The 69,572-nt window shown below is 42.6% G+C and overlaps 4 non-coding genes and 5 pseudogenes across 4 annotated transcripts; 5 read left to right on the forward strand and 4 right to left on the reverse strand.

Annotated features, from left to right (window-relative positions):
- Positions 1-5,499: 5,499 nt before the first annotated feature.
- LOC130412380 (U1 spliceosomal RNA) lies at positions 5,500-5,663 on the reverse strand. The gene has a single exon (XR_008905266.1). It is a non-coding gene; the product is annotated as a U1 spliceosomal RNA (small nuclear RNA).
- Positions 5,664-10,630: 4,967 nt separating this feature from the next.
- LOC130412542 (U2 spliceosomal RNA) lies at positions 10,631-10,811 on the reverse strand (annotated as a pseudogene).
- A 15,854-nt stretch (positions 10,812-26,665) lies between these two features.
- LOC130412547 (U2 spliceosomal RNA) lies at positions 26,666-26,834 on the forward strand (annotated as a pseudogene).
- Positions 26,835-29,359: 2,525 nt separating this feature from the next.
- LOC130412588 (U1 spliceosomal RNA) lies at positions 29,360-29,523 on the forward strand. Its single transcript, XR_008905400.1, has one exon. It is a non-coding gene; the product is annotated as a U1 spliceosomal RNA (small nuclear RNA).
- An 8,221-nt stretch (positions 29,524-37,744) lies between these two features.
- On the forward strand, positions 37,745-37,901 carry LOC130412549 (U2 spliceosomal RNA; annotated as a pseudogene).
- Positions 37,902-38,535: 634 nt separating this feature from the next.
- Positions 38,536-38,699, forward strand: LOC130412382 (U1 spliceosomal RNA). Its single transcript, XR_008905268.1, has one exon. It is a non-coding gene; the product is annotated as a U1 spliceosomal RNA (small nuclear RNA).
- A 14,332-nt stretch (positions 38,700-53,031) lies between these two features.
- On the forward strand, positions 53,032-53,206 carry LOC130412548 (U2 spliceosomal RNA; annotated as a pseudogene).
- Positions 53,207-53,673: 467 nt separating this feature from the next.
- LOC130412387 (U1 spliceosomal RNA) lies at positions 53,674-53,832 on the reverse strand. The gene has a single exon (XR_008905273.1). It is a non-coding gene; the product is annotated as a U1 spliceosomal RNA (small nuclear RNA).
- A 624-nt stretch (positions 53,833-54,456) lies between these two features.
- On the reverse strand, positions 54,457-54,633 carry LOC130412534 (U2 spliceosomal RNA; annotated as a pseudogene).
- Positions 54,634-69,572: the final 14,939 nt, after the last annotated feature.

Raw genomic sequence — 69,572 nt, forward strand, 5'->3', positions numbered from 1 at the left:
CACATGGAGGAAAGCTAGGAGGATTCTGGCCCAATCCGCTAGTCGTAACAAGACCGCAGCTGATCGGCACCGGACGTCCCATCCTACCTATGTGTGTGGTCAGCGAGTGTGGCTCTCCTCCATGGACTTGCCTCTCCGGGTGCCTTCTCGCAAGCTGGCTCCCAAGTTCATCGGCCCATTCCGTATCACCAAGGTGGTCAATCCGGTGGCCGTCCGGCTCAAACTCCCTCCTAATTTTAGTCGAGTTCACCCTGTTTTTCATGTCTCCAGGGTTAAACCTGTCTTCACATCCCGCCTGAACCCCTCTGGATCCCGCTCACCACCCCCTCCCCCTCGCCTGGTGGACGGGTCCCTGACCTACACGGTCAGGAAGCTGCTCGACGTGCGCCGTCGCGGCAGGGGCTACCAATACTTAGTGGACTGGAAAGGCTATGGCGCAGAGGAGAGGTGTTGGGTGCCGTCTCGCGACATCCTGGACCGTGCGCTGATCGTGGACTTCCACCGGCGACGAGGTGAGCCCCCTCCCTAGGCGCCCGGTGGCGCCACTGGGGGGGGGGTAGTGTCATGACTCTGGGTTTTGTGTGTCCGTTTTTGTACTTGTGTGGCATTGTTTTGTGTTTGTGTCGACACGTGGGGAGTTGTCTGACAGCTTGCCGCGTGTTCGGCATCCGCGTCACTAGCCCCGCCCTCGTGTCTCCCTCACTGGGTTTCCCTCACTCATCTCTGATCACCCTGACACCTGTAGCGAGTTTCGCCAGTGCTTCACGCCCGCGGGTTGCGCTGCGCAGCTGCTGCTCATTTCTATCATGATAGGTTTCCCTATTTATTCCCTCGTGTCTCGCTGTTCTTTGTCAGTCCGTTGAATGTGTTTGCTCACAGTCCTAGAAGCTGACTCCTCGTCTTGTCTAGTCCTGTTGTCTTCCCTAGCATATCGCCTGCTCTAAACTCTAGTTGTTCCTTCCTATGCCTAGTTGGTTCAATTATCTAGATTCTTGTCCTGTTAATTTTTGGGTTGAACCTATCTACCTATAGTTCCCGCCGGCGCTCCAGTTTTCCCCGTGACGCCTTCTCCAAGGAGTTCCGCCATCTGTCCACAGGATCCACGCAAGCCACTCCAGCTAAAAGACTTCTCTGTGCTACCTTGCCTATCGTGGGACCTGCTTAGAGCGCTTCGTCACAGCCGCCGTCTAGATCCCTGGTCCTCTGGGTGTGACACTCTCCTTGGCTGCTGACGCAGTTGCTTGGTGGTCTCTCCTATCCAGTCGAGTCCAGCCAGCTAAAGACTCTGTGTGTTACCCTGCCTATTGTGAGACCCGCCTTGAGCGCCTCATCACAGCCGTCGTCTAGATCCCGGGTCTCTGGGTGTGACTCTCTCCTAGGCTGTTGACGCGGTCGCTTGGCGGTCTCTTCTATTAGGCTCTGGGTTATACTCTGTTTCAATAAACGCTTGTATTCTCACCGCATTTGGGTCTCACCTCGTTCTTGATCATGACAGATAGAACCTAACAGGCCAGGGCACCCGTTCAGGCAGCCAGGTAGACTGCGTGGAACAACGATTATTCTAATCCTAATAAGTATAATAATCACTGGTATAATCCTAAATTAAGAAGTAACAGTAGTAGCATAATGGAAAAGACAAATCTGGCCACATCTTTGAATAGACATAAAAGGGAAGTAAAACTGCCAAATTATTATGCAGGCCATAAGATTAGTGATCCATGGACTACTCCTTGGGAAAACGTGGGATGGTCCCTAGCAGGTTTGTTTACAGGAAGCGGTACTACTGTTGCTCTGAATAAAATTAATGGTCTGGCATGGCATTCTTTCTTTGGAAAATGACGCAGCACAAGCTTTAAACTTAATCTCTAACGAATTAAAGAAAATGAGAGTTGCCGTCGTGCAACATAGACTTGCTTTGGATATATTAACAGCAGAGAAAGGAGGAGTGTGAAAAATGCTAGGAGTATCTTGTTGTTTTTCAATTCCAGATTATGCAGACAATGTCACCGACGTTGTGAAGCACATGAGAGAATCGGTTCGTGAACCCACTCCGGTAGATGCAACATGGTTTCAATGGTTGGACAGCCTATCCGGGGGATGGGGATATTGGATAACTGGTACAGTAATTCCAGTTGTGATGACCATCTTAGCCTTGTTATTATTTTTGCCATGCATGTTGCAGTTTGGGGTGGGATGTGTTAAAAGATCTGTTACTTCCTTTACAACCAAAGGAACCGATCGAATGATGTTAGCAAAAAGAACGACTGACGTCAACCAGGCTATGCTGGTTAGACGCACATCTAAAGGTTATCGTCCGAAAGATCAGAATCAAACTTGGCGATCCATATTTGATCATAACAGCGATACGGACGAGGATGATAATGATTGTGTTCAAACACATGAGTTAGAACCAGAACCAATACCGGTGATGGAAGAACCAAGAAATGTTGATGGACGTGACAATGTAATGGAAGGAGATAATGGGCTTGACGATTCGGTAATTGAGATTGGCACGGTAGATGATGAAGAGTAGATATAATTATGTTTATGTTTTCGTTTTTATTGAGGGTGATTGGTGTTGTTATGTTTTTATTACAAATCAGTCCGATTGATCTTTTACCTCAAAGAGCAGCATGCAAACCAGAAAACCACATAAAAATACGCAAATGCAACTATCCTTTTATTAAAGATTTTGTATTAACCTTTTGATTAACCTTTTGTACCACTCTATATATATATTTGTTCTTTAAAGGGACACAGGACTGCTTGTAAGACCGTTGGTCTGAAAGTGGCCATTGTGAGAATCTGGATTTCGTCCTGTCCTCTACAAATATTGCATCTGTGTTTAATACAAAGTTCATGTATCATATGTATTCATTCGTATTCATTCCTATTAATATTAGCTTCTATTCATATTAGATGTGCCATTCATTCTTGTTGTTTAACCTCGTTGAAAGTTCTATCATGTCATGCTGTCTTATGTTGATATAAGTATCTGTTGTTCTCCATATCAAGGTTCCTAATGATGCCTATGGACGATTGTTCTGTTATTGTAATATTGAATATGTAATCATATCTGATTGTTCAGGAGGAAAGACTAAACAGAAAGTCTGGTGATTTTCCACTGTTTTGGTGGTTTTATATGACACCTCCCTTTCAAACATATAAATATTAGTCCGAAAACAATAAACATTGGACTCTGATTGAACAAGCACTTGTGTCTGTGTCAAACTTTGTCTCCAGGCCTGAAACTCTGTGTGTTCCGTCGACTAGACTCTTCAACCGTAGAATATTGTTAGACAAGGGGACATAAGAAGTTTACATTCTTTCACTCTCCCAATTTAAATCTAGATTAAAGATACATCTTTTCAGCCAAGCTTTCACTTAATGCATAGTTAATGAACAGCAGCTACGCTAATTATTCTCTTTATTCTCTTTCCGCCTCTGCCTCGGGATGCCCATCCCGAGGTAAGAAGAAGTTCCACCATGTCCAGACGACTGACAGATGCCCATCCCCAATTTGAGATAACGCCAGCTACAGCTGCAGACTGACTGACCATCCCAGCTCCATCTAAGGCAATTCCACCACCAGCCAAGAGAAATATGACCATCAGACCATCCCAGCTCAGACCACTACGTCCCCAACCAAGAGCAAAGACAGACTATTTGTCTTATTAATACTGAAGTTACAATATCTGGTATTAAATGCTAAACTTAAATCACATGTCAGCAGTTTGAGTGCAGCTATGACACGTCAGAGGGGATCTGGTCCTCCCGGTTGAGCCTGGTTTCTCCCAAGGTTTTTTTCTCCATTAATCAATCATTGGAGTTTGGGTTCCTCGCCACAGCAGGGCAGTGTTGGCCTGCTCACCGGGAGACTGCATTCATTCATTCATTCATTTATTTATTTATTTAGAAATTAGATATTATTTATTAGAATGATCTTACTCGTTGTATAAACATCATGCACTGTGCTGTGTTCTAACTTATCTGTTTTTCCTGTTTGCCCATGTAAAGCTGGTTTGAAACAATGCACATTGTGAAAAGCGCTATATAAATAAACTTGAATTGACTTGAATTGTTCTTTTGTTTGATGCACGTGTGGGGCGGCCATTTTGTTGCCCCATTTAGTTTGTTGGCAAAACTTTTCGGGCAATCTCTGTAGAGATGGTTATAGTCACCACACAGATTGCATCGCCTGCCATTGGTACACTCATCAAAACCGTGACCAATTTCTCTACACTTCCCACAAACAATCACTTCGCATGCTTCGGCTAGATGCCCAATTTTGCCACATTTCCGACACAATTTGGGCATCCCTTGGTAATGATCGAGCCCCGGATTTCTCCCAACACAATCATGAATGGCAGATGCTTCAGGCCCTGGTAGCCCGCGGTGTCTTCCCATTGTTTAATGGGAATTCACCAAGAGCAGTTCCAGATTCCATCTTCATCTACCACCTTAACTTATCTACCACTTACACAAATGTCATCTCCAGTTACAGTTTCATTAAACATTCTAACAACCACAGTTCTAAGCGAGTTATCAGAAAGCTTTTCCACATTAAACATGGAGAAATGGGTCTTAGCAGAATCATACCGTTGCCAAAATGCAGTTAGCAGGGAAGCGTTCTTAAAACTTAAATCAAAACCTTTGTTAAAAGGCAGGGTCATTAAACAGTTTATGTCTGCCACATTGAAATTTAAAGTTTTTTGGACTAGCTTCCTGGAGAAGTCCAAACGGGCCCCAGGAGCTTTCCATCAACTTCTTTAAGTAAAAACCGCACACTGTGGTGCCTCCGCACGCCGGCACGGGCAGCCGACATGGTGGAGGCATCTACAGCAGGTAATAAACGAATAAAACACCAGTAATAAATAAGCAATAAATAAACAATAAAACACTCACCTTAAAAACGTCCTTTTAAAAGCCGCTTAAGCTGAGACGCTCTCGCAGTATTCCTCCTGTTGGTTTAAGCTCGTATTATCAAATAAATACAAACCGTCGTACCCACAAGAGGCGATCGCAACACAACCTTCTGACCAGACACGTGATCTTAGCCAAAAGGCCGAGAAGCGATGCCCACTATGGGGGGCGAGCGGGAGAGCGCGGGGCGGCACCAACTATTGAGCTTGCGGTGCACATGCGGCTCAAAGGTCAGCGTGTGAACGTACAAACGGACAATCAAATGTATTGTTTAAACAATAGAATCAATCAACCAATTAAGGAAAGAAGAAATAATTAAATAGGCTATTTATGAAGACCTGAACGAATGAAGGAACGGACGAGCATGCACACGTTGAACAAAAATAAAGGTCAGCGTGGCCTGGCAGAATCTCTCTCTCTCTTTATATATATATATATGTATGTGTGTTTTGGAACGATCGAACAGCACGTAATCAATCACTCGATTTAGTGCTCGTCTCTAGCAGAACAGATCTGACGCCAATAAGGTTCCAAAAACGGACACAATACAAAATCTCTCTTCTTTTGATACATGATCAGGGGAGAGCGCGAACGCAGTCCCCCACTACCAGAAATTATGCAGTCGAGATTCCCACATTTGGGGAATTCGCAAAAGTCAACCCAACCTCTGTGCAATGACCGAGCCTCGTCCTGGGTGAACCGCCTTCGTGATCATGGTGTCTCCCCTGCCAGGTAACTATGATTTGCTCCGTTCGGGCAAGATTTGGCTTACTTGATTCTGCGATGCGCATCAATGCTGACCCCGAGCGAATGTTCGGCAACTGCAAGTTCCAGTTGTTTGCTCTGTAGAACCGGTGGGAAAGTTAAGGATATTACTGTTGTTATTACATATTTTATTGCGTGTTTCTTATGGTGCGAAGATATATTTTTGTTTCATACATTCATTCATCGTGTGGTCTGCACTGTGAAAGCAGTGAGGGCTTGTGTGCGATATTGATGTGCTTGCAACAGGAATGAGCTATGTGTAAAAGAGTGGGGGAGGTATTTGGAATATTGTTTTTCAGGAGATTTTTGCAAAAACCAGATAAAGCAGAAGTTGGTGATTGGCGGAAACAAGGGGGATCCCGGCCCCCCTGCAGAAGAGATATCGTTGTGACATACCAATATATGCTGTGAATATGGGCTTTTTTTTTTTTTTTGAGAGGACAGAGGAGTGTTCATCCAACAACCCAGCATGCTGAATTTTTTGTAATCTGGTTAATAAACCTCATTTTATTTGAAATCGTCTCCCTTCAATTATTTAATGTGAAAGGACGCCTAAAAAGTCCAACAATTTGGTGAACCCCGACGTGATTGGAGAAAAAAGACATTTTCTGAACGAATTGCCAAGTCAGTGGTGAATGAGACGGAATTAGATTCAACACATTGGGCGCCCTAACAAATAAAAGGTAAGCAGAGACCTGTTTATTCGAATTCTGCTATTGAAAAAAACTAATTAAATGTGTTGGATTTGATGAACGTCTCACGAAAAACGCAGGATTGAGGTTTATTGATCAGATAAATTTGGGTTAGAGTCCCTTGGTTTTGAAAACCATAAATCAAATTTGGGTTAGAGTCCCAATTTTGGTTAGAGTCCCTTGGTTTTGAAAACCATAAATTAAATTGGGGTTAGAGTCCCAATTTGGGTTAGAGTCCCTTGGTTTTAAAATACCATAAATTGGGTTAGAGTTTCTTGGTTCTGGAAACCATATATTTGTAGAATTGTAAAATAATATTTTCCGTGATTTCTTTTCCGTGAATGCAATATGGTGTGCATTAGGGTTTAACAGAAAAAAACTATTTGAGCACATGAGAGAAGCAGTGTGTGTGTAGAAGATAGAGATAGAGTCAGATAAAGATTTGAAGGACGTAGAGTATTTGTAAGTTGCGCATGAGACTTAATGGCAGCCGAAAAATAGAGCTGCTTTGATTAAAGCACGAAGAGCATTGTCAAACGAAAAAATAGAAGATATATTTTGCTGATTATAAAAATCTTTTAAAAATTGTGAGATACTTTTATGGTATAAAGTCAGTAGAATGTACCCAGAAAAAAAAAATCAAAATCTCAGACCATAAGGCCTGAGTGTGTATGTGCTGGAATCTGTGAGAAGCGATGTATTAGACAGCAGAAGGGCCTCTGGAGTGTGTGAGTATTCTGCGTGCTGTGAGCGTATGAGACCAGAGTGCTGTTGTGGGAAAAACTGTTTTACATTGAGTAAAAAGTGAAAAGCATTGCTGGATTGTGAAATGTGAATTTTTTAAATAATTTTATTGATGTTTTAAAGGCGTATAGCTGGAATTGAACTGCTAGATGAGGAAAGCTCACACTCATATTTTGAGAGAGCAAGAGTATAGAACAGATCTCAGGTTGTGGACGCGAATTGCACTTACTGCAAAAGCGCTCAGTCCTGCTAAAACCAAGAGTTCAGGGGACCGTGCAAAGATAGTGAAGGCAAACAAAGAAGTCAGGAAGTGCAAAGGGTAACACCTGTGATCAGGCAGCATATTCCCTGCCCCCAAAAATATACCCGGACCTGCAACTATTGACAAAACCCCCACCGTATGAGACAAACCTACTGCAAGTTATGGTTAAAGTGAACAAAGGAGACGTAGATGTAGAATTGCCTGACATAACGTCTGAAATAAATGAATTGAGACAGAAATTAAACCAACTCTCAAGATTAGTCAGTGAACCACCACAGCAGTTAACCCCCGAGAGAGAAGGACAGGAAGAACATATTCCACAAGGGGAGGGGGAAGTGGCGTGTGGAGAGCAAAAACATCACCACACATCCCCTGTTTCATTGCATAGCCGACAGAGTTTAGATAGTGATGAAGGAGACGAGACAACACATATGGATATGACTATTAAAGGAACAATGTTATCTACCCCTATTGCAAAATTAACCAGAGCAGTGGAAAGAGAGAGGTTAGGTAGCCATGCTGGAAGTAGGTACATTCCAGTCAGATCCAGGATCTGTGACATTTCACACCCAGGCCATGTAGACTCATTTAGACAGAATGACGATGAGGAAGGCAAGAGTGATTTTACCGCCAGCCACCAATTGCGCGCTGGAATACAAATGCCATTAGTGCAGGGAGGACAGGGACAGGCCAAATACCAGCCCTGGACTCATAGTGATATGACTGCGGTGTTAGCAAAACTGCCTCCAATCACCTCAGGAGGAGGTAGATGGCTGACTAAATTAATGGCCTTATGCCATGGAACTACATTGGCAGTGGGAGATTTGAGATGTCTTTTGGGCCAGATTTTTACAGCATCACAAATGTTTGAATTTGAAACAAATGCGGGAATAAAGGGTGCTCCTAACCATGAGATGTTTACACACGTGAGCACTGCTATAGGACAGACATTAAGACGGCAGTTCCCTACACCCCCCACGACGTACCAGAATATTAAGTTTCGCATTAAACCAGGAGAGACAGGATCAGGTAATTATTTTAGGTGTGCGGCAGAGTGGGAACATATGGTAGAGGAAAATAGCTTGAGTAACCCCATAACACGTGACAATTTTCGGACAGCATTGATGTCAGGGGGCCCCAATGGTGTAAAACAGGCTATGGAAAATAACCCAGACATACCAGTAGCTAGCAATGAGATTTGGGAAAGACACTTAGTACATCATATAGACAGAGCAGTCGATAAAACAAATAAGGAAGAAGAAGAGTTCGAAAAAACTAAAATCCAGCTGTTAAAACTGCAACTAGACTTTTCTAGAGCCAATGGGCAAAAGAAGACTAAACAAATGACCCAACAACCAGCCCCATTGATTTCCCCCGACTTTGGTAATGTACAAAATGTATACCAAGCTCCACCCCAGTGCCACAGACCCCCTAGAGGACAATGGGGAGGGTATAGAGGAAGTGGGGGAAAAGGAAACATGAGTAGACTAGGGGAACTAGGGGAAGGCCAAGCTACAGGGCCACCTGCAGGGGGATGGGGTCCTCGCAGAGGTGGACCTGGTGGTCGTGGCAGGGGACCACATAACCCACAATACCCGGGGCAACAACTCTCGTCGCCACACAACCTACAGGCGGCCATGCACCCAACATGGGGCCCGGGGGGGGGGACGCGGAGGAATGTTGAAGGGGCCCACAGAGAACCACCATGAGGGGAATGACTGAGCCCCTCATGGAAATAGTGGTTAACAACAGACCACTACAAGCTCTGGTGGACACTGGAGCGACATACTCCACTGTAAAAAGAGGCATTATAACACAAAAGGATCTGAGTGATAAAACAGTGGGAGTAATGGGGTTCTCTGGTGGGTTGGAAAAATGGCCAATGACAAAAGAAATTAACAGTGCATGTTGCAAATCAGAGCTTACCGCACTCATATTGTACTCCCCTAATGCTCCTGCTCCCTAATGTACCCTCTACATTGCACACTGTTCTATGACAGAAATGACAACGTCATGTACCATGAGCTGTTTAATAGCATAGAAGGAAACAGATGGTGTCTCACAGGTGACGGCCTATACGTAGGGAAGGAAGGTATTGTGGCCCCTATCACCCTTACTGATGAACAACAGCAATGGTATGAAATGACAGACACAGCTGCACCACACATATCTATGGCACTGCATCCAGGCCATGAAACAAGGGAATTAGGAGGTATGACTTAAAAATTTAGAGCTGTTGCGGATTGGGAGCCAACTGACATCAACATGGTCATGTATTCGCCAACAACACAATCCTATTGGGTGCGGGCGACTACAGAAGACATGGGGATTTTGACAAATAGAAAAGATCTCTAGAAGCCATGGAAGAGAGCAAACAGATGGCCCAGGAGCTGAGCAGTTGATTGCAGTAGAACCATCTGACTTATGGTCCCAGGGACCAACAGATGTTGGTCTATGTAGTATCAAACCTATAACATTCGACTTGTCATCTAGTGACCCAGTCTGGGTACCACAATATCGTAACAAACCTGAGGCAGATGAGGGTATAGCATCAACTGTCCATGGACTTCTAGAGAGGGGGGTAATCACCCCTTATAAATCTCCATGGAATAATCCTATTTTCCCAGTACAAAAAACAGGCACCAACAAGTACAGACTTGTTCATGACCTCAGACGAATAAACAGTATGGTAGTGACGCCCACGTTAGCGGTTCCTAATCCATATATTAACCTCTCAAATTTGACCCCAGCTCACCAGTGGTTCACCTGCATTGACCTGGCAAATGCATTTTTTTGTATACCACTGTCTGAGGACTGTAAGTCATGTCTGGCTTTCACCTACAGAGGTCGCCAGTACTCTTACAACAGACTTCCCCAAGGGTTTATTTTGTCACCAGGAATATTTAACCAAGTGTTGAAGGAACAATTGCATAATGAATCTCTCTCTATCACACAACAGCATTTAAACCAGGCGCAAGCGTCTCTAATACACATAACTATCCGCATACATTTAGGGCTATACGCAAACACAATCAAACGTGAGTGAGTGCGTGCGTGAGAGTGAGAGAGTGAGTCTGAGAGTGAGAGAGTGAGTGAGTGAGTGAGTGCGTGAGAGTGAGAGAGTGATTGAGTGAGTATTTGCCAACGAATGTTTCCGTATAAGACAATCATGTCTGAAATAAAACTTTGCGTAAATAAAACTCTTCTCATCACTTCCTTTCATCACAAGCTGCTATCCCCGAAAGGGGAATGCACCGTTCCTGGAGACATTGCAATACCAGGTCGATGCGTGGAGTGGGCGGAGCAAGCCCCGCTTCGAGCTCCGCGCTTCAAAAATCCATTTAATATATGGTCCCCAGATAGGGGACGTATCAGATAATAAACTGATAAGAACAGATTTTTCTTTCTTTCTTTCGAAAAGTTTTATTGACATCTTGTTTCATACAATCATCTCCACATTCAGATAAAAAGTTTTTTCACATAAATAACTTAAAAATATTTTGTGGTGAAAACGAATGAGAGGTAATATCAATAAAAGAATTTAAAAGGCTCCAATAAGATTTTAAAAACCTATTCAGCCAAGGAAGTGCCCAATAAAAACCCACAATCTTAAAAAACCACTGTCTCTCGTCGTCCGTTGTCCAGAACCGGGAGGAGTCCCTGACAAGATGGCCATCACACCGCTCTGCAGAACAAGCCAATTTCCTTCTGTTTCCGGCGGCCAGCGGAAATCCTCTCCCTTCGGCCCGCTGTTCCCGTAACCAGATTGGTGAGGGTGCATCTACGGGCAACCAGGCACGGGGGCAAAGCCGGGACCCTAAGCCAGGACCCCCAGCCCCAGCCCTCTCCACCGAATGACACAGCCCGGCACCCCCGCAGCGAAGATCTTATAATCTGCTCGCACGCATGGAAAGGCACCGTAACTTGTTTCCCTACCAGCAAGTTTCTGGTGGTCCAGAGGACATCCTTGATGACAGTCAGGGTAAGCCAGAGCGAGACGAATTGCTGTGATGACAAAGCTCTTAAGCTCCGGCTTACCCCGTGGATGGCGAGCTTGTACTCCATCTGGACAGGGGGCCAGTTATGGCCAACAGGTCCCGCGCAGTGCCGCACTCCCAGAGGAGATGTCGTACTGTCTCCGGGGCATTGCACCCCGGACGTGGACAGATGGGGTTTCTGGCCATCCCTCTGGAGTGCATGACCGCCCTGGGAGGATATCATGAGCCACCATCCAGGTCAGGTTCTTGAGTCTGTTCTAAAGAGAGGGGTGGGCTGCATTCCTCCAAACTTTTGTGGCTTCACCTAGCGTGAGCCCTGGAATTGGACTCACTGGTTCCCGGTCCTGCACAAGAGAGATAAGAGACTTGTGGTTAGTTAAAATCGTGATGTCCTGCGTCTCTAAACTATGTTTCTTTAAAAATTTCTTAATAAAAGCATATTCCTTGGGGAGGTTAAAAGCCACTGGGGTTCTTTTATCAATATCTAGAATGTGGAGAGATCGTAGATATGACCCCATCCAGGAGTCATGGCATATTTGATGTTCAGGGCGGCGAAGCGACTTCCTAAAAACAGGCGGGGGTCTGGTAGGCCTTTTCCGCCGTTTTCGTGTCGTTTCTTGACCACTTCTCTTTTAAGTCTCTCCCACTTGGAATCCCACAAGAAATAAAACACCGCCCTCTCCAGTTCTAAAAGGAAGAGTCTTGGGAGACTAATAACAGAACATGTCAGTAAAAGCAAGGGTAAAATCACAGCTTTAAAAATTAAAACCTTACCTTCCAAAGTCAACTGTCTCAGTCCCCAGAACCCTAGTTTCTGCCTAACTTTCCCTATCATGTCTGGCCAGTTTCCCCGTCCTCCACCCTCATGGTCAAATTTAACACCTGATTGGTTTCTCTAAAATCAAGATCAAGTCCACTTGTGTCGATGTGTCCCCACGGCCCGAAGAGCTGGGCCTCGGACTTGTTCCTGTTGAGCTTCGCGCCCGAGGCCCGACCGTACCAGTCAGTCAGGTCCATTGCTCTTCGTATTGATAAAATGTCGGTGGCTAAAAGGGTCACGTCATCCATGTATAAAACACAATTCGCTGTCAGTCCACCAGTCCCGGGGATGTCGAGTCCATTAATCCATTTATCCCTTCCCAAGATCTGTGCCAATGGCTCAATCCAGGCCAAATACAAGAGGTGAGATAAGGGACACCCCTGACAGACACCGCTGCGTAGGTTTACCGCTTTGCATAAATGCCCATTAACCAAAATTCTGCTGACTATGCCATTGTACAGCAGTCGCACCCAAGCAATGAACCTCCCTGGAAAACTCATCTTGGCCAACACTTGAAACAGGTATTGGTGCGAGACACGGTCGAAAGCTTTTTCAAAATCTAAATTTACTACTGCTAACCGAATGTTTCTGTCTCTCGCGTAACAGATGGCATCTCTAATCAGCCCTAGGCTGTCCGTGATCTTCCTCCCAGGCACAGCACAGGCTTGATCCGGGTGGATTAAGTCGTTTAAAACAGTCGACATTCGTGTAGCTAAAATTTTACTAAAATGTTTTAGATCAAAATTTAAAAGGGTTATAGGTCTCCAATTTTTTAAGTCAGTCTTGTCCCCTTTTTTATATAGAAGTGACACTATCCCTACTCTACAACTGTCTGGTAGTCTGTCCGAGGTCTCCAATTCATTAAATACAGTCAGTAAGTATTTGATAAAATGTCCCAAAATGTCACATAAAACTCCAGGGGAAGTCCATCCATTCCTGGGGACTTCCCTCGTTTAAAACCTTTAAGAGCTCTGTGCATTTCTAAAAGATTAAAATATTCGGATAAAAAGGAGTGTTTACTGTCCACCTTTTTATCTAAAAATTCTAAAACTTCCGAGACCGTTTCATCATGAACTCCTTTTGTGTTGTATAATTCTTCATAAAATTCTTCAACTTTGTTTAAAATCTCTGCAGTCGTGGTTACTTCACTTCCTTCAGATTTTAGAACAGTTATTCCCCCTCCCTGATTCATTACTTTTTTTTAAAAATACCTAATGCATTTTTCCCCTTCCTCAATATCCCGATCTTTACTTCTCGTGATGACACCCTTACTTACCTTTTCTGCTAAAACTGACATTTCATTCTTGACTTCTTTTATGTCGTCACTAAAATCAAAACCACTGTTTAAAAGATTAAGATACCTCTGTAGCCTTTTCTGCAGCCCCATCATGCATCGTTTTTCTTTTCTTTTCCTATTTTTTAAAAAAAGCGTCCAGTCCGTTCCTTCACCATATCCCACCATTGTGCACGTGAATCATAAAAGTAATGGAGGGTCTGCCATTGTCAGAACTGCTCTTCGTATGAACTCACTGTTTCCTCATCATCCAATAAGGAGCAGTTCAGTTTCCATAGCCCTCCCCCTACCGTCACACCTGTGGGAAGTGAAAGAGTGCAGGACAGCATAAGGTGGTCAGAGAAGAAAAGAGGGGTCAATGTAGCAACAGTTGGTGGGCAGTCACGTGTAAAGACATAGTCTATTCGAGAGGCTCTGGTACCATCACCACTGAACCAGGTGAAGCCCTCCTCTCTTTGATGCGTAGCTTTAAAACAGTCGACTAATCTAAAATCTTTTGACTAAGCATAGCATTAAAACCGATGTTTTGTCAACCTTAAAAACATCTGTCCTCTTTCTGTCCTTGCACGTTAAAACACAGTTAAAATCCCCTGCCACTACAAGGGGAACCCTACCTAGCATGTGGGGCTGTAAATCTTCTAAAAGCTTGTGTCTGTCATTTTTGTCTGTAAAACCATACACGTTAAGAACATTAAAATTCTTGTCTAAAAAGGTCAAATTTGCTAAAAGAGCCCGCCCGTCCCTCACCACTGTGCTCCCCTTTACCACAATGTTTTTATTGTTTATTAAAATCGCCACCCCGTCATTCTTGTTAAAATTTGATCCACTCCATATGGAGGGACCTGGGGTCCAGAGCTCTTCCCACTTCCTGTAGTTGGTTAAAAAGGGCAAGGCACACTCTTGTAAAACAAACAAATCAGAATTAAAAGTTCTTAACATAGATAAAATGCTCTGTGCTCGTATGGTCGACTTCACACTTCTCACATTGATTGTGGAGATTGTGAAAGTCATGAGCAGTATGGTTAAAAACATGAGATCTAAAAAGAAGATGTAAAATGGGCTACAGAGTTTAATTTAAAATCATAAAATCTCTTGTGACACTTGCTCCTCCTTAAAGATAATCACATTTGGATCTGGAGGGTGTGTGTCCATCGCCTGAAGGCTGCAGAGACATTCTCTTGCATTCCCTTTGGCGATGATGTTCTTAGCTCTACATGCAAAAAGGACACTTCATTTGGGGATTCATGAGGCCACATACGGTCCAGATCTTCCGAATGGGAACTACCTGGCCGTTGTAATGCTCTCTGCTTTTTCTCCTCTGCTTTTGACAGAGGAGATCCCGCAGGCCGTTTTTGCATCTGTGCATTTGGAAGTGAAAAATGTATTTCACTCCCACTAGACTCCATACTTATCTCAGAGTCAGTGACAAGTGACGAAATACTATCCTCTTCTTCCTGCTCATTCCCTGCATCGTTGCCCCTTTCGTTTTCGTCAACATTTGGCACCGCCCCTTGGTCCGCCCCACTTCTTCTTGACCAATCCCTGAAGCTGGCTGAGAGTTTAAATTTCCCGCCACAACCTCAGGGACCTTCTTTTCCTGCCTTTGTTCTTGTGTTTGTAACACATGTGGGGCGGCCATCTTAGTTGCCTTCAGTTTGTTGGCAAAGCTTTTAGGGCAGTCTCTGTAGAGATGATTAAATTCACCACAGAGGTTGCACCGTCTGCCATTGGTAAATTCATCAAAAATATGACCAATTTCTTTACACTTCCCACATATGACTTCTTGACATGCTTCAGCCAAGTGTCCTACTTTTCCACATTTTCTACATAACTTAGGCATACTTTGGTAATGAATGTAGCCCCTGTTCTCTCCCAGTACGATCATAGAAGGCAGACGCTTCAGGCCTTGGTAGCCCCTGACGTCCTCCCATTGTTTAATGGGGATTCGCCAGGAGCATGTCCAAATGCCGTCATCGTCTAGCACTTTGACCGGCTGACCACGAACAGTGAAAAATCTACCCAGCCAGATGCAAATATCATCTCCAGTCACAGTTTCATTAAACATACTGACAATCACAGTTTTAATGAGATGTCCGAAAGTTTTTCAACATTGAACATGGATAACTGGGCATTAGCAGACTCAAACTTTTGCCAAAAATCATTTAATAGGGAAGCAGACGTAAAACTCACATCAAAACCTTTGTTCAGGGGCAGGGTCATTAAACAATTTAAGTCCGTCGGTTTGAAATTTAAAACTTTTTGGATAAGCTTCCGGGAAAAATCGAACCGTGACATACCCAGAAGCTTCCCATCCACTTCTTGAAATAAAAACCTTACACTGTGGTGCCTCCGCACGCCGACACGGGCAGCCGACATGGTGGAGGCACCTACAGCACACTAAAACAAACTTTAAAACAGTCAATAAATAAATAAATAAATAACTTACCTTAAAATGAATTGTCCAATAAAATCCGCCTTCCGAAATGATGCCTTCTTTAAAAACTGCTTTAGCAGGAAACGCCGCAACAGTATACCTCTCGTAGGTTTGGAGCTAGTGTTATTGAAAAACACTAGCCAAGGAACATACAAGAGGCGATCGCAACACAGCCGTCTGACAAGACACGTGATCTTAGCCAAAAGGCCGAGAAGCGATGCCCACTATGGGTGGCAAGCGGGAGAGCGAGGGGCGGCACCGACTATTGGGCTTGCGGTGCACATTCGGCTCAAAGGTCAGCGTGTGAACGTACGAACAGACAATCAAATGTATCGTTTAAACAATAGAATCAATTAACCAATTAACGAAAGAAGAAATAATTAAATGGGCTTGTCACAGAGCTGCCCTCTGTTCCTTGTGTTCCCCTTGTTAGCCCTTTCTAGAGACTCATTAACACATACTTGGGTTTTAAAAGAATCTTTATTACCTTGATGTACCAGCGACGGCAGAGACGGCTTACACACACACACCCACACACCCACACATACACACAAACACAAACATACAACTAGACTGTTGTGTCTCAGGCTGGCCACCTGAGCACTAACCCAGAGGACAATTTAAGTTTTCACAAACTGTTGACTTCATCTGGATCAGCATACATGGTGGCGGCCATCTTGATTTGAGTAAAAGACCAGAATGGACTTTTGTCATGCTTTTTGTACCTGGGCTGTGTTGCATCATGGGAGTGGGAGATACCAAGTATGGTGGGTAAGGGGTGGAACTGTTTGGATGAGATTATTGATGTTTACTACTTATAATTATTGTTGAAATGAAGTTTCGTGTTGTGTTATTTAAATGTGTATGTTGAAGGAATTGTGGTTACTTGATCTCTTAATACTTTTACTTCATCTGCAACACATTTTCATGGTCTTTAATACTTTCCCATGTTATGATTGCTGATAAATGGTTGTACCCATGTGTATACATTCTCACACAAGGAAGCGGTCAGGAGGTAGATGACTGGTGGTAGTGAGTGCAGTACCTGCTGAGTACTCTGATTGTATTGTTATACCTGATCCAAGGTTGTTGTTTTTCCTTTCGTTTTCTTTTTGAATTTTTATGGCACCTGTGAGCAACTTGCACTTTGCTGGCTTGGGAGAACTGAAAATAAATATATAACTGGCATTTTACATTCTCCATGTGTTGATTTGAAGACTTCTTGACGGTATACGTAGATGATCTTTGACAGGGCTTTTCATGAAGACCTGAACGAAGGATGGAACGGACGGACAATCAAATGTATTGTTTAAACAATAGAATCAATCAACCAATTAACGAAAGAAGAAATAATTAAATGGGATATTTATGAAGACCTGAACGAATGAAGGAACGGACGGACAATCAAATGTATCGTTTAAACAATAGAATCAATTAACCGATTAACGAAAGAAGAAATAATTAAATAGGATATTTATGAAGACCTGAACGAATGAAGGAACGGACGGACAATCAAATGTATTGTTTAAACAACAGAATCAATTAACCGAATAACGAAAGAAGAAATAATTAAATGGGCTATTTATGAAGACCTGAACGGATGAAGGAACGGACGAGCACGCACACGTTTCACAGAAATGAAGGTCAGCGTGGTCTGGCAGAATCTCCGTCGAAGATGCGTTCTATACTCGTCTGATGAGGCGTCCAAAAAATGAACGAAAAAACAATTAAACAAATGAATCAAACATAAAACCAGCAAACAAATAAATGAATATCTAAATAATTATATATACATACATAGATACATACATACATAGATACATAGCTACATACATACATAGATACATACATACATACATACATGTATGTGCGTTTGGAAACGATCGAACAGCAAAAAATCGTATTAAAAAAAAAAATAGTATTATGAAGTAATCGATCACTCGATTTGGTGCTCGTCTCTTGCGGAACACATCTGACGCCAACAAGGTTCCAAAAACGGACACAATACAAAATCGCTCTTCTTTTGATACATGATAAGGGGAGAGCGCGAACGCAGTCCCCCACTACCAGAAATTATGCAGTCGAGATTCCCACATTTGGGGAACAGCACAGCGGAAGTGCAATGCTCGCTGTAGACTGTAGACTTTCGTGGCCTCTCATTGGCTGAGAGTCTACAGTCTCTACAGTAACTGTAGACTCTAGACCAATCAGACTGCCAAAAAGTCTACAGTTCGGACTGTAGACTCCTGACGGCCAATCGGGTGCACTTTCAAAGAGCCAGTGATAATGAGCGACAGAGACGGAGATGAACTTTACTCTAGCATCGATTTCATATTAGCATTGACATCTTGTCAATAATTTAGTTTTGCTAATTGCGATTTGTTAACATAACGCTATCCTGATTTGCTACAGTTTCTGCGAGATGTTCGTCGGAGACGACCTGTCATTCACAGCGTTCGGGGTAAGAGTGATTTATCTTAATATATACACTAAATTAAGAAGTAGAGACATAACTTGCATTTGTTTTATTGACGAATAAAGCTTAAGACTGTCCTTCCATATGTTGCCACGTTTAACTGTAAACCATGGGTATTGTTTAAGGGTTACCTAAGATCAACATTCCATTCCATTCCATTTAGGAAGTAAAGACCTTTAAAACATTAGTAAGTGTGATAAAGGCGAAAAGATTATTGAACACACTAAAACAAATGTATTTAATAAATAAGATAAACCTTTGTTTGTGGACATGTTTAACTTCATCATGACCTCATCTATTAGTCGTGCTAAGAGAAACCCCCTGTTTCTTACAGGTGCGTTTAATATGGATCCATTGTTGCCCACCCTGAACGTTTTAGACACAAGTGTGCCTCAAAATAGGCAAGCATGCCTTCTTAAAGCTTCAAAGGAGGCCAAGTCACTGGCATCTCGCAACACATGCTACGACAGGAGCACAGTGCAGGAAAAAAAGACGGCTTGTCATAAAGGTCCTATCTTGGCACTAAAGCTGATCATGTATTTCCACCCTATGTTTACACTGCCTGTCATTGTGCTTGTCATTAACATCATTGTAAATTCTACGTCTTCAGCTATAAAGAGATGTCAGCCCATCACCTCGACTCCATCAGAGGCGCAGTACCTTGGCCAGCTTAATCTGACCTTTGGCAAATACAACGGTCAAAGCTTTAAATGGCTGGTGGAGAATGATGTTGGGTACATTAAGTAGTAAGTCGGTTACTTGCAGTAAGCAAAACCAATACATTCAAGATTTGTTTCCAACCGTCGTCCTTTGATAAAAAAATTGTAATTATTCACTGCGTGTAATGAACTTTGATAATTAGTCATCAATTTGTGTAGTTTTAGTATCCTAGATCTCCACATAAAAGAATGCCGACATCCTGACAAAAAAACGAGCCATGGCAGCTGGGTGAAGGATCTTCTCCTTAGGTATGTGCAGCTGTTTCCACAGGTCTCCTGCCACCTTGAGATAAACATGGACGCGGCCATTTATGGGCAGGGGCGCTTTAGATCGTTAACATATTTGGAGATGTGGCAGTGGTACAGCCTTGACAAAAGAGCCTTCAAGCTGACCCTCAAGCTGGGACCGCCCAAGAGAGGACAATGGCAGAGGAGGCAAACTGCTCTGTGCGACAGTGGCTGGTGATGAAGGAGGAGAACATCATCACTAAGACACTGAAGCACTTCAGGCGGTACATTCTCGACAAAGAGGTACGTTTAAGGTGCCTTTGCTAAAAAATCACGGTGCAACAAATAATACTAACTTCAACGCTGAAATTCACCTGTGCTTTGCAGAATCCTCCCCAGAACAGGGCCCCTCCTGAAGCAGCTGCCAGCTCATCAGGGTCCAAAGGTGATACTGTTGGTGCGGATGATGCTCTGCTGTTGGAAGCTCTTGCCTCCTTTGAAGGAGAAGGTATCACGATGTCTTTATGTTACAAGAGAACATAAAACAAGTTCTTTTGTGTTTGAAAGAAGAAAGAAATTCATACAGGTTTGAAATGACAAGAACTCTCATTTTTGGGTAAACTATCCCTTTAATGCATAAACTGAATAAAATAAGACAAAATAAAGACACTTTGTGTATTCAAAGCTCAGTTCAGAATGAATATGTTGTCTTACTGCTTCGACAGCTTGTGTGTTTGTCCTCATTTAGCATCAGGAGAAGCAGGGAGAAGAAAAAAGACTGTGAAAAAAAGGCCCGTTCAGATCCTCCACAGAAGCCACACACATTCTCTGTTCCATCATCAGGTGTGAGTCCATATACTGTAAAATCCAACATGTTCAGAATAGTCCTGTTTTTCTAAATGTTGGAATGTCTAAAATGTGTATTATTTATTAAATAATGTGTACAACTTAAATTTTGTCTAATCTTTATTTTCATACATCTCACATTATTAAAATTCATGATCAATTAAAAGACAATGATTTACAATGATACATTTACAAATTGTTCACTCCTATGGCAACTATTCTATGGAAGCTATAATTGAATAACTGACATTGAATTCTTTAATAATTGAGCTGGGAGTACACTCTTTACTGTTCAGAACTGTTTCCTTTGCATTTTTTTTACTAAAAAGGCACGATAATTGACACAAACTATACACTTTTATAATAATATCATATATCAATATCATGGAGCTACTGTTTCAGAAACAGTACTCCATGAAAAAACATGGAAGTAAGTGGACAACAAGCTTTACACCTTTCCTAAGCGACAACAAACTCCTTCTGAAACCCAAGGATGCCTCTAGATTTCTCCTGCAACCGTACTCAGCTCCACCTGCAACACAATAACACACACATAACATTGAATTATTATGACATACATAATGCTAAAAAGTATCATATGCTTTAAATAAAACTATTTTCAGTTTCATATTCATTCATTCATTCATTCATTCATTCATTTATTTCAGTGAGTGAGTGAGTGAGTGAGTGATTAATGTGATCAAAGTAAATATTTTGGAATTAATGGTAATATAAAAGTGATGAAAGCAGGTAACATTCATATTAACCCTAACTCTAAAATATTTACTTTGATGACAGCATTGCATAAACATAGTAGAGTTGAGTCTTTCAAAAGGGATAGTAAAATAATGCAAATTGTATTTTGAGTCATGGTAATGCATTATGTGTTGATTCCCAACCAATCTCATGCCGTATTTGTCTATAGTCCAGGTAAAGAATTGCACGTCGTACGGTCCCATCACCATTCGCAAAAGTCAACCCAACCTCTGTGCAATGGCCGAGCCTCGTCCTGGGTGAACCGCCTTCGTGATCATGGTGTCTCCCCTGCCAGGTATGTTTGATTTGCTCCGTTCGGGCAAGACATCGCTTACTTGAATCTGCGATGCGCATCAACGCTGACCCCGAGCGAGTGTTCGGCAACTGCAAGTTCCAGTTGATTGCTCTCTAGAACGCATTCACTGCTGGACACCTTTAACGCCTTTATCCAAAGCGATTGAGTGAGTGAGTGAGGGAGTGAGTGTGTGAGAGTGAAAGTGAGTGAGTGAGTGAAAGTGAGTGAGTGAAAGTGAGTGAGTGAAAGTGAGTGAGACTGAGAGAGATAGTGTGTGAGAGTGAGAGAGTGAGTGAGTGAGTGAGTGAGTGAGTGAGTATTTGCCAAAGAATTTTTCTGTATGAGACAGTCACGTGAGAAATAAAACTATGCGTCTTCTCAACACTACCTTTCAACACAAGCTGCTATCCCCGAAAGGGGAATGCACCGTTCCTGGAGACACTGCAATACCAGGTCGATGCGTGGAGTGGGCGAAGCAAGCCCCACTTCTAGCTCCGTGCTTTGATTCCGTCAAGACCCATTTCTCCATGTTTAATGTGGAAAAGCTTTCTGATAACTCGCTTAGAACTGTGGTTATTAGAATGTTTAATGAAACGGTAACTGGAGATGACATTTGTGTATGGCTGGGTAGATACTGTACGGTTCGAGGCCAGCCAGTTAAGGTGGTGGATGAAGATGGAATCTGGAACTGCTCTTGGCGAATTCCCATTAAACAATGTGAAGACGCCGAGGGCAACCAGGGCCTGAAGCATCTGCCATCCATGATTGTGTTGGGAGAAAACCGGGGCAACATTCATTACCAAGGGATGCCCAAATTGTGTCGGAAATGTGGCAAAATTGGGCATCTACTTGAAGCATGCTAAGTGATAGTTTGTGGGAAGTGTAGAGAAATTGGTCACAGTTTTGATGAATGTACTAATGGCAGGCGGTGCAATCTGTGTGGTGACCATAACCATCTCTACAGAGATTGCCCGAAAAGTTTTGCCAACAAGCTAAAGGGCAACAAAATGGCCGCCCCACACGTGCATCAAACAAAAGAACAAAGAGAGGAGAAGGCGGTCCCTGAAGTTTTGGCGGGAATTTCAAACACTCAGCCAGCTTCAGGGATTGGCCGAGAGATAGCAAGTGGGGCGGCCGAAGGGGCGGAGCCAAAAAATGTTGAAAAAAAACAAGAAGAGGAAACGACATCCTCAATGGTCACGGTTTCCGAGATCGGCATGGAGTCCAGTGGGAGCGAAACTGACGTTTCACTCCCCAATGCACAAATGCAAAAAAGGCCTGCGGGATCTCCTCTGTCCAAAATGGAGGAGAAAAAGCCGAGAGCCACACAACAGCCAGATAGTCCCCTCTCGGAAGATCTGGACCGTATGTGGCCTCAGGAAGCCCCTAATGAAGTGTCCTTTTTGCAAGTTCAACTAAGAACATCATCGCCTAAAGAGCCGCAAGAGAGTTTCTCTGCGGCTCTGGAGGCCATAAGAACCTGCTACCCTGACTCCAGAATAGTGGAGGTTAAGGAAGAGCAGGTATCAGAAGACATGTTATGATTGTAATTTAACTTTGTAGTCTGTTTTTTACCATTTCTATATATGCCATGTCTTTTTAAATCCATACTGCTCATGGCCCTCACAATCTCTACAATCAATGTGAGAAGTGTGAAGTCTACTTTTCGAGCACAGAGTATTTTATCGTATTTAAAGAATTTTAAGTCAGATGTGTTTTTATTGCAAGAGTGTGCTCTGCCTTTTGTAACAACATACAAAAAGTGGGCGGAGTTGTGGACGCCGGGGCCCTCCTTGTGGAGTGGATCCAATTTTAATAAATGTGACGGTGTAGCTATTTTAATAAACAACCCAAACATCTTGGTGAAGGGCAGCACCGTGGTGAGGGACGGCAAATTTAGCAAATGTGACTTTTTTAGATAGACATCTTAACATTTTAAATGTGTATGGTTTTAACGATATGAATGAAAGGCATGAACTTTTAGAAGAAATGCAGCCCCATATGCTGGGGAGGGTGCCACTTGTGGTCTCAGGGGATTTTAATTGCATTTTAACCAGAGTGGACAGAAAGGGAGCAGGGGAAGATTTTAAGGTGGGCAAAACATCAGTTTTATTGCAAAGTATAGTGAAGGATTTTAAATAAGTGGACTGTTTTAAAACTTTGCATCCAAGAGAGGTGGGCTACACCTGGGTCAGTGGTGATGGCACCAAGGCCTCTCGCATTGACTACGTTTTTACACGTGACTGCCCACCAGCTGATGCTATATTGACACCTATGTATTTTTCTGATCACGCTATGCTTTCCTGCACCCTTTCCTTCACCACAGGAGTGACCGTAGGTGGAGGGATCTGGAAACTGAATTGCTCCCTGTTGCAGGATGAGGAGATAGCTAGAGAATACAGGGAGCAATTCAGTCAATGGCAGACCCTCCAAGACTTTTTTAATTCACGAGCACAGTGGTGGGAGATGGTGAAGGACCGGACCGGGCACTTTTGTAGAAAGAAAGGGATAAAGAAAAAGAATACAGAGAAACGACGCATGTTGGGGCTGCAAAATCGACTACAGAGGTATTTTAAGATGCAGAATAATGGTTTGGATTTTAATGAAGAGATTAAAGAGGTCAAAAGAGAAATGTCTGTTTTAGAAAAACAACGGAACGAAGGAGTGATTTTAAGAAGTAAGGAGAAAGAGTTGGAAGAAGGGAAAAAATGTACACGCTACTTTTTTAAAAAGATTATATCAAAGGGAGGTGCAATAACCAAATTAAACATGGGCGGGAGGGAGGCCAACAACACAGATGAAATTGCAAATGAAGTGGAACATTTTTATAAAGATTTATACAGTGAAAAGGAAGTATCAGGTAAAGTAATGGAAGACATTTTAAAGTTTATTGATAAGGAAATTGATGATGAGGGTGCTGTTTTAACCCAAGATTTTACGATTTTAGAACTTACTAAATGTATGAAAAGTTTTAAAACCGGGAAGTCCCCAGGAAGTGACGGATTTCCCCTTGAATTTTATCAAAAATTTTGGTATATTTTAGCACCTGAATTACTAAATGTTTTTAATGACTTTGACAGATTTAACAAATTACCTGACAGTTTTAGACTAGGGATAGTGTCACTCATTCATAAGAAAAGGGGATAAAACAGACTTAAAGACGTGGCGACCTATTAGTCCACCCGGATCAAGCCTGTGCTGTGCCTGCGAGAAAGATCACGGACAGCCTAGTGCTGGTTAGGGACGCCATCTGATATGCGAGGGACAGAAAAATTAGGCTTATACTACTAAATTTAGACTTTGAGAAAGCTTTTGATCGGGTCTCGCACCAGTTCCTGTTTCAGGTACTGCAAAAAATGGGTTTTTAGAGTTGGTGGGCTTGCTATACAAAGACATAATCAGTAAAATTCTTGTAAATGGGCACACAACAAATGCGGTAAATATCCGCAGTGGAGTCCGCCAGGGGTGTCCGCTATCCCCGCTCCTATATGTGGCTTGCATTGAGCCACTGCCACAGCTCTTGAGAAGGGACCAATGGATTAAAGGACTTAACTATCCTGGGACAAATGGACTGACTTTGAAATGTGTTTTATATATGGATGACGTCACGATTTTAACTATTGACCTTTTATCTGTCCGAAGAGCTTTACAACTGACTGACTTCTATGGACGGGCCTCAGGCTCCAAGTTAAACAGGAACAAGTCTGAGGCCCAGCTCTTCGGACCATGGGGTCGGGTAGATATGGCAGGACTCGACGTGACTGTTAGGGACACTGATTTGAAGATTTTAGGCATTTAAGTTTGACAGGGAGGGCGGTGGACAAAACAATTGGACAGACATGTTAGGGAAAGTCAGACAACGACTGGGGTTCTGGGGACTAAGGACACTGACTTTAGAGGGCAAGATTTTAATATACAAAGCCGTGATTTTACCCTTGCTTTTATTATTGTGTTCTGTTTTTAGTCCCTCAAGGTTTTTTCTTTTAGCGTTGAAACGGGCGGTGTTCTACTTCTTCTGGGGGTCCAAATGGTAATGTCTACGAAGGGACGTAGTAAAGAAAAGAAGGGAGTACGGAGGGAATGGACTCCCGGAACCCCATATGTTTTTAGGGAGCAAATTCACCGCCCTCCATATTAAATATGCCACAACCCCATCCAGAGACAATAAGACTGCGGCAATGGCGAGGTTCTGGATGGGGTCATACTTGCGTTTTTTAAAGATTTTACTTATTGATCTTAGAACCCCAGTGTCTTTTAATCTGCCAAAAAAGTACAATTTTATCAAGAAGTTTTTAAAGAGATTCAGCTTGGAGGACCAGGAACTCTCTGTTTTAACTAACCACAAGTCTCTTGTCTCTCTTGTGCAGGACCGGGAAGCAGAGAGTCCAGTTCCAGGCCTCACACTAGGTGAGGCCAAACAAGTTTGGAGGAACGCAGCCCACCCCGCTCTTCAGAACCGGCTGAAGGACCTGACGTGGATGGCAGTTCACGAAATCCTCCCAGCCAGGGCGGTGATGAATTCCAGAGCAATGGCCAAAAATCCTGTCTGTCCACGCCCGGGATGTAATGCCCCGGAGACAGTGAGACACCTCCTCTGGGAGTGCTGCACTGCACGGGGCCTGTGGACCTTAACTGGCCCCCTGTATTTCCAGTGCCTGCCAGCGGGTGGGGTCCAGATGGACTACAAGCTCGCAATCTACGGGGTGGGCCGGAGCTTGAGAGCTTTGTCATCACAGCAATTCATCTCGCTCTGGCTCACCCTGAATATCATAAAGGCAGTCCTCTGCACCACCAGAAACCTGCTGGTAGGGAAACAGGTTACGGTGCCCCTCCACGTCTGCGAGCAGATGGTAACATCTAGGCTGCAGGGGTGCCGGGCTTTGTCATGCGGAGGAGGGGGCTGGGGCCACGCTTAGGGTCCCGGCCTTGCCCCCGCACCTGGTCGCCCGTAGATGCACCCTCACGAAACTGGCTACTAGAACAGCGGGCCGGAGGGAGAGGATTTCCGCTGGCTGCCGGAAATAGAAGGAAATTGGCTCGTTCTGCAGAGCGGGGTGATGGCCATCTTGTCAGGGACTCCTCCCGGTTCTGGACAACGGATGACGAGAGACAGTGTTTTTTTAAGATTGAGTGTTTTAATGGTCATTTACTAGTTTTATACCTTTTTAAACACTGTGAAGGGTTTTTAGACATGTTAGGAAATTTTAAACATGTGTTTCATACCTTTTAGAGCATGTGTTAAAATTTTTAAACATGTGTAACATGTCTTTTATGTCATCCCTTGTTATTATGTTGTTTTTATCTCTATTTCCAGGATTCACTCTTTGAATGTTTTTATCGTTGTGTGAACTTCTAAATTGAAATGTTAAAGAAGTCATGAAATTGAGATGTAAAAACGATACATGATGACAATAAACTTTTTTCGAAAGAAAAAAAATCTGTTCTTATCAGTTTAATATCTGATACGTCCCCTATCTGGGGACCATATATTAAATGGATTTTTGAAACGCGGAGCTGGAAGCGGGGCTTGCTTCGCCCACTCCACGCATCGACCTGGTATTGCAGTGTGTGATGAAAACGAACCCACCAGCTCGTCCTCGGGAGGAATTTGTGAATTCAAAAAGATGAAAATTGATGGCACACTCGCTGAAAACACTTCTGTGCAAGGTGATGTTTATTAACAGTGTCCTGTTTACCAAAACCCTAAAAATATCAAACGAAATAATAAAATAGAAAAGAAAAAAAAAAAGTAGCAGATTAATCCTTCACGAATAAGAATCAAACAAAACTATGACAGGTTTTTTAAAGTTTGCGTGAGGCACCACAGTTGCACTCTTGCATCGACTTGCCTCACCAGAACAAGCCTTGATTTGGTGTTTTCCCTGGGCATATAAAGGCCAAACCCCGCCCCATTCCTGGGCCATACCATTTTCCAGGTAGGTATGTATTTCTATGTTACTAGTACCGCAGTTACTAGTATCTCCCACCTTAATAAATAATAACAACATATACACTCCGTATGCATAACAAATAACAAACATGGCATTCTTCACCTTATACATTAAATCTATAAACTTCTGACAGAAATATCTACAAAAACCCCCAGACACTTTACACAATGGTATCACCCACTCCCGGCCACGTTGGATCGGCGCAACCCGGAAGTGCCGACATTTGTTGACGGCGGTTTGTTTGAGTCGGCCGATCATACTGAAAGACAATTGACACACTTCAACTAACAAACATATGACGAAACGAAGACAAAGTGCAGGTATGTATGAAAATGTATGGAAACAGTTATGGAAAGTGGGAAAGTGGAGAGATGAAAAAAATGTATCCATGTGCCATCGGTGTAGCGTGTGCACCCACTCCCCGACAGCGTTAACAGGGAAACGGAGGGTAGCGGTTAATGAATGCGGTATGAAGGTGTGTGTGTAAATGTAGGTGTGTTAGTGCTGCTTCCCCAGCGGTGGTAGTCAAAGTGAGTTTATCACACAGTGTCTCCAGGAACGGTGCATTCCCCTTTCGGGGATAGCAGCTTGTGTTGAAAGGTAGTGATGAGAAGACGCGAAGTTTTATTTTTCACGTGACTGCATTATACGGAAAAATTTGTTGGCAAACACTCACTCACTCTCTCACTCACTCACTCACTCACTCACTCACTCACTCACTCACTCACTCACTCACTCACTCTCTCAGTCTCACTCACTCACTCTCTCACTCTCTCACTCTCACACTCTCACACTCTCAGTCTCACGCACGCTAGGGATGGGCGATACCACCTTTTTTTGATGCGATACGATACCGATACTTTTTCTTGACATTTTATCGATACCGATACCGATATCGATACTGATGATGGACATTATTTTTTATATATTTTTTTTTTTAAATAAAAATATAATTACAAATAAGGAGAAATTACATACTTGTACTGGCTATTATTAGCAAATTTACAAAAAAAAGTAATTTAAACAAATAAATACAATATTTTAACAACCTTCTTACAAAAATATTGATTAAATAACATAAATCTTAATAAAAGAAACAAAAATAGCACCAACAGAAAAATTGCATATTTTCTCTGCCGTTTTATTTTTAAACAGGCCATTTTTCTTAGGGTTTAACATTTTGTTTGTACTGTAATATACTGTATTTTGAAGGAAAAAATATTGATTAACTAACAAAAATCTTAATACAATCAATAAAATTACAAACAATATAAACTGTGCATACATTAACTTAACTTTTACGCTTCCTCTAAGCCATCTTGCAATTCTCTCCTCTGTTTAATGTGCAAGTGTGCAATACATGCGTGTTGTGTATGTGTACGTTACGGAGCTGAATAGCACGTCCATCTGACCGCGCTGCGCAGCCGGAGACCGATCCGTGTGTGACGTCAAACTGTCGCGAGAGCTAGTACTTTCATAACATAGTGTCACTAATCGGCATGCACAGAGCTAACAACATTTAGTTATGCTGAAACTATTAATGTAATTAACCAGATAATCGATACTTTTCTGAAAATATCGATACCTAAATAGCATCTTTTGAGTATCGATATATCGATACTGCAGCATCGATGTGCACATCCCTAACGCACGCACTCACTAAAGCCCTAAATGTATGCGGATAGTTATGTGTTGAAGAACGTAGTTCCTATTAGAGACGCTTGCGCCTGGCTTAAATGCTGTTGTGTGATAGAGAGAGAACAGGGCTTCCTGTAGCTCAGTGGTAAGAGCATTGCGTTAAAAGTGCAAGGTTGTGGGTACGATCCCTGGGGATTGCAAATACCTATGTAAATGTATAGGATAAAGCAATGTAAGTCGCTTTGGATGAAGGCGTCTGCCAAATGCTTAAATGCAAAAGGTGTCCAGCATCCAATTGAAACACTTTCAGCACATATGTGGACTGTTTGCGTTGAATTCTTAATGTATTTGTCTGTTCATGTGTATGTTTGCCTGTGGACCGTCGCCTTTGTGCGCTTTCCCACGGGTTCTACAGAGCAATCAACTGGAACTTGCAGTTGCCGAACGCTCGCTCGGGGTCAGCATTGATGCGCATCGCAGAGGCAAGTAAGCGATGTCTTGCCCGAACGGGGCAAATCATACTTACCTGGCAGGGGAGACACCATGATCACGAAGGCGGTTCACCCAGGACGAGGCTCGGCCATTGCACTCAGGTTGGGTTGACTTTTGCGAATTCCCCAAATGTGGGAATCTCGACTGCATAATTTCTGGTAGTGGGGGACTGCGTTCGCGCTCTCCCCTTATCATGTATCAAAAGAAGAGAGATTTTGTATTGTGTCCGTTTTTGGAACCTTATTGGCGTCAGATCTGTTCCGCAAGAGACGAGCACCAAATCGAGTGATCGATTACTTCATAATACCATGTTTTTTTTTTTAATACGATTGTTTGCTGTTCGATCGTTCCCAAACACACATACATGTATGTATGTATGTATGTATGTATCTATGTATGTATGTAGGTATATTTATATATATAATTATTTAGATATTCATTTATTCGTTTGCTGGTTTTATGTTTGATTCATTTGTTTAATTGTTTTTTCGTTCATTTTTTGGACGCCTCATCAGACGAGTATAGAACGCATCTTCGACGGAGATTCTGCCAGGCCACGCTGACCTTCATTTTTGTGAAACGTGTGCGTGCTCGTCCGTTCCTTCATCCGTTCAGGTCTTCATAAATAGCCGATTTAATTATTTCTTCTTTCGTTAATTGGTTGATTGATTCTATTGTTTAAACAATACATTTGATTGTACGTCCGTTCCTTCATTCGTTCAGGTCTTCATAAATATCCTATTTAATTATTTCTTCTTTCATTAATTGGTTAATTGATTCTATTGTTTAAACAATACATTTGATTGTCCGTCCGATCCTTCATTCATTCAGGTCTTCGTAAATGTCCTATTTAATTATTTCTTCTTTCGTTAATCGATTAATTAATTCTATTGTTTAAATAATACATTTGAATGTACATCCGTTCCTTCATTCGTTCAGGTCTTCATAAATATCCCATTTAATTATTTCTTCTTTCGTTAATCGGTTAATTGATTCTATTGTTTTAACGATACATTTGATTGTCCGTCCGTTCCTTCATTCGTTCAGGTCTTCATAAATGTCCTATTTAATTATTTCTTCTTTCGTTAATCGGTTAATTGATTCTATTGTTTAAACAATACATTTTAAAGGAAAATCCGTTCCTTCATTCGTTCAATGTTAAAAACTGTTGATGGAAAGCTCCTGGGGATGTCACGCTTAGATTTCTCCAGGAAGCTTATCCAGAAAGCGCTTGGTTTTCATCCTACTGATTTGAATTGTTTAATGACTCTGCCTCAAGGAAAAGGTTTTGATGTAAGTTTTGTTAGTGCTTCCCTGTTAAACGTTTTTTGGCAAAGGTTGGAGGTTTGTAAAGCCCAGTTTTCAATGTTCACTGTAGAGAAACTTTCTGACAACTCACTTAAAATGGTATTTGTTAGACTGTTCAATGAAACTGTGAATGGAGGAGACATTTGTGTCTGGCTGGGTAGATTTTGCACGGTTAGAGGCCAACCAGTCAAAGTGGTAGACGATGACGGCATCTGGGATTGCTGCTGGCGAATCCCCATCAAACAATGGGAGGACGCCAGCGGCTATCAGGGCCTGAAACAACTGCCCTCAATGATTGTGCTTGGAGAAAACCGAGGCTACATTCGTTACCAAATGTATGCCAAAGCTGTGTGGAAAGTTCGGGAAATTGGGACACTTAGCTGAGGCCTGCCAAGAAACAGTGTGTAGGAAGTGCAGAGAAATTGGTCATACTTTTGAGGAATGTACCAATGGCAGAAGGTGCAATCTCTGTGGTGACTGTAACCACCTCTACAGAGATTGCCCCAAAAGTTTTGCCAACAAGTTGAAAGGTAACAAAATGGTCGACCCCGAAACTGAACAAACAAAAGAACAAAGAGAGGAGGCGGCCCCCGGGGTTTTGGCGGGAATTGCAACCCCTCAGCCTACCCCTGGGATTGGTCAAGAGGATGGAAGGGAGATGATAAAGGAGGCGGACCCAAAAATTTTAACTGAACAGGAAGAGAGTGAAAAAGAGAACGAGTAGGATGAAGCGACTACCTCCCTTGTTACTGTATCTGAGCTAAGTGCTGGGACAAGCGGGAGTGAAAGAGAATGCTCAATCCCAAATGCTCAAGTGCAGAAAAGACCCGCGGGATCTCCGTTGTCTGAAAGAGACAAAAAGCCAAGGGGCACGCGACCTATAGAGAGTGTGACACCGGAAGAGCCAGACCGCATATGGCCCCAGGAGTACCCAAATGAGGTGTCTTTTCTAAACATAAGGCTAACAGCATCATAACCAAAGGAGCTGCAGAAGACTCCCCCTGCAGCTCCTCAAACAATAAATACCCGCCCTCCTGATCTCAGTCATGTGGAGATAGGGAGGAGCAAGTTTCACATGAAATTTTATAATTTTAAGCTTATCTGTAGCCTTTAAATGTCCTTTTAAAAATATTTTAATGTTATCCTTTCATTTGTTTTTAACCATACTGCTCATGGCACTCACCATCTCTACCATAAATGTGAGAAGTGTAAAGTCCACTTTGAGAGCACAGAGTGTTTTATCGTTTTTAAAAGATTTTAACACTGACATCATTTTGTTGCAAGAGTGTGCTCTGCCATTCCAAAAACACTACATTGAATTGGAGAAGCAGTGGACCCCGGGCCACTCCATATGGAGTGGCTCCAACAACAATAGAAATGATGGAGTCGCCATTTTAATCCGAAATCCCCAAGTCTTGGTGAAGGGGAGCACAGTGGTGAGAGACGGGCGGGGCATTTTAGCTAAAATTACTGTTTTAGGTAAGGATTTTAATGTTAATGTGTATGGTTTTACTGAAAAAAATTATCGGTTTGAACTTTTACAGGACTTGCAGCCCCACATGCTATGTAAGGCTCCACTAGTGGTGGCAGGGGATTTTAATTGTGTTTTAAACCGAAAAGACAGGAATGGAGCAGGAGATGAGTTTAAGGTTTACAAGACATCAGTTTTACTGCAGGAGATTGTAAGGGATTTTAAATTAGTTTAAGACGATGCATCAAAGTGCAGAGGGCTTCACCTGGTCCAGTGGTGATGGTACCAGAGCCTCTAGAATAGACTATGTTTTTACAAGAGACTGCCTGCCAACCGATGCTAGATTGATCCCCGTTTTCTTTTCCGATCACACAATGCTAACCTGCACCCTTTCACTGCCCATAGATACGACTGTAGGAGGAAGGCTGTGGAAGCTGAACTGCTCCCTCCTACAAAATCAGGACATAGTCAAGAGATACTGAGAGAAGTTCAGTCAATGGCAGACCCTCCAGGACTTTTATGATTCACGAGCACAGTGGTGGGAGATGATAAAAGACAGAACTGGACGTTTTTTTAAGAAGGAACGGAAGGAGAAAAGAGAAAGGAAAAACAACGCATGTTTGGGCTGCAAAAAAGACTACAGAGATATTATAATCTTCTGAACAAAGGTTTTGATTTTAATGAGAATATAAAAGTAGTAAAAAGAGCTGTCAATTTTAAGTGAAACCCAGAGTAAAGGTATAATCCTTAGAAGTAGAGAAAGAGATGTCGAAGAGGGAGAGAAATGCACCAGATACTTTTTCAAGAAAATAATAACACGAGGAGAGGTGATAATATCCGTCAAGAATGGTGAAAAAGAGGTGCACACAACAAATGAGATTCTAAATGAAGTTACAGAATTATATGAACAGTTGTATAAGGAAAAGGAACTAGAGGAGGACGTCTAAAAGGAAGTTTTAAAATTGGTGGAGGGAAAGGTAAGTAATGAAAACTTGCTTTTATCTCAAGATTTTAATATTTTAGAAATCCAAAAAGCTCTGAAAAGTTTTAAACGGGGGAAGTCCCCAGGAATGGATGGACTCCCCCTAGAGTTTTACTTTACTTTCTGGGACGTTTTAGCACATGAATTACTGACTGTTTTTAAGGAATTTGAGACAATGGACAGACTCTCCGACAGCTTTAGATTAGGGATAGTTTCATTACTACATAAAAAAGGAGACAGGACTGACCTTAAGAATTGGCGTCCAATAACCCTTTTAAATGTTGATCTTAAGCTTTTTAGCAAAATTTTAGCAACATGCATGTCGACTGTTTTAGAGGATGTGATCCACCCAGATCAAGCCTGTGCTGTGCCTGGGAGGAAGATCACGGACAGCCTAGTACTGATTAGAGATGCCATCTGTTACGCAAGAGACAGACACATTCGGTTAGCAGTAGTAAATTTAGATTTTGAAAAAGCTTTCGACCGTGTCTCGCACCAATACCTGTTTCAAGTGTTGGCCAAAATGGGCTTTCCAGGGAGGTTCATAGCTTGGGTGAAACTGCTGTACAACGGCATAGTCAGCAGAACGTTGGTTAATGGGCATCTATGCAAAGCGGTAAACATACGCAGCGGTGTCCATCAGGGGTGTCCCTTATCTGCTCTCCTATATGTGGTTTGTATTGAGCCACTGGCACAGATCTTGAGAAGGGACAACCGGATCAATGGACTAAACGTCCCTGGGACTGGCGGACTGACAGCTACCTGTGTCTTATACATGGATGACGTGACCCTTTTAACCACAGACGTTTTATCAATACGAAGAGCAATGGACCTGACTGACTGGTACGGTCAGGCCTCGGGTGCAAAACTGAACAGGAGCAAGTCCGAGGCCCTGCTCTTCGGGCCGTGGGGTAACGTGAAGACAGACGGACTGGACCTAGTTTTTAAAGGTCCAGTTTTTAAAGGACCTAGTTTTAAAGATTTGCATCCATGCAAATCTGAAGAGGGGCATCAAAAAGGCCAAGCACTGCTACAAGTTGAAGTTAGAGGAGCATTTTACCAATTCTGAACCTCGACGCATGTGGCAGGGCATCCAGGCCATTACTGACTACAAACCCTACCACTCCATCCCCATGGCCACAGATGCTGCCTTTCTGAACGAGCTTAATGACTTTTATGCACGCTTTGAGAGAGACAATAAGGAACCCGTCACCAGGCTCACACCTTCTATTGACCACCCAATCATCACACTAAACTCCACAGATGTTTACACTGCACTAAGCTGATAAACGCACTCAAGGCTGCTGGTCCTGATGGCATCCCTGGTCGCGTAGGGCATGTGCAGAGCAGCTCGCTGGGGTTTTCACGGATATCTTCAACCTGTCCCTCACCCAAGCAGTGGTTCCAGCATGTTTCAAATCCACCTCCATTGTGCCCATTCCAAAACATTTCAGACCGACATGCCTGAATGACTACCGCCCTCTAGCACTCACACCCATTGTTCTGAAGGGCTTCGAGCGGCTGGTCCTGTCACAACTAAAAGACTCTTTACCATCCACACTGGACCCATACCAATTTGCCTCACGTAGCAACAGGAGCACAGATGATGTGGTGTCCATGGAGCTGCACTCGGTGCTCACACATCTGGATAATAAGGACACTTATGCACACATGCTGTTTGTAGACTTCAGCTCTGCATTCAATACCGTCATCCCTTCCAAGCTAACCATCAAACTTGGAAAACTAGGCATTAACAATTCAACCTGCAACTGGATTATGGACTTCCTGACGAACAGGCCTCAGCTTGTTAGGTTAGGCCACATCTGCTCCATCACCCTCAACACTGGTGTACCACAGGGCTGCGTACTGAGCCCCTTTCTCTACTCCCTTTTCACACTCGACTGCAGACCTGTGAATGGACCTTACTCCTTCATCAAGTTCGCAGACGATACAACAGTGATTGGTCTCATCAGCAACAACGATGAGACTGCTTACAGGGAGGAGGTACGGCACCTGGCCATATGGTGCTCAAACAACAACCTTCTCCTTAACACCTCCAAGACAAAGGAGATCATTGTGGACTACAGGAAGGCGAAAGGAGGCACACACGACCCCATCCACATTAACGGGACTACTGTTGAACGTGTTTCCAGTTTTAAGTTCCTGGGGACCCATATTTCGGAGGACCTGTCCTGGACCACCAACACCTCATGCCTGGTCAAGAAGGCTCACCAGCGTCTCTTCTTTCTGAGGACACTGAAGAAGAACCAACTGTCTTCAACTATCCTGGTGAACTTCTATCGCCGCACGATAGAGAGCATCCTGACCAACTGTGTCACAGTCTGGTACGGGAACTGTTCTGTTGCTGAGCGCAAGGCACTGCAGCAGGTGATGAAAACAGCCCAGCGCATCACAGGGACTACACTCTCTTCCATTGAGAACATCCAAAAGAAACGCTGTCTGCGTCGAGCTCGCAGCATTATCAAGGACTCCTCTCATCCCGCTCATAGACTGTTTACTCTCCTGCCTTCCGGTAGGCGCTTCAGGTGCCTCCGGACAAGAACCAACAGTCTAGGAAACAGCTTTTTTCCCAGAGCTGTTTCATTATTGAACTCTGCTCCCCACTGATTCCACTACCACTCATAACTTTAACTGTAATGCTGCTATTACATTGTTTACATTGCACTACAGGGCTGCCATGCATGACTGAACTGTACACACCAGTACTTCATGTATCTGCTCTATCGGACTGTTTACACACACATAGCATCATTTGCACTCTATACTGATCACTTGCACACCAGGAATTACTAATTATTACACTGAATGCTCATTTGCACTAATGGACTACTTTCATAACTGCATTACCTCATCTACTGCACTGTAACTTCAATAACTGCACCAACTTCTCTACTGCACTGTAACTCATCTATTGCATTACTGCACCTAACTGCATAACTTGCAAAACTAACTGCATCTACTCATCTATTGCACTATAACTTCAATAACTGCATTAACTCATCTACTGCACTGTAACTTCAATAACTGCACTAACTAATCTACTGCACCGTACCTTTAATAACCGCATCAACTCATCTACTGCACTGTAACTTTAATAGCTAATGTCTGTAACTAATGCACACTCAAGTCACTTGCACTATTGTATAGTCTATATTGTTATCTGTTCATAACCACCTGTACATTATTGTTCACAGTATATATCCTTCTGTTTATATTGTTCATAGTACATACCGACTGTCATATTTTCATAGTACATGCCCATTGTATAGTATTTTCCTAATATTGTATTCTGTATTTATTCACACTGTATATCCTGCACTTGCTAATTGCACTTCTGGTTAGACCTAAACTACATTTCGTTACACTGTACTTGTATATGTGTAATGACAATAAAGTTGAATCTAAAGACACCGATTTGAAAATTTTTGGAGTAAAATTTGACAAAGAGGGTGGGGGAAAGAAAAACTGGACTGACCTTTTAGGAAAAGTTAGACAAAGACTGGGATTTTGGGGACTGAGACAGCTGACGATGGAAGGTAAGGTTTTAATTTTTGAAGCTCTTGTTTTACCATTGCTTTTACTCATATGTTCTGTTTTTAGTCCCCCAAGACTCTTCCTTTTAGAACTGGAGAGGGCGGTGTTTTATGTCTTGTGGGGGTCCAAGTGGGAGAGACTTAAAAGAGAAGTTATCAATAAAACGACCTCCCAGACCCCCACTTGTTTTTAGGAAGTCGCTTCGCCGCCCTGCACATCAAATATGCCATGACTCCATCCAGACACAACAAGACTGCGGCCATGGCCCGCTTCTGGATGGGGTCATATCTAAGTTCTCTCCACATTCTGAATATTGATTTTAAAACCCCAGTGGCTTTTAACCTCCCCAAGGAATATGCTTTTATTAATAAATTTTTAAACAAACATAGTTTAGAGACACAGGACATCACGATTTTAACTAACCACAAGTCTCTTATCTCTCTTGTGCAGGACCGGGAACCAGTAAATCCAATTCCAGGGCTCACGCTAGGTGAAGCCACACAAGTTTGGAGGAATGCGGCCCACCCCACTCTTCAGAACAGACTCAAGGACCTGACGTGGATGGTGGCACATGAAATCCTCCCGACCAGGGCGGTCATGCACTCCACGCGTGCGAGCAGATTATAATCTCTTTGCTGCAGGGGGGCCGGGCTGTGTCATTCGGAGGAGGGGGCTGGGGTCACGCTTAGGGTCCCGGCTTTGCCCCCGTGCCTGCTTGCCCGTAGATGCACCCTCACCAATCTGGTTACGGGAACAGCGGGCCTGCGGGGCGGAGGGAGAGGATTTCCGCTGGCCACCGGAAACAGAAGGATATTGGCTTGTTCTGCAGAGCGGTGTGATGGCCATCTTGTCAGGGACTCCACCCGGTTCTGGACAACGGATGACGAGAGACAGTGTTTTTTTAAGTTTGTGGGTTTTTTTAATGGGCACTTCCTTGGATGTATAGTTTTTAACATCTTATTAGAACTTTTTAATTTCTTTTATTGATATTTAGCTCTCATTCTGTGTTTTTCACCACAAAATATTTTAAGATAATTTATGTGAAAATTATTTTTACCTGAATTTGGAGATGATTGTCTGAAACAAGATTTCAATAAAACTTTTCGAAAGAAAAATCTGTTCTTATCAGTTTAATATCTGGGGATCATATATTAAATGGATTTTTGAAACGCGGAGCTGGAAGCAAGGCTTACTCCGCCCACTCCACGCATCGACCTGGTATTGCAGTGTCTCCAGGAACGGTGCATTCCCCATTCGGGGATAGCAGCTTGTGTTGAAAGGACGTGATGAGAAGACGCAAAGTTTTATTTCTCACGTGACTGTCTTATACAGAAAAATTAGTTGGCAAATACTCACTCACGCACGCACGCACAAACTCACTCACGTTTGACTGTGTACGCGTATAGACCTAAATGTATGCGGATAGTTATGTGTTGAAAAACGTAGTTCCTATTAGAGACGCTTGCGCCTGGCTTAAATGCTGTTGAGAATGGGCTTCCTGTAGCTCAGTGGTAAGAGCATTGCGTTAACAACGCAAGGTTGTGGGTAGGATCCCTGGGGATTGCAGATACCTATGTAAAATGTATAGGATAAAGCAAATTCAAGTCGCTTTGAATAAAGGCGTCTGCCAAATGCTTAAATGCAAAAGGTGTCCAGCATCCAAATGAAAAACTTTCAGCACATATGTGGACTGTTTGTGTAGAATTCTTAATGTATTTGTCTGTTCATGTGTATGTTTGCCTGTGGACTGTCGCCTTTGTGCGCTTTCCCATGGGTTCTACAGAGCAATCAACTGGAACTTGCAGTGGCCGAACGCTCGCTCGGGGTCAGCAATGATCCGCATCGCAGAGGCAAGTAAGCGATGTCTTGCCTGAAGGGGGCAAATCATACCTACCTGGCAGGGGAGACACCATGATCACAATGGCGGTTCATCCAGGACGAGGCTCGGCCATTGCACAGAGGTTGGGTTGACTTTTGCGAATTCCCCAAATGTGGGAATCTCGACTGCATAATTTCTGGTAGTGGGGGACTGCGTTCGCGCTCTCCCCTGATCATGTATCAAAAGAAGAGAGATTTTGTATTGTGTCCGTTTTTGGAACCTTGTTGGCGTCAGATCTGTTCCGCAAGAGACGAGCACCAAATCGAGTGATCGATTAAATCATAATACAATGTTTTTTTTTTACGATTGTTTGCTCTTCGATCGTTCCCAAACACACATACATGTATGTATGTATGTATGTATCTATGTATATATGTATGTACATATAATTATTTAGATATTCATTTATTTGTTTGCTGGTTTTATGTTTGATTCATTTGTTTAATTGTTTTTTCATTCATATTTTGGACGCCTCATCAGACGAGTATAGAACGCATCTTCGACGGAGATTCTGCCAGACCACGCTGACCTTCATTTCTGTGAAACGTGTGCGTGCTCGTCCGTTCCTTCATCCGTTCAGGTCTTCATAAATAGCCCATTTAATTATTTCTTCTTTCGTTAATCGGTTAATTGATTCTATTGTTTAAACGATACATTTGATTGTCCGTGCGTTCCTTCATTCGTTCAGGTTTTCATAAATAGCCCATTTAATTATTTCTTCTTTCGTTAATTAGTTAATTGATTAGATTGTTTAAACGATACATTTGATTGTCCGTCCGTTCCTTCATTAGTTCAGGTCTTCATAAATAGCCCATTTAATTATTTCTTCTTTCGTTAATTAGTTAATTGATTCTATTGTTTAAACGATACATTTGATTGTCTGTTTGTACGTTCACACGCTGACTTTTGAGCCGCATGTGCACCGCAAGCCCAATACTCGGAGCCGCCCCTCGCTCTCCCGCTCGCCACCCATAGTGGGCATCGCTTCTCGGCCTTTTGGCTAAGATCATGTGTCTGGTCAGAAGGTTGTGTTGCGATCGCCTCTTGTAGGTTCCCAGGCTAGTTTTTTCCAGTAACACTAGCTCCAAACCTACGAGAGGTATACTGTTGCGGCGTTTCCTGCTAAAGCAGTTTTTAAAGAAGGCATCTTTTTGAGAGCGGATTTCATTGGACGATTCATTTTAAGGTAAGTTATTTATTTATTTATTTATTTATTGTCTTGTTTTAAAGTTTGTTTTAGTGTGCTGTAGGTGCCTCCACCATGTCGACTGCCCGTGCCGGCGTGCGGAGGCACCACAGTGTGCGGCTCATTTTTAAAGAGATGGATGGAAAGCTTTTGGGAATGTCACGTCTTGACTTCTCCAGAAAGCCTATCCAGAAAACCCTTGGGTTTCATCCAACTGATTTAAATTGTTTGATGATGCTGCCGCAGAACAAAGGTTTTGACGTGAGTTTTGCTAGTGCTTCCCTATTAAATGTTTTCTGGCAAAGGTTTGAGATTTGTAAAACCCAGTTCTCGATGTTTACCGTTGAGAAACTTTCTGACAATTCACTTAAAACAGTAATTGTTAGACTGTTTAATGAAACTGTAGACGGAGACGACATTTGTGTTTGGCTGGGTAGATTTTGCACGGTTAGAGGCCAATCAATCAAAGTGGTAGATGATGACGGCATCTGGGACTGCTGCTGGCGAATCACCATCAAACAATGGGAGGACGCCAACGGCTATCAGGGCCTGAAACAACTGCCATCAATGATTGTGCTGGGAGAAAACCGAGGCTACATCCGTTACCAAGGTATGCCAAAGCTGTGTCGAAAGTGTGGAAAATTGGTACAGCTAGCTGAGGCCTGCCAAGAAATAGTTTGTGTGAAGTGCAGAGAGATTGGTCATACCTTTTAGGAATGTACCAATGGCAGAAGGTGCAATCTCTGTGGCAACAGCAAACACCTCTACAGGGACTGCCCCAAAAGTTTTGCCAACAAATTACAAGGTAACAAAATGGCCGACCCACAAACCGAACAAAGAGAGGAGGCGGTCCCTGGGGTATTGGCGGGAATTTCAAATCCCCAGCCAACCCCAGGGTTTGGTCAAGAGGAAGGAAGGGAGGTGGCCAAAGGGGCGGAGCCAATGTTTTTAACCGAACAGGAGGAGGAAGAAGAACACGAGAAAGATAACGAATCGGAGGAAATGACTGCTTCCCTTATAACTGTATCGGAGGTAAGTGCTGATATCAGCAGGAGTGAAACAGAGTGCTCACTCCCAAATGCTCAAGTACAGAAAAGACCCGCTGGGTCTCCGTTGTCTAAAATAGACAAAAAACTGAGAGGTACACAACATTCAGAGAGCACATCACCGGAAGATCCAGACCGCATATCGCCCCAGGAGTCCCCAAATGAGGTGTCTTTTCTGAACATTAAGCTAAAAGCATCATCACCAAAGGAGCTGCAAGAGGCTCCCTCTGCAGCTCCTCAAACATGTTATTCCCGCCCACCTGATCTCAGCCTTGTGGAGATAAGGAGGAGCAAGTATCACATGAAATTTTATGATTTTAAGTATATCTGTAGCCTTTTATTGTCCTTTTAAAAGTATTTTATGCCAACCTGTCATACTATTTTAACCATACTGCTTATGGCACTCACTATCCTTACCTTAAATGTGAGAAGTGTGAGGTCCACTTTGAGAGCACAGAGTGTTTTATCCTATTTAAAAGATTTTAATACAGATGTCATTTTATTTCAAGACTGTGCTCTACCTTTCCAGAAGCATTATAAAGAATGGGAAAAAGCTATGGACTCCGGGGCCCTCTATATGGAGTGGCTCCAATGATAATAGAAATGCTATTATTATGCTAGGTAATAAATACAACAATAAAAATAAAGTACATAAAAATGAAGTATAACACATTGTAATAAGCATGAATGAAAATTAAAGAAATTAAGATAAAGAAATGCGCATAACAAATGAAATATGAAATCTTAATTAAAGAAAACAAAATAAAATGTGCACAAAGAAAAAACAATAAGGATACAAATGTATAACATGTAAACATAAAAATAAACCATCCGTAATATAAAATCAAGAAAATATGAAAACAAGCATGCATAGTATTGATTAGGTTACAAAAATATATTTGTTTTGCATTCGAACCTAATATTCAAATGAAGTTTTCTAACTCTCCTCTGCCTGTTGCAAAGTCAATACTGTTTTGTGTAATAACTTTTGATAACATTCTTGTTGAGTCAAATTTGTTTTCTCATCATCATAATACCTTAACATGTCCATCTGTTTAACTGTGGCTTTAATAATTAGGGATTTTAATATGGGTATTGCACAACAAAACAGTAATCCTCCTATCCCAGTTGTCACTCCAAAAAGTATTCCTAATTTCGCTAACCATTCTCCCAAAATTCCTAATTTTAAATTAAACCAATCCGATGTTTTTTCATCTTTTCCAGCATTAGTTGCTAATTCTATTTGTAATTCTTTGAGTTTAGTCATGGCTTTAGTAAATGTCCCTTCTGGTGATGTATTGTTAGGAATATAAGTACAACATTGGTTCCCAAATAAGACGCACACACCTTCTTTGTCTGCTAACATCCAATTCAGGGCTAATCTATTTTGCCATGTCATTTTACTGGTTGCATGTAATTGTTCACCTAAAGCAAGTAAAGCTTCATTGGTATAGTTAATAAATCTTTGTTGGTTGTAGTAAATATAATTTATCCATTCTATATTTTTGTTTGGTGAAATCGAAATTAATATTGATTCGAAACCTGATTTAACTTCGTCTCGTGCTTTGAACTGACCCGGTATTCCTCTAGGCTGTCCTATGGAGTCTATGTAAAATTTAGGATCTGGTGTATAACTTCTCTTAGCTCGGTAATTGATTGTTTTATTCGTTTCCCTTGAGGATTCTGAATCCCATTCTATTATTTTGATTTCTTGTATTAATCGAACTCTTGTACATTTTCCTTTCCATCCGAGGGGTAAAGAAGACAACAGTTTTCTTTTTCCACAAATCCAGAAATAGTCAGCTATTGCTTTAGTTTGATCATGATATATCTTTGCTGAAGGTAAAGATATAGTTTGATTTTCACAAGTTTCAGCTGAACTTATTCTTTCTCCTCTTCTTAGTCCTGCTGCCAGAAAGGGTTGGAAATCCCTAGTCATCTACATCTAGAAAAATTTCTTTATCTATATTCCAAATGACACTGCATTTCCCTTTAAATTGTCCCATGTTTATAACCCCTGTGGAAAAAACTTTCATATTCCTTACTATAGTCTATGGTATACAATTGTGGAATTTCTACTTGGTTATCTTGCATTTTTAAACTTTCAGTTATTTCAACATGTTTACATTTAGCTCTCAATAGAGGTATGATCTTTAGGAGAAGCATTTTTGTGATAATTACTTAGGAAACCCAAACATTCAGCTGGACAAAAATATCTTGCGGCTTTTATCAAATGGCAAGAGTCTCTGTTGAATCTAGCACAATGTTCGTAATCGAAAGGATTTGGGATTACTATCACTTGGCTCATCGGTGTTTTAGTACAGAATAAACAGTCTTTCTTTTTTACCTCTGTGGTGGTAAAGGTTGCCCATTCATACCATTGATTACTCTGTGCTGTTTCCCATAAAGCATCTAGTTTGGTATCGCCCTCATACATGCTGTAGTCTTCTTCAATGTTCCTTCGTTGTTTTCCATACAGTTCATTTACAGAGTTGTCACTGGGTTTCGCTGAGGAATGAATAGTTAATGATAGGGAAGTGTGGTTGTGAGTAATAGGATATGGAGTTGTCATGTTGTCTGTAGCTTGAACTTGTGACAAGCATATGATAATCAGGCATATTGTCAGAATTTTCATTTTCACTGCTTTGTTCATTTGCTTCTGCCACACTTTGTAATTCATTGCTGTCAACCACAGGAATTTCTTGCTCATTGACTTCCGGTATTATTCTTCCTGTTCTTTCTTTAGGAACTCTCGTGCAATGGTTCAGGTGATACAAAGTAGTTTTTCCTTACACTTGGACGGCGGTTGGAGTAGCTGCAGCTACTTTATAAGGTCCTTCCCTTCTCGGTTCGTTCCATTTCCTCCTGAACACCCTTAGATAGACTTCATCCCCTGGGGCTATTGGACAGGTTGTCTCCGTCTCCTCACACGACTCCATTCTCTTTTCCTGCACACAAATGACTTTATGGATAGAAGTTAGTTTTTTCATATACGCTCTTAATTCCATTTGCAATTGCTCTAATGGGGGTCCTTTGTATGGGCCTCTGCTGCATGGCACCGGCATAGGTCGACCTGTAAGCATTTCATGCGGTGTTAAATGAGTAATTCTGTTAGTCTGCATGCGATAACTCATTAAAGCAAGAGGTAATGCATCAACCCAATTCAGTTTAGTACTTGCACATTTTGTTGAGCTTGGACTTGAGAATCCCAATACATTTCTCCACGTTAGATTGGCTTTGTGGATTGTAGATGCAGCCTAATCGTTGTTTTATTCGTAAATGTTGTAATACTTCTTTTTAATGTCTTTTGTATAAAAGAAGAGCCATTATCCCACGATAAAATAGACGGAATTCCAAAACGAGGAAAAACTTCTCTTGTCAAAAACTTAATTACTGTTCCTGCCCCTTTATCTGCTGACGGCACTGCTTCTACCCAACGGCTAAACCGATCAACAATCACAAGCATGTATCTTTTTCCCTGCACCCGTTTTATCATATCCACATAGTCCATCACCAAGTGTTTAAAGGGTCCTTCAGGTACAGGTATATGACCTATTGTTGTTGTTATTCCCTTTCTGACATTATACTTGGCACAGATCTCACATGTTGACAAAAATTCCGCTACCATGGCGTACAAGTATGGAGACCAATAACCTTGTAATTTAATTTTCCTTATTACTTCCCCCTTTGCACAATGGTCAAAACCATGTGCATCTACGATAAGGCTGTGCAGAATTGATGTCGGTGCCACAATATGTGCTTCATGTGAACGCCAAATTTTATTAGAATCTGTGGATGCACCTCGTCGATGCCACATAGATTGTTCATAAGGGCCTGCTTGCTGCTGAATTCTGACAATGTCATCTAAACAAGGATGAGGTTCGATAATAACTTCTGGAGCTAAAATTGCCAGTTCACAACCTAATGCTATTTTAGCTTCTGAATCCGCAGCGTTGTTACCTTTAATGACATAATCATTTCCTTTTTTGTGAGCTTGACATTTTATGATAGCTAATCGTTTTGGTAGCATCATAGCATTTATTAATTGACTTATATGTTCAGCATGCTGAATGGGAGTTCCATCACTTTTTTAAAGCCTTGTTGTTTCCATACTCATCCAAATAGATGACACACCCCATGTGAATATGCTGAATCTGTGTAAATGTTTGCTATTTGTCCTTTTGCTATTGACACGCAGCTATTAGGGGCTTTTAATTCTGCTAGTTGAGCAGAGCAAGGTTGTGTGCAATGTTGGGATATTACCGGCACAAAACTATTTTCTTCTTGTCTCACTACCGCATATCCTGCATGAATTCCCAAATGATCTCTGAAACTGGATCCATCTACAAAGTAAGAAATATCAGCTTCGGAAATTGGGATGGACTCTAGATCAGGTCTTAACCTAGTAAATGCTAAGGCATTAGCTACACAATCATGTGGTTTACCTTCACCAACCAAGGGAATGAATTCTGCTGGATTAAAAGTGTTGCATCGCTTATTAGTAATATCTGGATATGTAAGTAACATCGCATAAGATAGGGTTCGGGCCGGAGTTAAAACAAATTTTCCTTGCTCAATTAACTCTACAGTTTTATGATGTGTGTAAATGAAAACTGGGTATCCCATAGTGATCCTCGATGCTTTTTCATACACCTGATGTAAGGCTGCAAGACCTTGTTGATAGCATGGTGGGTATCCCTGGGCTACATTGTCCAGTTTTGTACTATAGTATGCTATTGGCTGCTTTTTCCCACCACTACAGTTGTCCTGCATTAATATAGCTGAGGCAAAGCCATCTACTCTGTTTGCAACATACAGGTGAAACGGTCTACTATAGTCAGGTATACTTAAGACAGGTGCCTTTTGTAACTCTTTCTTAATACTCTCAAAGGCTATTGTGGCATCCGTATGCCATGTTAATGAGGCATTTAAGTTTTGCAATCCTGCTTGCTTCATTAAGTCTCTCAATGGAGCTGTCTTTACAGCATAATCTTCAATCCAATCACTACTGAATCCAGTCATTCCTAAAAATGTCAACATTTGGCGTACTGTTTGTGGCATTGGAGCTTTACTTATGCCTTCTAAATGTGATGGCGCTATGGCCTTTGTGCCATATGCTATCAATCGTCCTAAATATTCAACATGTGGCAGACAATATTGCAGTTTGGTTTTAGACACTTTGTGCCCTCCTTGGGCTAATCTTGTTAGCACTTTCATGGAATCTCTATGACACTGTTCAAGTGTTTCTGAACATATCATGACATCATCCATATATTGAATCAAAGTGCTGTCTAGCATAATGTCTTCTAAATCAGCCTTGAGAACCTGATTAAAGATATGAGGTGAGTGTGAACCCCATTGGTAGGCGATTATACGAATATTGTTTACCAGCATACGAAAACGCAAATAGGTGTCTGCTTTTTTATGCCACCGGAATGCTGAAAAATGCAGAACAAAGATCAATTACTGTAAAATATTTGGCATTAGGAGGAACATTTGTAAGCAGCGTGTGTGGATTAGGAACATCAGCAGGGTAATCTTCAACGATCTCATTAATTGCTCTCAAATCATGTACAAGACGCCACTTAATTTTGTCTGCTTTACAGACAGGATAAATTGGAGTGTTGCAATAACTGTTTGTTTCTATTAACACTCCTGATTTAACAAGTCCCTCTATTGTATCTTTTATACCTAATTCAGCCTCACGTCCTAAAGGATATTGCATTTTTCTGGGGAGTCTTGCATTTGGTTTAAGTTGCACTTGTACTGGACTGGCTGATTTTACTAACCCTATATCTGTCTCATGCAGTGACCATAGCTCAGCTGGGACTTTTTGTTCAACTTCCTTTAAAAGTTCATCAGTATTATTTTCCACTTCTGGTGTTGACATCATTTGTGTATGCTCTTTTTGGCTAACATTTACTTGTTGAGGAATTCCTAGCAAAGAAGTACCACACATAACTTTTATGTAATTTTTGTTAACAGATTGAAAGTTTATTGGATTTATTGTAGCCTCCCATTCGTGTTCTTCTGCTTTTTTCATCATTAGTCCCAAATCTTTTGCTTCCCAATTGTTTCCTATATATAGAGATATATGTGGAATCGAATCATTTACATTGAACCATTTCTTTGTAAATTCATTTTCTGTTATTTTTAAAGCTGCTCCCTGTTTACTTATTATGATGTATTGTGATATCATTTCAATTTCTTGATCTTTAGTTCCTTCCTGCCATTCATTTTCTATGTCAGTATTCCTCGAAGGGTCATATTTCATTGTGCAGTAAAATCCTGATTTGGGTATCTGTGCGTCAGGAGGCTGTGCCTTAATGAATTTATTTAATTTATTAATCGTCTGTCTCACGTCCTCCTCTATTTGTCCTATCCAGTATACATTAGCTTTCGGCTCTGATATCATCATTTGAGTACCCTTCTGATCTACATATACTCCATCTGAAGAACACCAAATATTAACACCCAATTTACACAATGCATCTCTTCCTAACAGATTAATAGGAGTCTGGTCTGACATTAAGACTGGTATTGTCACACTTTTGTTTTTTGTTTGCAAACAAACTGGAGCAGTCATAGGTATAAGTTGTATTTGTTCCGAGAATCCTACTGTCTTTACAAATTTTCCAGACATGGGGAGGTGTGAGGCGTAATTTGATTTTACACATGAATAAACTGCTCCTGTGTCTATCATCATTGGTATGGTTTTCCCTTCTACTTCAATTTGCAAAATCGGTTCTTGTTTTGCATTAGATGTTAAAATTGGTAGTTGACACACCCCCATAGGATTCTCTGGGCATCCCTAATATCCCTGATTTGTACCTCCCCAATGGTTCACTGGACCTCAAAAAGGTGCTTGCCAACCCATCCCCCTTCCACCCCCAAGGGTCTGAGGCCATGGATTGAATGGACATTTCTGCTTGTTATGTCCGAGCTGACCACATCCCCAGCACATTCCAGGAGGACCATTTCCTCTCCCTCTCCCCCTTGGCCCACTTGTCTGTGGGTTTCTCTGCCATTCTCCCAGTGGTGTTTGCTGGTGAGTAAAAACATTGAAGATGGGGGCAGGGCTCTGGTGGGTGTCTGGAAAAATTCCTGCAGGGAAAGTTGTTTGCATATCTGGTGAGGGAGCATTCAAAGGAGAAATTACAGTCATTTGGTTAGAGTCTTGCGTTTTTACCACTGCCTGAAACTTTTTCTTATTTTTGCTCGTAAGTTCTTCAAGCTGTAAGTGAGTTAACTTCCGTTGTAGTTCTTTCTCTTGATTTTTCAAGGATTGTTCATTTTTTCTGTATTGTTCCACTATATGGGACACATGGTCAACAAATTCTTTGTGTGATTTGGACGTTAATCCAACGACATCCTCTAACTTGCTTCTTACAACTGGTGGCATGGCTTCTGTAATAGAATTTCTGAATAAAATAGCCATTAAAGGGTCTTCTTCTGGATTCCCTTCGGTCTCCTGTTTCCATCTTTTTAAGTTTTTTGAATGTAACTGACCGGATTGTCTGTGTCCATTAATCGATCACCTTTCAGAGCTGTAGGGTTGACTCTGGTTGGGTATTCAAAACGCAATGTTTGCCACACAGCAGGGCGATACTCATCAAAAACAATTCCGTCTCTGCAATGTGAGTCCACCACTCTCTCTAAGCCAGATGCTTGTCAGATTTCTCCTAACTTTGCCCCTCCAATAATTTTTGCAAGGAGTGCTTTTATGTCCCCCACTGCTATAATATTGCCAGCTGTCTCATTCTCAAGGATGGTTATCCACTTTCCCGCCCCCTCGTTGATGTCAGGGAGGCAAGTGACAAGCCCCTGTAGGTCTCTTGAAGCCCACGGAATATATTCTCCCTGATCCCCTTTTATCAAAATTGGAAGTTGTTCGGCTACCGGCCTAAGTCATCCGATATCTTTTTCACGTGACCACAGTCTTTCATGAGATAAAGACTCCATTCCTTCTTCCTCAACCCTACTTTCTCTTATTTCATTTCTCTTTCTTAATAACATCTTAGTTTCCTCCACAAATCTATCTGCTTCTTCAATCATTTTTTAGCTATCTCTTCCTCTATTTTCCTTGCTTCATCACTTTCCTCTTCTTTTCTTTCAGTCTGCTCGGCTGTTTTCTTTTCACTTGGTATATTTTGTTCATATTGTGCTTTCACTTGTAACAAAGCTTCCCTGGCATTCCTGTAACAATCTAAATACGGGCCTTTCTGTTTTCTTACATCTGGCCTAATTTTTGGTCTCACTACTGGCTCCATCTGGTTTTCTTCACTAACTTCAAAGTCCCCCTCTAATTGCATTTCACCTTCAGAGGTCACATATGGGGGAGGGTTTGCACAAACACTTCCTGAGACACAGAAATCCTCTTTCTTTTCATTTCCTTCCTGGATTATTTTTCTTGCCTGAAAAATAAAAAAAAGTAATAGTTGTCCTTCTTTCTTAAACAGTGATAAAACTACTTGTTCTTTTTCTCGTTTTTCCTGTCTTTTCTTATGTTTTTTACCCATGTTTTTAATTTTGTGATTTTTTACCAATGTGTCTATTTGTCCTAACAAAGATAAATCAAACAAACCCTCAGTTGGCCAATTTGTATACATGTTTTTTTTTCTTTTTTGCCATTTTTTAGAAAGTTTAATGATCATTTGTTTGCACAAGGGATATTTCAGGCCCATAAATTCTACAGCCGATGCAGCCATAATTATTCAATAAAGGCAAAACCATTTTACTTTGAATCTCTTATCCCTCAGAATATTATCAGCTATACAAAATTCCTTTGTATTACTTTTTCCCAAAGCTTTCAATTACACACAGATTCTCAAAGTGATGTAAAAAACTTCTGATAATTTAATACCATACAGCAATATCTGCCACTTATTCCTATTTGCCAATGTTACATATTATTATTCAATCACTCCTTTAGATAAAATAGTTCACATCAACTATAGAGATACATTTTATTTAAAATGTTAGACTTTCAATCTCTCTGACCTATACAGGTAAGACTTCAAGCAATTATTATTCAACATTCATAACAGTTCCTTTATTTGTTTTGGGAACATTTATTGTATACATACATCCATGTCCCTTTATCATTCAGGGCTCATACTTTCATACTGTATTCCTTTTCTATAGGATTAATATTATGCCTTATCCCTTTATTTACAGGGTTATATGTAAATCTCACAAATGAACCATACACTACGCTTCTCCTGTGAGACACAGGAGGGGTACGCAGTCACCGCTCTGAGATGAAAAATCTATGTCACACTCATACTGCAGTCATGCACACACAGAAAATACACAATTTTACAAACCGAACCGGTTACATACCAAACACCCCCCCCCCTCAAGTCTGCCTAAGTTTCCACTTGGATCAACAGTAGGCCTCCCTTGAACTAAATTTTGCACTCGTTTCCGTCTGGATCAACAAGGCAACCTAAAAATAAATACCATCAATGTCCGTAAGTTTCCACCTGGATCAACAATAGGTCACACTTGAATTAAATACAATTTTGCTCTCGTTTCCATCTGGATCGACAAGGCAACCTTAAATAAATACCATCAATGTCCCTAAGTTTCCACCTGGATCAACAATAGGGCACACTTGAATTAAATACAATTTTGCTCTCGTTTCGACCTGGACCAACAAGGCAACCTTAAATAAATACCATCAATGTTCCTAAGTTTCCACCTGGATCAACAATAGGACACACTTGAATTAAATATAGTTTTGCTCTCGCGTCCCCTTGGATCAACAATGCAACATAAAATAAATAACTACGCGGACACCCACTATTTCACTTCTACCAAAACTGTGAGTACCTACAAATCTGCTCTCTGTTTAAAAGGCAACCTTTGTAGGAGTTTTTTTTAACCTATAGGACTTATTAGCGCTTTTATTTTAATACTACTTTTATCTAATATGCATTGTACACTTATATAAGTATTACAATTTGAAAACTGTTCTCCTCAAGACCAACCCAACAGTAAACATAAATCAATGCATGCATTTATGGATTTGGATCAAAACTCCTTTACTCAGGTACTGCTTAATATTTTTAAATCAATTTAGTTCGATGAATTTAGAAGAACGTAAAGTGTCTCACCACAAGCAATATCTGGCAAACAACACAACCTAACTATATAAGCAAAAACTGCTTACCTTGGCCAAATTTTGTTGTGTTGCTCGTCTAGAAGTTGCCTGCTGTGGTTCACCTCGGTGTTTTTTCCAAGGTGTCCTGCCGGGGTCGCTAATTCTGTTGTGAATTTTCTTTGCGTGTTCTGAAGAATTATTCTGGAGTCTCGAGTTTTGATACAAAAACCACTTTATTAGTGGAGTAGGATTGCAATGTCACTCTCTTCTCCCTTTTTGGAGAAGCCCTTATATAGTGTGCTTAACACACACATTCTCACACACACATCCTCTGAGACCCCCAATATAATGTAAAACAGATGTGTTTTCCTCCCCCAGCTTACCTAGGGTCCTTTGTGTCAACTAGCATTCAGCCCCCAAGATAAGAAACTCTTAAAATGATTTTATAATAGTAAACAATTGTAGACATTATTCTTCTATATTTTAGCGAAAAATATCTTCTACACTGACTGTATTACACTGAATTAAACAGGAGCAAGTCTGAGGCCCTGCTCTTTGGGCCGTGGGAGGACGTGAAAACAGAAGGCCTAGACCTGGATTTTAAAGAAAATGATCTTAAAATTTTAGGGGTTAAATTTGATAAAGAGGGAGGTGGACGGGGTAACTGGACTGACCTTTTAGGGAAAGTTAGGCAAAGACTGGGATTTTGGGGACTGAGACAGCTTACGATTGAGGGCAAAGTTTTAATTTTTAAAGCTGTTATTTTACCCTTACTTTTACTTGTGTGTTCTGTTTTTAGTCCCCCCAGGAACTTTCTTTTAAACTTGGAGAGGGCAGTGTTTTACTTCTTGTGGGGGTCAAAGTGGGAAAGGCTCAAACGAGAGGTTGTGAAGAAAAGGCCAGAAAACGGAGGAAAACGCCTCCCAGACCCCCACCTTTTTTTAGGAAATCGCTTTGTCGCACTGCACATCAGATACGCTGTAACCCCATCCAGAGACAACAAGACTGTGGCCATGGCTCGGTTCTGGATGGGGTCCTACCTACGATATCTCCAGATTTTAAAATGTGATCTAAGAACCCAGGTGGCTTTTAATCTTCCAAAAGAATATGTTTTTATAAATACATTTTTAAAGAAACACAATTTAGAGATTCAGGACGTCACCATTTTAACTAACCACAAATCTCTCGTCTCTCTTGTACAGGACCCGGAAACAGTGAGTCCAGTTCCAGGCCTCACATTAGGTGAGGCCAAATAAGTTTGGCGGAACGCAGCCCACCCCGCTCTTCAGAACCGGCTAAAGGACCTGACATGGATGGTGTCTCATGAAATCCTCCCAGCCAGGGCGGTGATGCATTCCAGAGGAATGGCCAAAAATCCTGTCTGTCCACGTCCGGGGTGTAATGCCCCGGAGACAGTGAGACACCTCCTCTGGGAGTGCGGCACTGCGCGGGGCCTGTGGACCTTAACTGGCCCCCTGTATTTCCCGTGCCTGCCAGCGGGTGGGGTCCAGATGGACTACAAGCTTGCCGTCTACGGGGTGGGCCGGAGCTTGAGAGCTTTTCTCATCACAGCAATTCAACTCGCTGAATATCATAAAGGAAGTCCTCTGGACCACCAGAAACCTGCTGGTAGGGAAACAGGTTACGGTGCCCCTCCACGTCTGCGAGCAGATGGTAACGTCTGCAGGGGTGCCGGGCTTAGTCATTCGGAGGAGGGGGCTGGTGTCACGCTTAGGGTCCCGGCCTTGCCCCCGCACCTGGTCGCCCGTAGATGCACCCTCACCAATCTGGCTACAAGAACAGCGGGCCAGCGGGCCGGAGGGAGAGGATTTCCGCTCAGCATCAGAAGCAGAAGGAAATTGGCTTGTTCTGCAGAGCGGGGTGATGGCCATCTTGTCAGGGACTCCTCCCGGTTCTGGACAACGGATGACGAGAGACAGTGTTTTTTAAGATTGTGGGTTTTAATGGTCACTTCCCCGTTGTATGTTTTTTAAAACATCTTATGGGATTTTTTATCAAGTTTTTATCTTCTCTGGTCTTAACTCATTTTTTTGATTTTACTTCTCCTTCTATAAAGTTAACTACTCTTTTTATTTATTGATGCGAAATGCTGATTTTATAAAAAAAATGTGAAGGAGATGTATAACTTGTGAAAATTGTGTCAATAAAACTTTTCGAAAGAAAAAATATCTGTTCTTATCAGTTTAATATCTGATACGCCCCTATCTGGGGACCATATATTAAATGGATTTTTGAAGCGCGGAGCTGGAAGCGGTTGTTGCTCCGCTAACTCCACGCATCGACCTGGTATTGCAGTGTCTCCAGGAACAGTATGATTTAAACAATAGAATCAATCAACCAATTAACGGAAGAAGAAATAATTAAATGGGCTATTTATGAAGACCTGAAAGGATGAAGGAACGGACGAGCACGCACACGTTTCACCAAAATTGAAGGTCAGTGTGGCCTGGCAGAATCTCCATCGAAGATGCGTTCTATACTCGTCTGAAGAGGCGTCCAAAAAATGAACGAAAAAACATTTAAACAAATGAATCAAACATAAAACCAGCAAACGAATAAATGAATATCTAAATAATTATATATATAAATATACCTACATACATACATACATACATGTATGTGTGTTTGGGAACGATCGAACAGCAAACAATCGTATTAAAAAAAAAACATGGTATTATGAAGTAATCGATCACTCGATATGGTGCTCGTCTCTTGCGGAACAGATCTGACGGCAATAAGGTTCCAAAAACGACACAATACAAAATCTCTCTTCTTTTGATACATGATAAGGGGAGAGCGCGAACGCAGTCCCCCACTACCAGAAATTATGCAGTCGAGATTCCCACATTTGGGGAATTCGCAAAAGTCAACCTATGTGCAATGGACGAGCCTCGTCCTGGGTGAACCGCCTTCGTGATCATGGTGTCTCCCCTGCCAGCAGAGTATGACTTGCTCCGTTCGGGCAAGACATCGCTTACTTGCCTCTGCCATGCGCATCAACGCTGACCCCGAGCGAGCGTTCGGCACTGCAAGTTCCAGTTGATTGCTCTCTAGAACGCAATCACTGCTGGACACCTTTTACATTTACGGATTTGGCAGACGCCTTTATCCAAAGCGACTTACATTGCTTTATCCTATACATTTTACATAGGTATTTGCAATCCCCTGGGATCGTACACACAACCTTGCATTGTTAATGCAATGCTCTTGCCACTGAGCTACAGGAAGCCCCGTTCTCTCTCTATCACACAACAGCATTTAAGCCAGGAGCAAGCGTCTCTAATAGGAACTACATTCCTCAACACATAAATATCCGCATACATTTAGGGCTTTAGTGAGTGCGTGCGTGAGACTGAGAGAGTGAGTGTGAGAGTCTGAGAGTGAGAGAGAGTGAGAGAGTGAGAGAGTGAGAGAGTGAGAGAGTGAGAGAGTGAGTGAGTGAGTGAGAGAGTGAGTGAGTGAGAGAGAGAGTATTTGCCAAAGAATTTTTCTGTATAAGACAGTCACGTGAGAAATAAAACTTTGCGTCTTCTCATCACTACCTTTCAACACAAGCTGCTATCCCCGAAAGGGGAATGCACCGTTCCTGGAGACACTGCAATACCAGGTCGATGCGTGGAGTGGGCGGAGCAAGCCCCGCTTCCAGCTCCGCGTTTCAAAAATCCATTTAATATATGGTCCCCGGATAGGGGACGTATCAGATATTAAACTGATAAGAACAGATTTTTTTTCTTTCGAAAAAAGTTTATTGTCATCATGTATGGTTTTCACATCTCAATTTCATGACTTTTTTAACATTTTAGTTTAGAAATTCCCACAAAGATAAAAAACATGTAAAGAGTGAATCACGGAAAGAGAGATAAAAACAACATAAAACAAGGGATGACATAAAAGACTTAATAAACATGTTTAAAAATCCAAACACATGCTCTAAAAGGTATAAAACACATGTTTAAAATTTCCAAACATGCCTAAAAACCCTTGACTGTGTTTAAAAAGGTATAAAACCAGGAAATGACCATTAAAACACACAATCTTAAAAAAACACTATCTCTCGTCATCCGTTGTCCAGAACTGGGAGGAGTCCCTGACAAGATGGCCGTCACCCCGCTGTGCAGAACAAGCCAATTTCCTTCTGCTTCTGATGCTGAGCGGAAATCCTCTCCCTCCGGCCCGCTGGCCCGCTGTTCTTGTAGCCAGATTGGTGAGGGTGCATCTACGGGGGACCAGGTGCGGGTCAAGGCCGGGACCCTAAGCGTGACCCCAGCCCCCTCCTCCGAATGACAAGTCCCGGCACCCCTGCAGCTTAGATGTCATCATCCGCTCGCAAGCGTGGAGGGGCACCGTAACCCGTTTCCCCACCAGCAGGTTTCTGGTGGTCCAGATGACTTCCTTTGTTATGTTCAGGGTGAGCCAGAGCGAGATGAGTTGTTGTGACGTCAAACCTCTCAAGCTCTGGCCCACCCCATGGACGGCGAGCTTGTAGTCCATCTGGACCCCACTCGCTGGCAGGCTCGGGAAACTAGGGGGCCGCACTCCCAGAGGAGTTGTCTCACTGTCTCCGGGGCATTACAACCCGGGCGTGGACAGATCGGGTTCCTGGCCATTCCTCTGGAGTGCCTAACCGCCCTGGCTGGGAGGATTTCATGAGCTGCCATCCACGTCAGGTCCTTGAGCCGGTTCTGAAGAGCGGGGTGGGCTGCGTTCCGCCAAACTTGTTTGGCCTCCCTTAAAGTGAGGCCTGGCACTGGACTCACTGGTTCCCGGTCCTGAACAAGAGAAATAATACATTTATGATTTCTTAAAAAACTGGCATCTTTGTTTTCATAAATATACCTTTTTAAAAACTTCTTAATAAAAACATACTCTTTTGGTAAGTTAAAAGCTACTGGGGTTTTCAAGTCTACTTTAATTATTTTTAAAATTCTCAAATATGACCCCATCCAGAACCGAACCACGGCTGCCGTTTTGTTGTCTCTGGATGTGGTCACTGCATAATTAATGTGGAGAGCGGTGAAACGGCTGGCTAAAAACAAGTGAGGGTCTGGGAGGCCTTTTCCGCTATTTTCTTGTCTTTTCTTGACAACGTCTCTCTTCAGTCTCTCCCACTTGGACCCCCACAGGAAGTATTGTGTATAATTTTGATCATATCCTGTATAATATGGGGATCGTTATTTACCCCGGTTATGAAGAAGTATTCATAGGAATGTTTGTAACTTAGTTGTGTTAGTAGATAAGAAATCATATTAACTTGGATGAGTATTAGAATCAAGATTATTTGAATGACAGAATCAACATATTTATGCATGATAGAATCAATATATGTGAGCTTATGCAGTTATTGCTTTCATAAAACATTTTAATTATTTTTAGCAATACAAAATCCAGTGATGTTTTAAAGGCCTGACCCAATTAAGTCAAACTTATGATGCATTATAGCACAGCTTATTTTTTAAAAAATGAGTCAAGGTTGAAATTCCACCATTAGACCACAAACCTTGATGCCTAGAAATAATGGTGGCAGACAAGGACAGTTGGATAATAAAAAATAAGAGATAGCGGGAATTTACCTGATTGGTTTCGAAAGGAAACACCTCTGAGTAGTTTCACTATAACTAGAGGTTGGAAAACACCCGAATTTCAGATGCTTTTGGGAAACATCTCACTTTGTTTCACGTGAACAAATAAATTAAAATCTTTGACACCTGGACCTTCTTTGTCTGAGCAATTTTTGAACTGCAAAATCAGCATTTTTTCCTCATCATATTTGGCGAGCCAGCCAGGAGTGGAAGAGGCTGAAGGCATCAGACAACACCTGAGGGCGGGCCATCCGGCTGACTGCACAGATAAGGGGAACAATACAGGTGAGCATACTTTTGCTTAGAGTTTAAAATTTGTCATCTGTGTGGTCCGCCGGAGGTGAGTTCTGGGTGGTGTTGATGTCTATAAAAAGCTTCTCCAGTCTAAGAACTAGTTGACACTAGAATTGCAGGAGGGTTCCAGGTCTCAAAGCAAGGAATGAATGTGCAAGAATGACTGAAATGTCTATACATTTTTTTTATATTTATTAGAGATGCCCGCTTTGAGAGGGCACCTGCCCGCTCTGAGAGGGCAGGGTAAAGAGATGCCTGTTTAGAGAGGGCACCTGTCTGTTCTGAGAAGGCAGGGTGAATAGAGTTGCCCGCTTTGAGAGGGCATGTATTTATTGTGTATTTATAAAGAGAACCACGTGGGGATGTAGAATAAATGTTCTGTTCTGTCTGTGTCAGTGTTCTGAGGAGATGAGAAAAACTTAGGAGTAAGAAGGAGGGGCTGCTGGCCACAGTCCTAGAGTTGTGTGTGTGTGTGTGAGTGACCATGTGTAAAGGGAAGAGGGAGCAAGGGAGAAAGACAGAAAAACTATTATGAATAGAGCCTTTTCTCTTGAAATAATGGGTTTGAGATATTATAGGAGTTTTGAATGTTTTTCAAAATAATTTGTTGGTAAGGAAAATAATAATTTGGAAAAATAACAAGTGAATGACATTACTGATATATTGTGACCCAAGTAAAAAGTATACGAGGTGTATTTATGAGACGATCAGGGCATTGCCTTGTGAGAGCTCACATAGGACCAACACCTAGAAAAAAGATGGTGATATATTAGGGACGATCACGGCTGAAAGGCTGTGTGAGAGCCGACATAGGAAAATCACCCATGGTCACAATACGATGCATGTACTGCATTTTTTCTAAAGCACATTGTTTTTTGAGTCTGTTTTTGGAAACTTTTAATTTGTTAGTCTCAACCGAATACATTATTGTTTGAGTACTGGGAGTATTTTCTTTTAAAACTATTGAATCTTATGATGTTTTAGTAAAGTTGTGCAATCTACCCTTTCTCAAAAGCAGCGGTCTTTGATTTTTTGTTTTATTTTTGTTTATAGGGTTGTAGTTTCTTTTAATATTTGTTAATTTTTGAAGTCCTGAGAAATGCTTGTCACTAGATTATTATAAAATGATATGAAATCCACATTCCCATATTGATCATTGGTTATAAGTTAATTATTAAGTTTCATGCTTTGGAACTTTCTTCCCCATTATCTGACTTTTGCTTTATTTTGTTTTTGTTTCAGTTCACTGCATTACAATTTGCATGGCTGAAGAGGGGCCAGGCCTTGCTTATGAGAGAGGAGAAGCCTTTCAGACTAAGATACAAACCACAAGAAAAGTACTATCTGAAACTAAGGGAATTGGAAATCACTTTTGGAAGGAAGATACATACATTGATGCGGAAGGGGTAGAACAAATTCTGTTAGAAGAAAGAAAAGACTGGTATCTGAATCAACTGACAGAGATTCGAAATTAAGACTCTGCTCAGTGAGAGTGGCCTTACATAGAGTGGGAGGAGATTGTAAAAAACTGTTGTAAAGTAGATATATTGAAACACTACCTGAACGAAGTCTGTGATTACCAGCATAAGAGATCTAATTATCCCTCAGGTCGGACAGCAAGAACATTATTGATTCAGAGGATCCCCATTGGTAGGCTCACAGGAGCTTACTTCGAGATAGGGGAACTGCAAGGGTTTTCCTTAGGGCGAGGACAAACTGGGCGCCTTATTGGTTTCCCTGAGCTGAGAGTCTATGCAGAAACTCGATATGTAAATTGGAAAAGTAAGGTATTATGTGCTTGTAATGAAACTGGAGAAGTGGTTCCTCAACAGTTTGTGGCAGTAACTTTGAAAAAATTGGTGATGGAAATAGCCCCAGAGAACTCCAGATCTTGGTTTGCACCCCAATGCTTAAATAAACAAATGAAATACATTTGAATCTCTGTACTCGTTTAATAATAATACATTTAAGAAAAACATTGTTGATTTGTGCATTGTTTAAATATGTCATCCACTCCTGTAGATCTGTTGGGGTCTAGATACCCAGTATGTAGAGACTCAATAGAAAGAATATCTAAAAAATGGGCCACAAGAACTAAAAAAATTAAGAACAACGTGGCCAGAAACTGGTACCTTTGATGTAACAGTGAGGAAATGGAGGGACTGAGTAAGAACCATAAACCAAAAGGCAAAAGCAAAAAACGAGAAGAAAAGAGAAAACTGGAGCAGGAAGTGCAAAACCTGTTAAAAAATGAAGGAGTTAATTTCCTGAAAAATATGAAAAAGATAACTTTGAGAAAATGACTCAGCCACCTCCCTATGAACCTCCCAGCAACAAGTTAGAAAAGATACAAACATCAACTCAAATGCCAATGGTAGCAATATCAGGAGATGTCAAAATAGAAGGACAAGTAGAAATAGGTACAGAAACACCTGAAGAAAAGAGAAAGAAAGCAGAAAAAAGTAAGGATGATAGGGCTAGACAACAATCCCCAGTTTATAGAAACCAAGAAGAGGAAGGCAGAGGTGCATGCGGTCCTGATCCTTATAGAGGACTGGCAGAAGCGCTAAACAACATGACAAAGAGACGTGAAGAGACCTACGACAGTGTGACAAAAGATCTAATGCAAATACATACAGATTCTGCACAAGCTCTAAGTCAAGTTACAGTTAACAGCTCAGGAGGAGAAGAAGAAGAAGAAGATGATGCCCCTGAAGTCAGCAGCCAGGAAAAGACACAACGTCCAAAAATTAACAAAAGAGCCCTTCCGGGATCAGCCTCAAGAAGCCTTCCGAGAGCGGAGCGAAAGCTGGTCACAGGGAGCCTCTATCTCCAGGATGCAGACCCGGAGCAGTGGCACCTGCCCTGGACCCGGACGCCAGAAGGGAGACTGACAAGATCTTCGAGTACCACATGTCTACCTAAATTGCGTGACACCAAAGAAGGAAAGCAGTTCCCCATATTGATAAAAGGGGCTCAAGCACAATATGTGCCATGGGCATCACAAGATCTGGATGGACTGGTTGCACGTCTACAAAACCTAGATGAAGGGGCAGGCAAATGGATCAGACTGGTGGAGGAAGAGACAACGGGAACGCTATTGGCGTTGGGGGACATCAAAGCACTCCTTGCCAAATGTGTGGGAAGCTCCAAGTTGAATGACCTTTTAAGAGCAGCAGGTATCCAAGCAATAGATGTCCCAGATCTTGACGGACACCCATTCAACACATTTAGAAGGCGAATATGGCATGAGTTGAGAGAAGAATTTCCCAACCGCATTGATCCTCGAGCACTCAAAGGAGAACAGATGGGAGAGGAAGAAAACCCTACCACCTACATACAAAGACAACTAAGAAAATGGAAGCAAGAACTTGAAAGGGATCCTGATGACAACTTGTTGATGACGACACTGTTCAGAAATGCTGTTGTCGATGCAATGCCTCCACTAGTGAAGACCAAGCTGGAAGATGTAGTGGGTCTGAACTCTAAGTCACACAAAGAGTTCTGTGATCATGTGACCCATGCAGTCGAGCAATACAGGAGAAATGAACTAAAACTGAGGAATCAAGAAAAATAACTTCAAAGAAAGCTGGTACAGCTACAACTCGCAGAACTGGCAAGAAAGAAAAAGATGCAAGCCGTGGTCAAAGACAAAGATGAGGATAAAAGAACATGCAGCAATGATGGCTCCAGTAAATGCCCCAGCAACTATAACGTAGCAACCGGGTACAGGAGCCACTGTGCAATAAACACCTGGAAGTGGACCTCAGCAACCAGCGCCCGTCATCATCTATGTAAAACCTGAGCAACAAAACAGGTTTGGCCCAAGGCCTGCGCAAGGAGCGCAAGGAAGACAGAATAGAGGAAGGAACCTATGTTGGGGATGCGGGCAAGTTGGACACAACAGAAGAGATTGTCCTACTAACCCTTGGAATACGAACCAGCAACAAGGTTCCCGATGGCAGGCAGGTCAGCAACAGCGACCCCCCTGGCAAGGACAGGGACAGCAACAGCCCCCATGGCAAGGACAGGGGCAACAGAGACCCCCATGGCAAGAGGGGCAGCAGCAACCCCCATGACAGGATCCGAATCAGCAGGGACCTCGCTGGCAGGACCACCAAAATCCTCCAGAACAAGGACAACAGCAACAGGGACCAGTCAACCCATGGCGTGGTCCAGATGTTGGATACTAGGGCTGCCAAGAAGATCCTACAGGGAGGGGTCAGCACCCAATGATAACTGAAGATGCTGATACTGAACCAATGCTACAGGTCAATATTGAAGGCAAAAACACACCAATGATGATAGACACTGGAGCAACTTGTACATGTATAAGTTCAAGTCATGCCTCTCACCTCCCCATGTCTGGCAAGTTCACAAAGACAGTAGGATTTTCCGGACAAACGCAGCTAATTCCAATAACAGCTCCAGTGCGCCTGAAGACAAAGGACAAAGAAGTAACTCTACCCATTTTAGTGTCAGAGCAAACCCCTGTTAATCTGTTAGGGAGGGATGCCCTATGTAAACTAAAGTTACAGATATCATGTTCCCCGGGAGTCAGGCAAATGGTAGTTGCAGCCCCCCAGGCTAATGCCTACTGGATAGGAGGTTTAGAGGTAGAGGTAGGAAAGACATTGCAAAAGTGGGAAAAGTTTGTTAAAGAACAACTCAAAGGCCCCAAGTCACCTGAATTAGAATTTCACTGCACCATGATGTATGACCCACTAAGAAGAGTAGACATAGAAAAAAGGTGGTTGCAAGAAACCAAGAATAAGAAAGTTCCCCTCATCTCACAACAAATAATAATAGGACCACAAGGTGCGGCATTACAAGTTGACAACAATGATTTTATTAAAGAATGGTACAATATCCCAAATTCGGTCCCCCATATTACATTATATTTAGAGCAGGGAAGTGAGAACTAAGAGATAGGCCCAATGATGAAGAAAGCTAAGGGAATACAGTGGAAAAGTACAGACCACCCCCTAATATGTATCTCAGTAGATAAACACTTTATGAAAATTGCATGCGCAACAATTATGTAGGGAGATTTGTTTTAACACAGGCCAGAAGCTTGGCATATTCAACTCTTTTAAAATATCCAGATGTAACATTAAAACATTGTGCTACTGTAAATCCAGCAAATTATATACCTCTGGACAATGAAGGCACACCGCATGATTGTGTTGCTGAATCACTGGCTTTTACCCGTCTCAGGCCAGACTTAGAGTCTACGCCCATACTAAATGCAGTGGCTGACTATTTTGTAGATGGCTCTTGCTTCAGAGACCATTTGAGAAATCATGCTGGGTTTGCTGTGGTTAAACGAGAGGGAAGTGAACTTACTCCTGTAATCTCTCATCACTGTGAACAGCCTTGTTCAGAACAGTTGGCTGAGTTGAAAGCTCTGACCACAGCTTGCCAGCTGGCAAAGGGGCAAATTGTAAATATTTATACAGACTCTGCATATGCACATGGAGTTTGTCATCTTTATGGAGCAGTTTGGAAACAAAGAGGGTTCAGAAAGAGTGATGGTTCCCCAATACAGCATGCCGAGCAGTTAATCTCGGCTATGATGCTACCTAAACTGCTGGGTATCATTAAGTGCCAAGCGCACAAAAAGGGAAATGACTTCGTGATACAAGGCAATAATGCTGCAGATGCGGAGGCTAGAAAAGCCTCAGGGTGCCAAGCTGCTGTAATGGCACCCATGGTGTTGATACAACCCGAGCCCCGAATTACAGACCTTGCTCGCATACAAGAACAGGCAAGTGCTGTCGAACAGTCAGTATGAAGGCAAACGAGGGGGCCACAAGGGATGTAAATGGAGTATGGCGATCTCATGAAGGACTAATAATTGCACCGCATGCCTTATTGACTGTGTTAATTTCTGAGACACATGGATTTGATCATTGCGGTCGAAATGAGATACTTCGGAAAATCAAGCAACAAGGATATTGGTCACCATATTTGCAAGCGACAGTGGATGATTTCCTAACAGGGTGTGATATTTGTGCTCAGAACAATGTGAGAAAAGGGACTTCACCACCAATAGGACACATCCCTGTGCCAGAGGGACCTTTTAAACACTTGGTAATGGATTATGTCGACATGATCAAGTCGGTCAGAGGCAAGAGATACATGCTGGTGATTATAGATAGATTCAGCAGATGGGTGGATGCTGTACCCTCATCGGACCAGGGCTCTGGGACTGTGATTAAGTTTTTGACAAGAGAAGTGATTCCCAGGTTTGGAATTCCATCCGAGATCAGTTCGGACAACGGCTCCTCATTTATTCGAAGAACTGTAAAAACTGTCTTGCAACAGCTGCGAATAAAACAGCGCCTAGGTTGTGTCTATCATCCCCAATCTCAAAGAATGGTTGAGAAGGCAAACGGAACCTTATAAGCAAAGATTAATCAAATCTGTGCAGACACCAAGTTGAACTGGGTAGATGCCTTACCTCTGGCACTAATGAACTATCGCATGCAAACTAATAGGACTACAAATTTGACTCCACATGAAATGCTCACGGGTAGACCTATGACAGTACCTTTTTTAAGAGGCCCTTATGATGGACCGCCTCTGGAACAATTGCAGGTTGAGTTGGGAACTTACATGAGACAATTAACTGCTATACATGAGGCTATATCTTCACAGGAGCAGCGTCGGGGGCCCCGAGAGGACGAAGAAGTTCCATGTGCAATCATTCCAGGGGATAAAGTGTACCTGAGAGTCTTCAGAAGGAGATGGAATGAGCCATGGCGGGAGGGGCCTTACACAGTGACACGAGCAACACCAACAGCAGTGCAAGTAGAAGGGAGCACTACTTGGTACCATTTGAATCACTGCACCAGAGTACCACACCTGCGACGACGAGATCCTGAACAAGCTGACGTGGAAGTTGAGGACCAGAAACTTCAGACGAAGGTCAGAGTCGAGATGATAGTCAGGGAACCCCTGAGGAGATTCCAGAGTCCGCGCCAGAGACGCCTAGGGGAGCTGAGGGACAACAGGAGCAGCTCCCACAGCACGAGCCAGAGAAGAGGACACAGCAGGAGACAAGACAGAGTACAGAACCGAGACAGCCGGAGGGACATGCTGTCAGGACTGTTTACGATCCTGACATACATGGGGAACATAGTGCAGCTCGAGATAGCCGCCATGGATCAGAACCACAAACCACCCCAGCAGGCGCCGGTGAACCACGGCCGGGCCCAAGTCGGGAGGGAGATGCAGGACCTCATGGTCACGGTATTACTTCTGATGAGCCTGGTGCAGACCATACCACAGACCCAGTGCATTCCAGCCCAGAATTATCCTTCGAACAACTACTGGCAGAAGAATTCCCAACAATCGCCTTGTAAACACTTGAGTTGACACCCTACGATTTCAACGTGTGATGAAGTGCACCAACATGAGAGACTTTGGGACATTGCTGTTCAAAATGAATGGTACAGGTGGGCACATTTCACAGTAGATCAGTCATACATGGACAGTTGTGTGTTTTGCACCCCGTCACCATAAAGCAAACTAACTGTTGTGCCAAACCCATATGAATACAGACACTGAGCTGGACATTATGCAAAGCAGTGCAATATGAAGAGAAACACTGTTCCTTTTTGTTATGCAGAGTGTTTAGCCCTGGCAGGGCGTGAAAATAGGGAACGTCATTACACTCATTCATTGTGGGGAGAGGAATGTATGAAGATTAATGTGAAGCTTCCAACGAATATGATTGAAATCCCGGCTGTTTATGAAATAGATTATACATTAGAATATGAACGCTACAATAATACAAATGAAAGGAAGGGAAATAATGTGGGGATGTTTGAAGGAAACTGCATGACTATTTGGCACTTAGATAAAAATATGCGGAGTCAGAAGGGGATAAAAAGACAATGGGACAATAGGTTTGCTTCTGCTACACTCAAGGATAACTTTACAGTTGTAGGATGGGAAGATTGCCCAAACATGACAATAGGATGGCCCTTGATTGAATCCTACGAAACTCAGGTTAATGCTGTGGGCAATTACTTTTGGGTATGTGGAGGAAGCAAAAATAGTGGGTTCGTGGAAAAAGGTCCATGTAAATAAACTGCCATTTGACGCACAGTGTTGCGATGGATCGTAGTGTGAAAAAGCCTGACACGTAGCAGTTATCTACAGTTGTGTTCAAAATTATTCAACCCCCACTGAAATTGATTGTTTTGGTCGGCTTGACATTGATTATGATCATTCAGTCATCCTGCTTACAATTAAATCAAAGAGGCACGTCTAGGTCAGACAAATATAACATAACATTTATAATGAAATAACCACAAATGTCTTTTCTGAGCTCACATCATTATCAGTTTTATTCAACCCCCAAGTGACATTCAAGCTTAGTACTTAGTACAACATCCTTTTACAGTTATAACAGCTTTTAAACGTGAAGCATAGCTTGACACAAGTGTCTTGCAGCGATCTACGGGTATCTTCGCCCATTCATCATGGGCAAAAGCCTCCAGTTCTACCAGAAAGACTCGGAGGCCAAAGTTGAGTATACAACATTTATTTGACAGCTGATAGACAGAATATATATGGATATAATAAGATGGTAACAGTTCTTTGGAGTAGGCCCTGTCCGTGGCTCGCATCCAGAGGGCCAAGAAGTCCTCCACTTCCCGCCTTGAGATGGTAAGGCGGGGGCGTAGCCAACCCCCTTGGGGTTATATTGACAGGGACCTCCTGGTGGTGGTGGGGAGGATGGGGGGCGAATCACGTAGCTCCGACTGCGGACATAGGAAGGGGTAAGTGGCGATCTTTTATGTTTCTTGTCGGAAGGTGATTGGTTGGGTGTTGATTGGCAATGAGTGATACAAGATTGAGTCTTCCTGGCAGAACTAGCGCTGAAGCTACATTTCTACCAGAAAGACTCGGAGGCCAAAGTTGAGTATACAACATTTATTTGACAGCTGATAGACAGAATATATATGGATATAATAAGATGGTAACAGTTCTTTGGAGTAGGCCCTGTCCGTGGCTCGCATCCAGAGGGCCAAGATGTCCTCCACTTCCCGCCTTGAGATGGTAAGGCGGGGGCGTAGCCAACCCCAGAGAATGATCGTGGGCTTACCTCTGGAGCGGGGCCTACCCCCCCAAAAGAAATGATTTCTACTCACCTGCTGGTTGGAGTCTCTAGCAGAACCTGCAGAACGATATTAATTGCAAATGTTAGTGATAAAACAATTTACCGGTCGCTGGTCGTAAGTAACACTGAGACGGGGCCCGATAGGCCACAACATATACACGAGGCCTCGATGGGCCACAGCACTGACGAGGCTGACGAGGGGCCCCAGTGACAGAGGTCCCGATAGGCCTCAACACTGACGAGGCTTTGATGGGCCACAACTCTGATACATAGCCCGGAAGGCACGACACTTGAGACAAGGCCCCGATGGGCAGAAACCACTGACAAGGCCACGATGGGCCACAACATAAAAACGCAGCCCTAATAGGGCACAACACTGAGACGAGGCCCGCTGGGCCACAACACTGACAAGACCCCGAAAGGCCACAACATTATGAGGTCCATCCAGCCCCTTCTTTTTGACAAGGCCCCGACGGGCCACAACCACTGACAAGGCCGACTAGAGGCCCCAGTGACAGAAGGCCTGCTAGGCCACAACACTGAAAAGGTCGCGATGGGCCACAACATAGGAACGCAGCCCTAATAGGGCACAACACTGAGACGAGGCCCGCTGGGCCACAACACTGACAAGACCCCGAAAGGCCACGACATTATGAGGTACATCCAGCCCCTTCTTTTTGACAAGGCCCCGACTGGCCACAACCACTGACAAGGCCGACTAGAGGCCCCAGTGACAGAAGGCCTGCTAGGCCACAACACTGACAAGGCCACGATGGGCCACAACATAGAAACACAGCCCTAATAGGGCACAACACTGAGACGAGGCCCGCTGGGCCACAACACTGACAAGACCCCGGAAGGCCACGACATTATGAGGTACATCCAGCCCCTTCTTTTTGACAAGGCCCCGACGGGCCACAACCACTGACAAGGCCGACTAGAGGCCCCAGTGACGGAAGGCCTGCTAGGCCATAACACTGACAAGGCCACGATGGGCCACAACATAGAAACGCAGCCCTAATGGGCCACGACACTGAACAGGCCTTGGTAGGCCACGATACTGAACAGGCCTTGGTAGGCCACGATACTGAACAGGCCTTGGTAGGCCGTGACACACCACCACCAGTATTTGCAAGATTTACCTGGATATTAGACGGATAGGCTCGTTGAGCTGCCGTGATGGTAGAGGAGTCCAGTCTTATTAAGACTCATAAGCAGAGGATGACCATCTACCTATCCATTTAATGGTTCCCATTGGACTTCCGCGTTCGACTGCGGTAGTACTTGCTATGATCCTGAAGGAGTGTCGGTATACAGGAGGGGCGCACATCGAGCTGACGCCTGGATCTTGACCGGATGAGGCTTATTGAGCTGTTATGAGGTTTTCCATTAGAATTCCGCGTTCAGCCCGGTTGTGGCTGCTCCGATCCTTGATCTTGACTTGAAAGAGCTTGTTGGACTTCCATGATGATTTTGGAGTCGGGTCTTATGTAGGGTTTAAATGCAGATGACAAACATCTGCGCACCAGCTTTGTTGAAATCCTCACTCTGCAGCTTCGTAGTAGCTCCTATCCAAAAGTATTTTCAGATCGTGGTGAAGCTTCATATTACCGTGATACTTAAGTAGAAGAGCAAGATGTGGCAAATATACAACGCCAGCGGTATATCCTTGAAAATGTATATTGTGACTTGAGTTGCTGATCCTTCAGGGTTTAACTTATGCTTTCATTTTCCCAAAACTCAGAGGGTATTTAACCGAATGTGTGAATTAATTCCATCAAGGAATAACGACGAGAATGTTGCGCTGAAATCCTGTCATGAGTACTTAGCTTTAGGTTACGAGTGTATAGATGGGGTTAAATATACTTAAGTTCATCATGATTCTTGAATTAATGCTGTTGGTATACGACGTCATGCATGGAATGCCCTTAATGTTTAAGGTTCGTACTCCGCTCTTGAAAGTCTTAATCGTTACTGGATCATGGCCTGGTTTGGAACTTCTTTCCAACGAAAGACGATTGACTCTTGACTGCGAATAAGCCATGATAAACGATGGAATAAAACAATGTGAGACCATACGGGCTTTATGTGGCAGGCTATAATGAGAAGCATGTCGGTACAGATTCCGGACTTCCCATTTTTAGCGAGTACCAACTCCTGCCATCAGGAAGAGAATCATGATTGATCTTGAAGGCATCCTCGATCCGCTTTGGACAGAGACAAGGATCTTGTTGTTGACTGACCTAAAACGAGAGGTGTGTTAATATCATTTGCACCAGACAGCCCCGTATAGTATTAGGTTGAATCCCTCTCGTTGTGTTGCGTGGTCTCATGAGTGCGATACGGTTTTTACAAGAGCACTAGACAAAGCAGCTTGTTGTGAAGAGTTTGCTTGTCTTTCTGTTCCTTTGTGTATGACGTCGATTAAGGCACGCCACTCGTTCACTTAGGTTCCTATAGTGATTGAACTCATTCCGGCTGCATGGAGTTCATATATCCTGTGTCTAGAGCCAGGTAACTTCCTATATGGCATGAGTCTAGCTACCGCAACTGCAGAGTTATATTTTCTTTTTGGCCTAGGTGTTTTGGTTACCTAGGCGGCATGGCATGTGGAAATCCAGCACCTTGACATCGAATCATGTATACAGATTGTATTACGTCGATCAACGATAAGTTCGTTCTGCTATGTCACGTCGCCCCTTTAAACTTATTTCTGTCTTCGCAACGACTGAAAAAAAAAAACCAAAATTACCAAATATCGTGACGAGACTAGAACAGATGGAGCAGCGAACGCAAATGCGCAACTGATGAAACCAATCTTTGCTCCTACGACAAAATGTAAATATATTCGTTTAACCGTGAAAATGCATGCTGCTCATACGTGGATTTTTTGGAAAAAGGCAACCACAGAATCTAATCACTGACCGCTCTACTTGAACCGTGAAAATACTACTACTACTACTACTTCTACTACTACATTTTTATTTACAGGTGCCTTACTGACACTTGAGACCGTACACTAATAGTCACAACGGTCATCAAATACAACAATAATACGAGCTAGATATAAACATGGAATAAGCAGGCAAATGAAATCACAGAAAAACCAGCCTAAATATGTTTAAACGAGATTTACAACCTTAAATGTTTCTACTTCGCATCCTGCGGTATTGAGTTCCAAAAGTGGGGAGCTGTGTGACTGGAGCTCGAGAATCCATAGCTGTGCATGTTCGAGGAAGAATAAGATTAGATGCAGAAGATGATCTGAGAGTGCGAGTGGAAGTTGGGATTGATGGAGTTCTAGTAGGGAGGAGCCGTGGCTGTTTAACGCTTTGTAGACAGGAGGCTTTAAATTTAATTTGAGATTTCACCGGACCCGGTGCAAGTGTTTTAAAGTGGAAGTAATATGCTCAGCTGTAGAAGTCCGGCAGACGATTCGTACGGGAGAGTTTTTGAACCAGCTATAACTTGTGAAGGAGTTTTGATGGCGAAAGTAGGCCTGTGGCCGCTGAAGTAAACGTAGTTTTCCCGTATCATGCTATTAATCCGCTGTCATATTTGAACACCACAGTTTAATGCATTGAAGCATTATTCAACGTGCCATGATGACGAGGCAAAGACAAAATGCCATTAGAAGAGAAGTTGCGGACTGATCGACTGTCACGATCACCATGCTGGCC

Source organism: Triplophysa dalaica, chromosome 22 (genome assembly GCF_015846415.1).
Source record: "Triplophysa dalaica isolate WHDGS20190420 chromosome 22, ASM1584641v1, whole genome shotgun sequence".
NCBI lineage: Eukaryota > Metazoa > Chordata > Actinopteri > Cypriniformes > Nemacheilidae > Triplophysa > Triplophysa dalaica.